The 72,089-nt window shown below is 40.9% G+C and overlaps 2 protein-coding genes across 4 annotated transcripts in view; one reads left to right on the top strand and one right to left on the bottom strand.

Moving 5' to 3' along the window:
* Positions 1–10,653, top strand: part of raly (RALY heterogeneous nuclear ribonucleoprotein) — a 120,736-nt gene extending 110,083 nt beyond the window's left edge. The window contains exons 7-9 of the mRNA XM_040115770.1: positions 1–158; positions 2,120–2,167; positions 10,368–10,653. The exon at positions 1–158 is cut by the window's left edge and continues 24 nt beyond it. Coding sequence (XP_039971704.1) covers positions 1–158; positions 2,120–2,164 — 203 coding nt within the window. The 3' untranslated portion in view covers positions 2,165–2,167; positions 10,368–10,653. The remainder of the gene's footprint in view (positions 159–2,119; positions 2,168–10,367) is intronic.
* Positions 10,654–27,340: 16,687 nt separating this feature from the next.
* Positions 27,341–65,286, bottom strand: asip1 (agouti signaling protein 1). Of its 3 annotated transcripts, none has more exons than XM_040158588.1 (4): positions 64,971–65,286; positions 29,446–29,617; positions 29,245–29,294; positions 27,341–28,695 (listed from the first exon to the last, which is right to left on the bottom strand). In XM_040158588.1, the coding sequence occupies exons 1-4, from the start codon at positions 64,998–65,000 to the stop codon at positions 28,534–28,536; spliced, it is 414 nt and encodes a 137-aa protein (XP_040014522.1). In that variant the 5' UTR covers positions 65,001–65,286; the 3' UTR covers positions 27,341–28,533. The 3 variants fall into 3 exon arrangements, with proteins under 3 accessions (XP_040014522.1, XP_040014523.1, XP_040014521.1); XM_040158589.1 differs by lacking the exon at positions 64,971–65,286 and adding an exon at positions 45,429–45,510; XM_040158587.1 differs by lacking the exon at positions 64,971–65,286 and adding an exon at positions 30,234–32,067.
* Positions 65,287–72,089: the final 6,803 nt, after the last annotated feature.

Raw genomic sequence — 72,089 nt, 5'->3', positions numbered from 1 at the left:
GTAACGAGGAGGCATGGCAGGAAGCGGAGGAGTCCAGCTCGGAGCTGGATGACGAGGAGGAGCAGAGACAGAACAGCGAAGCGGAGGAGGAGGAGGAGGAAGAAGATGAGGAAGAGGAGGAGGGAGTGCACACGCAGGACGACGCCCACGACCACATGGTGTGTATTACACCTGTGTGTCTGAGTGTGAGACAAACAAAGTATGTGGTCCGGGGAAGCAGAAAGTGCGACTTTTGGGGACTCCTATCGTTTAACTGCCTTGTGAGGACATTTCACGTCCTCACACTGAAAAACTGACCTTTAGAGAAGAGGTTAACAACTCGAGGCCTAATGCTCCTTATATTCCCCTTTTCTTTCCCCTAAAGTGGCTTAATGGTTTAATAGTCTAAACATTCTCTGAATTCAGCTTTACAGATGTAAAGATTTGTTGCTTTTTTCATTTTTAATATCACGGTAAATTGAGTGTTGGACAGAACAAGCAAACGAGCGAAAAGCATGCAAGACGCCCTGTGACCTTGTTATCCATATTCACAAAACAACCATTCCTGATTAGGTGCTAGTTATACTATGAAACAGTGGCACACTGTAATAAGAACCAACCATCAATGCCAGATGAGTGAAATTTTTTTTTTTTTTTGTGCCATTTTTCCAGCAACAAACACAATTTCCAGATATGACCTGGCTGAAATACAAGTTTCACTAATAAGCAAACATGCTGCTTATGCCAATGCAGGATTGACAATGAAATTAGCCTGTTAAGGGGCTGCAGCCTGTGGGCATCTGTGAATTGGTTACGGATCTATCACAGAATCAGATCAAGACCTCGAGCTGTTTGCCTGTTAAAAAAACGCCGGGATGCCCAATGGCTCAAGGTCCGTGGGTGCCAGCCCACCGAGCCCAATCCAACGTCCACGCCGTCTCACACGGGACAGTTAGAGCGCCCCGGTGCTTCTTCCTCTTGCTCCGTCTTATGTAGTTTGTGTGTCTGTGTCAGTTTAAATATCATGTTAATGTTGCTGAAATCGCTGCCATGACAGCAGCCGGTCAAGAGACGGTGTACAACAGGACACCGAATGCGATTTGATCATGTTTGATCCTGGGTCTGACCCTGAGGCATAAGAAGGTGATGTTGAGTGCAGCGAGCCAACAGCAACACTGGATGTCCATCAGTATGAACCTGAACCTAATAATAGTTCTTTTGTGTTGCTGTTTCCCGGTTTTTCCTCATATCAGCATTTGATCAGATATCTGTGACTCTACATTCACTCAGATTAATTACTGAATATGTAATTCTCTCAGGTGTTCCTTTGATTCCACGCCTTTCGTGATTGCTCTTTAACAGCCCGCAGCTATCGTGCTGAGATGCAGCATGCGTTTATTGTCCGTTCCCTGACCGAAAGGTGGCTTTAATAAATGTTGGACTGACAGTGCGTGGGGCTCCGCCACTTGTGTTACATGACTCGAGATCAGAATAATTTCCAAATCACTGCAGGGATTTCCACCGGGGGACAGATACCCGGCTGTATTTTTTCAGATCACCAAATTTCCCAGCGTTATCTGTCGGAAGAGATTTTACTTTCCTTCGCGGAGATTCCTATGGAGCCTAAATCCCAGAGCAGCTGCACTGCTGGAGTAAACCAAATACAGTCCCTTATCTTCTTAGTTTGTGTAGTAGGTAGGAGTATACACTATATAACAGGCAGAATATTGTTCAGAGCAGTTCAAAAAGTCACGGGAAACTTTATGATCATTTACATGGCTAAAATGCTTACACTACCTTCCCATGTTAGTACTAATACTAGACTGTATGTTGCTTGTGACACTTGAGGTGTTTTGATGAGCTCTGCCCTTCTATTGTTACCGTGGTTGACTACGGATTAACTGGGTTTGGTTCCCTTAAAATATTTGCAGTAAAAGATACAAAAACTTTCAGGGGGGTTCTTTCTCTAACCCGTATGAAAACATTCAGAATTACAACCTTCCCTCGTTGCCTTTATTTGTGCTAAAATTTTACATAATCCTCATCTGAGGCCAATTGCACTGAATACTTAGATACTTACAGTTCATATTTGTGTGTGCTCTGACTCTGGTCTGTTCTGCTGTGGGTTTTTTTTTTTCAGGTAAACAGTCGCTTATCATCAGAGATGGACTCCATTCACCCATGAGAGGTGAGTGTTTCCCCATGGAATCTGGTTGCATCTCGTGCACGAGGAGAAATGTTGCTCATAAATTTGCTCTCGTATCGCAAACGCACCCAAAACTGGAAGACCAGCCTGTCTCTCTCTCTCGTGCCGTGTTAAAGATTCAAAGACAAGGTGAAAAAAAAACCTTAAAACTCACGAACTCTTAGCAGATGCTATTTTAAATAACCTATTGCAGTGTGGAAAAAAGAAAGTTCTCAAAAAACATGCCAGCAGAGAAAAGTTTGAGCTCCAAAGTAAAGTTTGATATCAGGTAACTAAAGCTCTGTATGTCCTAGACACCAGGATCCATTTGAAGTCTGCTTGTAAAAGCATTTGCCTCTTGGTAGACTTGTCTCGCATTGCGTTAGCGTCTCTCTCTCAACCAGACCCGCAAGGAGCTCACACAGGGCAAAGCAGGGCCGTTCAGTCCAGATTTGTATCAAACAGGTTGGAAATTGTCTGGGCCAGCCTCATCATGTCTGTAACGTAAAATTGCTCTCACCACCAGATTTACTGTTCTGAACATGGAGCCCAAAGGAAGACTGAGCAGAACTCCGCGATGCATTCAAGGAGCAAACGTAGATCAGCCTGGCCTCTCTTCCAATTTGATGCTTTGTTTGATAAAGCAGCAGAGCAAACACAGATTGGTTTTACACTCTGTTCAAAACTCGCTGATGCACCACTGAGGGCCAGGCTCCTATTTAGGAACGCCTTGAGCACACTCGCAGGGTTACCCACATTCAAGCCTGACGCCGCCCAGTACAACCACCCACTGGTCCTGCCAGCAGATCAGTGGGTGTTTGAAGGACTTGCTCGGGGGCAGACCCAGTGGCAGCGATGAGGGAGGGGCAGGTGTTGCTCTTTCACTTTCCCCGCACGTTCATCCCGCTGGTCAAGGAACTGAACCAGCGACCTTAAGGCAGTCCTTCTCGCTAACCTTTAGGCCACCACTGCCCCTTATTTATGCTACCAGTCCTTTCCAAGCAAGTTTTCTCTGCTGACGATAATTAAATGAAAGTGAATGAGCCTGGGGGATTTCACTGATTTAAGAAAAAATTAAATCTTGGTCCAAGTATGTAAAAAGAGTCCGAACCAAACAGTCCTGTGACATCATGAGCCCAACTGATGCACCTGACCAATCAGGTGGCAGACCTCATAATTTATTAGCGGCTGTTTTCTGACACCTCTACCTGCTCCTGAAAAGAGGGGGTAACAAAACTCCTGTTTGTTTTAAGTGTTTAGGTGATCTCCAGGTTTTCGTCTTCAGAGACTGAAAAGCAGGAATCCTGTATCCGGCAGCCTCTGCTTCTCTTTCCCAAAACCTGATGTACACACTCCCGCAGCCTTTACTTTCCTTCTCAGGATTTCCCTCGTTGCGACTCGCGGACAGTGAAAAATGGACTTGACGTCCAAATCCTCACAGGGCAGGCTGTCTGCTTTTGATTCGAGGGCTTTCCAGGAAAAGGGGCCCGGAGCCCTTTGTGAAATGAGTGCACATTCCCTGACAGAGATTAGGTGTCGGGAACAAATATAATGTTAATGATACAATTCTTTGCCGTGAGATTATTTTGAGATAATACCAAGAACTGGACAGAGTAGTTTCATGCATCTGTCAAGTGATGTGAAAACTGAACCCTTAGGTTCAGGAATATAAAATGACTTTTGTTACAGTCCGCTTGAGTTATTGGTTTATTCTATTTACAAGAAATCAGCTGTACTATGATAATGTAAACATGTATTTCTGTATATTTCAGTGTTTTGTTGGAGCATTGAAATGCCGTCAGAACATCACTCATATATAACCAAGACATCTTTAACCTTTTAAACAAATTCTTACTAATGTTCATATTTCTAGTTTGACAAGCCAAGTTTTTAAAGGAGAGATCTTCTTTCCCCAAATTCCCCTCCGTCAGTTACATTAAAGGCGAAAGGCATAAAACTGGTTGGATACAGCAGGGCAGCATCCTCCCTGCTATCCTCCTGACTTATTAGCAAAGTGATGCCTCGCTCCTCCTTATTCTTTGAAGTGGCTTTACTTACACGAACAGCTCCTTCAACTTCCAGAAAAGGCCTTTGTTGGAAAAGTCTTTAGAGATAGTGGCATTACACAGCAGTGTATTTCACATGAGATAAGGGGACTCCTCACTTTTTCTGCACGAAGTGGATTTTTTTTTTTTTTTGTTCACTTTGTCAACAGTTAGAGATTTCCCCATGCGTCACCGCTATCGTCGACCTCACGGTGGTGCTAGAGGAAAAGTCAGGGGATCCTCTGAGCGCCATTAATATCTGTACCAAAGTTCATGGTAATCCATCCGATGGCTGTCATGACATTTCAATCTGAACCAGAGTGGCCGACCTACAGGCCATCAGACCAACATTGCCATCCCCTGGAGCCATGATGCAATCATGGCTAATAGGTTCATTGTGAAATAATCACGTGAAGAAATGCAGGCAAGATATACAATATAAACATGAAACTGAAGCCATCAAGAACAATTGAAAAGCTCAGCTAAATAATATAAAATGTTATTTCATTCTGCTTATTTTCACAATAGCGGAGTTTATTGCAGGTCAATTATTTCATTCAAGCTGCTTTTCTTTATAGAAGTCCAGAATCTGCCAGGCAGATTAAATAGCCTTTTAAAATTTAATGGATTGTTTTCCAGTCTCATGTTTATGTTAGTCTGTGTTATACATAGGATTTGTCTTATTTATATAAGTATTTATTTCATTATCATGACTTTGGGCCTCCATAATATGAAAATGATAGGTTAGTTAGCTTTGGACCCCCTTTTTTCTTCTTTTTTTCTTTTGCATTTGTTTACATTTTGGGAACTCTGCCCCATAAAGAGTGACGCTGCATCACCCACTAGCAGTTCCTGTTTTTACCATAACCACGGATTGAGACAGTAATCGCTGGACTGCGATACGACGAGTATCTGAAGTTCTGAAGTGTAGGGAGGGTAAATTCACGTACTTTCAAAGTGTGTGTCTTCAATGTCTTCATCAAGGATTCCACCAGCGCTGAACTCTGTACGTGCGTTACGTAATACACATGCTAATAGGAACCTGTTTGAGTTATCGCTCTAAGAGTAAGGGGAGCATTCTCTGACTAAAACCGCATCAGTCAGGATCAGAGGGGTAAAATGCTGTCTGAATCTCGCAGAAGTGAGAGAAATTGAAAATTTATGTAGGATAAACAAAAGGAAGGAAACAAGGCATGGTTGTAACGTAAAGCATATGTCAGTGTTGCAGTAACATAAAAGTCCTTATAGGGATGCTTTGGTCCAAAGTGCTATATAATATCAATTCCATACATTTCTAGCTTGAGTGGAATTCAACCCATCGCACTGGCTCTAAGATCCTCTGGCAAATCCCAGTTGAAAAAGGTGTAAAAAGAGCCAAATGAACTCCAGCTGAGGTTTTATGTGAAGGGTGAAACTGATTTACTGATTTCAGACGGGACCTTAATGTCTGTGCAGTGAGCTTTTGCATGTGACAGTCCCAGCAGAAGTGTGTTTCTGTGCTGTAGTGTAGTAGGTAGTATTGTGCACCACAGCAGAAGACGAGTACCTTGTTGTCCATAAGACGACGCAGCAGCAGCACAAACACCCAAAGCCTTCAGAGCGGATATGTTGCTGGTGCCTTTCAGTACCTTTCCACGTAATCTATTCTCTTTGCTTTTACCCAGCCTCTTCACTTCCGCCGCGCAGGATCCCTCGCGCACCCGGTTCAGGTGTAGCGCATCAGGCGATATTATAAGCGGCGGGGCAGAGCGAAGCAGAACGCTCGTCGAATCGAATTGTTAGCAAACTCGCACGCATCCAGCAGACGCGGAGCAACATTAGCGTCCGTTGGGAGTCAAGTTTGTGTTCCCCTGGTAAACCCAAGTCCAATATTCACTCTCCTCTTAGAACTGGATTGGCCTCAGCCAGCATCTGAGAAACAACGTCTTGCTTTTTAGCTGCTGCTCCACTAACTCTACATTTGGTGCTCAGCAGTCACTTTGCTATATCCTTCTGTTTTTTAAAGTTATGCTAGGAATGGACACGGGTTTGGGGTGGTCAGTTCCCAATTAATCTTTATTGGCAAACATCACTATTCTCCCAATACGCTCCCCAACTGCCTTCGGGTGCCTAAGCCCACGGTCGGCCGCCTGACCGGCAGCGGTGAGCTCGGTTCACTTTCATTACCGTCGTACACAGACGTCAGTGCGACATGCTACGACGCTAAGCTGCATTTCACCGGGCGGGAGGAACCACTGCAAAAATACAGGGGAGTGTGATTAAGTTCAGAGTCAGTAATACTGTGCGAAATAACCTCTTTGGGGGAGAGAGAACCTGCAGCCTCTCAACAGAGGAAAAAAAAAGCGTGAGGAGGTGAGAGAGGTCAAGTAAGATTTACCCAGTTTTTTTTTTTTATGTGTTTGTGCTACAGCGATTAAATTGATGGATGAGGGCAGCCTTTGATCTTGGATGATCTACGGAGTGCACCGCAGTTTTTTTGTCTGTCTGACTGTTTTAGACGTCACTGTGCGTGCTGAGCATCTGTGTTTACACTGCTGTGATAGTTTGATGAGCTGAGGGGGAATAAACTACAGGCAGCATGGTTGTCATAATAAAAAAAAAAAAAAATGGAAAATGTCCCCCAAATGCAGTCGTATGGCTCCTCTATCTGGACAGCAGTAGAGTTCTGTGTCGCAGACGTTACTTACTAATAAGATAAATATATTGTAGGTTTCTCCTTGTTGATAGTGATAAAAACAATAAAACAACACCACTGTTATCCTGCCGTTGCCAGTTGTGACCATTGAGCCGGCTGTTTTCAGCCATTAGCGTTTGTTTGTTTGTTTGTTTTAGCCTCATTCGACTGTGTACGGTCTATCGGCGAACAGAAAATGCGGAGGCGAGAGGGGGTGATATGCAGCAAAGGTCCCCAGCTGGATTCCAGCTGGAACAGCGTTGTTGTGGTTAAATGGTACTGTACACATCTTAGAGCACTATATCACCCTGACGCTCCAATCCCCAGAAACACTGGCCCTCAGCTCTGCATTAGCAAGATCGCCAACTAGCTTAGCACGCTCGGGCCTAAGTTTGACTATTTTGATTGGTTCAAAAGGTAGACAGGCAGACTATGATCCTGCAAAGGCCTGTACTAGAAAGCAAGTTCAGCACGCTCGGGATATCTTTTCGTTATCTGGCCTCACTGAGCCCGTATCACGAAGCTGGTCATCAGCCGGCTCCGTTAAACGTTGCGGGTTTTGTGACTAAAGTACTTACTGTGATTGGAGAGAAACGATGATACCTACAGGAAAATTCCACAGTGAAAAGGTGAAACGTGAACAATATGCTCACGTAACGAGGATGGAAACAGGCTATTATGATTGTGGTGCAGATTTTAAAAAAAAAAAACAACAACAACAAAAAAAAAAGTTCAAGTAATGTCAAACTGTTTCTGCTGCCAAGGCAGAGAGGAGAGAAGTAGTTCATGTCTGATGAGGTCAATCTGACTGGCATGTTCATTCATAATCATGGTAAATATTTAACAGTGTGCGGTAAATTTTCCTATTCAAACACATCAGAGGCTTTAGTTTTTATTTCCCATTATCGTCCCAGAGTCTCCTCATGTTTTACTGAGCCGCAGTGATGGAACAAGAGTGTAAAATCATCGACAAAGGAATGCCGTCGGGAATCAAAGAATCTTTGCTCAATTAAAATGAAGCTATAATAGTTATGATGTAGTTATTTGGTGTGATAAACTCTCCCTCTGACTGTTAGAAGCTGTGTTTTAAAACCCGAGTGGACACATGAGAAGCCTGGAACAGCAAAACAATTCTACTGGTCTATAAAAATATCTGCTGCTTTTTATGATGTGTCACTTTATTGTAAACTCTTTCGTCCATCTGGGGTCCTGTAGGAATGATGACACCAGTTTTCCAGTCATCCCATTGGCCTGTACTCGGGCTGTTGACAGGTTTTGATCTGACCCTCTGAAGTGAACACGCTCCGGGGTAGATTCGGCCAGTTGCCGTGGCGATGTGCCCCGGTAAGGGGTGGACCACCGTTGTAACCACGAAAAGCCAGGAGTTGAAACCTGAAGTCACCTCGCTAACCGCGGGTCCTGCTTCATGCCACAGGCCTCGGGTCTGGCGAATCAAGTTTGTGGATTTCATTAGAAAATATCACTTTAAACTAACACTTTAAATACTTCCGTGGTTTGAGCCAAAGCGGTCGATCCAAAAATGTATGTCGTGTATGTACATTCCACTTTTTTTTTTTATGTCGGAAAACTTATTCTGACATTAAACGCCTCCTCCTCTGTGAAGGGAGGAGGAGAGGAAGTGAGTCAATCTGTCAGAAACTGATTCAAATATTTTAAACCCAGCAGGTTTGATTTACACACCTGATGTTGCCACAGTTAATGTCCGAGGGAACAGTCGTAAATCTGAGGTGGATTCTCCGAATATTTAACGTTTCAGCTCTGCTTAGCCGAGCTTTCCAAGGTCTTCCAGAACTTCAGATTTTCCCCTCTCTCTGTCTCTCTCTCTCTCTCTCGCTCCCTCTCTTTCCCTCTCTCCCTCTGCTGTAGTGCGACCATTAAAAGGAATTGCTCAACGTTGCGGGGAATACAGTTTTCTTTCCTCCCGAGTGGGAACAGAGGAGACTGTATCTACGATAAGCGCTGCCCTGCGGTCCGGACGCGGTTCATCTAGATTAGCATAAAGACCGGAAACCGCCAATCCGCCTACCAACGTATCTACAGCTCACTAATTAACATATTGTTTGTTGTTTAACTCAAAACATAAAGACTTTAGGGCTGTGACACGCCGCAACTGTTTCTTCTGATCTCACTGTCAAAAAGAAAGCAAATGTTGATCTCTGCCTATAAACGTTCGGCTTCAGAAGTTGTCTTCAGACAACACAGCCAGGGAAACAATAAAAGATTTATCCGTCCTTTTAAACAAACGCGTACGTACGGGGGGCGCGATCACGAGCAGATACACACAGTGATGCACAAACCTGTTGCCTTTTTTCTTGATGTGAGCACAAAAAACTGAAAGTCAAGGTTTTGAGAGCAAACAGGAACACACAGGTAAGCACAAAGCAAGTTTCGACTTTGTGCGTCCAGCTATTCCTGATGAGCACTGAGCTGTTGTGGCCGTTTGGCTGTTAGAACTGTAAAACAGCCGTGTCAGCCTATGTGTTCCTGTCCAAACTGACCTGCTAGCGGGTCCCAGGACGGGAACAGGCTGCCGGCCCCAAATCGACTCCCCATTCCTCGAGGCATTTTCAGTAAATGGGCCCCCTGGATCGAGCAATGAAGCAGGATCCAACTTAAGGCCCTTACCATGGCAGTAGATGCTGTGTTTTAGTGGTGCCTATTCACAAACATTTCATTTTTCAATTAATTAACCACAAACCAACTGATCCACAGCGAGCTTGCAGTGATCGCCTGCCTTGCCCAGTTGGAAACCCTGTCTAGTGCCTGTGTTTTTACAGTTTGGGCAGAAATAGAGCAAGAATTAGATCCTTTGTTTCCAAACAACAGAATGTGTTTGATGTTTTTATGGTTCACTTTTCACTTCATCACTCCTTTTTTTTTTTTTAAAGCGACGCCGGTGGCATGGCTCCATGGGATGTCGGTCTGTCGATCAGTTTAGTCAGTCCACCGCTGGGGTTAAGGCTGAGATATCTGTTACTGTTGGAAATACAGACGTGGCATGGTCCCCAGAGGATGAAACTGGATGACTTTGATGATCCTCAAAATCTTCCACTGTCCAGTACTTTTGTGTATGACCAAAGTATAGGTATTTTTTTCCACTTTTCATTTATAGGTGTTTTTTTTTCTTTTTTTTCTCAGTTTTTTATGTAAACGTTGACGCTGAACTTCCAGGTCAAATCAAATAGAGTTTACGGGAACAAACAAGGGAGTGTGACTTTGAAGAAAGCCAAGTCAAATCTGTAGACACAGCTCCTTCCATGGAATAAATTCCTTGATTGGATAACAAGAAAACCAACGCTGGCGGTTGGTAGGGGACAAAACCGCAAACTGTGTTCTTCAAAAACAAGACGCTTTTTGCTGTTGTGTAAGAACATCAAAGTTTTTTCCTTCTTTGCTGCTGATTTCCATGTTTGTGCATCCAACTTCTGTATTTTTGTTGTTAAGGATCTGGCCTCTGTTTCAGGTCGTGTGGCCTATGGAGGAAGAGGGGGAGAGAGAGAGAGAGAGAGAGACAGAGAGAAAGAGAGAGAGAGAGAGCCATCAACGGACAGAGAACTGGATAACAAGCACAGGAAGGCCGTCAAACAGCAAGGGGCCAGACTCCCTCTCCCTCTCTCTCACACACACACACACACACACACACACACACACACACACACACACACACACACACACACACACACACACACACACACAAACTAAAAACACACAGCAGAGAGACAAACTTGACACTTTTCTCAGAGCCACAGGAAGATACTAAAACAGCAGGGTACTGCCAAAACACATCATACACTGATGAGTTATACAAACTAACACACACACACACACACACACACACACACACACACACACACACACACAAAAAAAAAGGCAAAGCAGAGGAGACAGACAAGATGCTGTGTCAGAGCCACAGGGAGACAGTAAAACAGCAGGCTGCTGTCAAAGCGCATCTTAAGATGATGGATTTTACTTACACACACACACACACACACACACACACACACACACACACACACACACACACACGTTGATCTAGGTCACTTTTGGGGACATTACATAGACTTGCATTCATTTCCTGGAGATTTACCCTAACCCTAACCTTAATCTAACCTTAACTGCCGATTCAAAAAATCCGCTTTCTCCCTAGTTGAGGACACAGCTTTTGTCCCGAACTGGACAAGCCCGTCCCCCACCGACCGGGTCTTTCGTCTGAAATTCGTCCCCAAAAGTAGCCTGTGACAGAGACGCACACACAGACACACAAGCTCTGCAGCTGACAGCAGCCTCGTTTGGGGGAAGCCGTAGCTCATCAAAAATCATCTGCTGCTTAACACAGCACGACTGAACAGGCAACATACTGAGGCAGAGCAGGTTGTTATTAAAAAACCTTGTCGGTGCCAATTCTTTCGAAAAGAAAATTAAAACCGAGTCCAAAGATAAAAATTCTCAGTGCACTGTAGGGCCGGGCTGAAAAGACTCTCACTGTCAGTGATTTTCATCATATCTTTACAATGCTAGCACGCAATGCGGCAAATTCAGTCCGAATCACGTTAGATAATCAGATTAATGTTGGTTACGTCGGTGCACAGCCGCCCGGATGAACGCGTGAAACCTACCCCAGTGAGGATCACCTTAGAGAGCGTCAGTGATGAGCAAAGGGTTAGAAGACTAGACTAGAGGGGTCTTCTCTTTGCGGACTTCCCTGGGAATAACAAGGCTGAGCGATCTGCGATACTTGGCTCAGGTGACTGGCAGGTAGTGTCCGGCCGCACGGAGAGAACTGATATTAATCTGACACTTCCTCGAAATGATCACAAAATCGTTCAGAAATAAAGGCAAGTGTTACCATTGAACGCGCCAAAGCATAGACCACCGTCGTGCATCATATAATAAACATTGCTTCACGTGTGTAAAACAAAATGTGTCTTAAAGTTTGAGTACAGTCACCACAAAGCTATTTCACTGTAAGCTGACACATCTTGGATCATAATGAATTACTGACCGACTCTGATGCAATGGATTAAACCACAGGATAATATGGGGACGGAATGTCTTTCAAAATGGTTTGAAGATGTTGATAAAACCCGTTTTTTTTGGTCACGTTGTTCAGATGATGCAAACTCTGGTTGTTAATCCTGTCACATCCAACGTCCAGGCCTCGCAAAATTATCATCGCACTGTAAAAGCGTCGATCCTCTGATGAAATGTTGCTCAAAGTTGGGGTCAGGACCACAAATGGGGTCACGTATTATGCAGAAAAGGTCGCGTTAGATTTTTTTTTTTTTTAAACGTTGACATTAGTCTGACGCGTGAGAAATGAACATGTTAGACCCTGATGATTCGTGCGTCGGTGTGTGAGTGCTTACGCTGTACACGTTAGAATACACGAATGCCCGGTCGTACTGAGAGAACGTACGAAAGAACTTTGCACTGAAGGCTCGGTTGCACAGAGGCGCTCTGGAAGTCCTTTCAACAGAACCACCGACGATGCTGTTGTGCATGAACCAAAATAGATTTTTATTCATCACGCTCCATCTTTAATTCTTCTGAGAACGTGCGACTCTCAAACAAGAAGAATTTCCATGACTCATGTTCGAGCTATTGTCATAGTTTGGGAACTCGACATGGGTTCAGGGTTTTTTGGTTTTTTTTCCCAAATGATTACTTGTTCGTAACTGGCTATAATCTCAAATACACAAATGACACATGGGGTTTTATTACACGTGAATCTCTACCTTAACTTAAAAAGGCCCGAATCGGCAATGGGGGAAAAAAGGTCGGTCGTAACAAAAGCCCTAATGTTTTATATGCTCGCCGCCATCCAGTGGCCTCTGAACCTGTCTGAACAACTCATGCAAGTGTGTCTTTGGTTTACAAGTGAGAATAAGAATCAGCTGCTGAAGAACCTCACAAAAATCAAACGTCTTTTTTTCTTAACTGTTATTTATTTCTCAATATTTGTGTTATTTTAATTGTTACTGTTGTAACAAACATACGGGTTTTTTTGCATGTTTTCGTGCATCACACTTTACATTACTGCCGACTGATTTTTCTAAAAACATTTACTCTGAAAATCAACTTAAAAAGACGGAAAATTGGCTTTACAGGTTATACCCTCTTTGGTCGTAGTTACATTAAGGTTGCGTGCTGGTGCACTTTGGAGCTGATGCTATTTTCAAAACTCCTGGTTGGTGCATTCAAGCTAAGCATTTTTTGTTTAAAGAAGGTCAAACCCATAAGACAAACAAACGAAAAGCAAACGCTTGGTGTTCTGAAAGAACAAAATATGAGTTTGGCCTTTTTCCCACCATTGTATCAAGCAGTTTGCAGTTCAGCAGTCGGCTCTCAGACTGTCCCTTCCTTGTAAAATGTAAAAGACATGACTTTGAGCTGAAGGCATGAGGTGAAAGTGCATTATAATGAAAGTAAAGTACTTCTGGCAGGCATTGAAAGGTAATATTGGAAGTTTTAAAGTCCTCAGTATGTTGCCGCTGTGTTTTAATTTCAGTCAAAAAAAAGGTTGAAATAAAGGAACAGTTGACAGAGTTGTTGATAACGTGAATCTGTCTCTGAGACGACCCACTCACTGTCTGTCCTTTTTCCCTTCTGCACTTATTTCTGTGCTCCTTTTTTCCTCCTTCCTTTTGTCTTGAACCGCTGCCTCTGTTCATTTCATCCTTCCTTTCCTCTTATTTGCCGGCTTCCTTCCCTTTGCTGACAAAATGACTTTCTTTTTAACATCTGCTCGTCTTTCTTCTGTTACCTGCGTTAGATTCGTTTTCTCTGTCCCCTTCAGTTCTATTTCCATCCATCTTTTCCTGCCTCTCCTTTCATTTATCTTATTCCTTTGTCCACGTTTCCATTTTCCCTATTCCATTTCACCTCTGACTTTTATTCCATCTGTTATTTTATTGTTTCTTCCCTCATTGTCTTCCTTACTTTGTTCTTTTCAACTTTTGGTTCCTGTCTTCCTCTCTCTTTTTTTTTAAATTCCTCAACTCCCGTCTCGTCTCTTCTCTTCTTTCCTCTCTTGTTAAAGATATAGAAAGAAGAGACGGTCTTCTCTCTTCTGCTCTTACCCATGTTTTTTTTCTTTTCTACCCTTCTCTTTGTGACGCAATGGGAGGCCCATTGACTTAAGACTGACCTTATGTTGACAATTAATGTCCTCACCTCAAGTCAAAATGTCTTACAGCAATATTCTGAAAAGCATGAAAGTAAACAAGAGTGTTTCCCAGAGCGAGACTCCAATTTTAGGAGTTTACAGAAGAGGTTAGTAGGATGCAGCAAGTAGCTGCACGATACTTTTCCTGATGCGGAAGCGCAAACAAGCTATAACACAAAATGGGATCTGATTATGAAGTCTGTGTTAATTACCCACTGCTCTCCCACCTCTTGTTTTAGTTTTGGTTCGACTCGTCATGGTTACAGTAAGTGTGTTTATGGTGTTATGAAGTTCACCTTTACATAGGCTATATTGTAAATTGTACATCCTTGTATATACTTGTTATAATCTCATGAATAATCAGCCATTACAGCAGGTTTACTAAGAGTTTTTTACGCATCAGCTTATGTAAAGGTGAGCTACATCCTACAGTGAAAACTGCAAAACTGTGGTGTGTTTGATAGATCAAAGTTAGACCAAGACATGCTAGACGATTAGATCCTGGTCATAATGTTTATCTCTGACTTGGTTTTTCACCCACAAATAAACATCCCACGGACTTGGACTCGAACTGGACTTTTTCCCAACTAATCTGTGACACTTGTTTAATAAACCCCCTTATCTTCAGAGGCAAATATAGGCTCTCTCCCTACCTTTTCTCCTCCCTTTCCCCCGTTCTCTCCCCTTGTTCCTGTCCAATTTCTACATGCTGATGTTATAAATAGGCTTTGCTGTTATTTTTAATGACTTGTGCATACTGTATCGATGAAGGTGATGATGCTGACTCCTCTGTCTGCACTGAGAGGGTGCCAGAGGCCTTCACAACACATGTAAATAATCCAAATAAAAAGTTGGAACTTGTGACCATCGTCTGAGACCATGCTTGAAAACGTGACGAGATATTTCCGTCTTTCATGAGTCGAACCTATTTCTTCTCACATTATTTGATCCGTCGTGAGCTTGACTGAAACATCTTGTCTCTTTTTTTTCCTCAGCACTCCTCCGTCATAAACAACCATAAAGAAAACGGCGTCTCCTTTGTTTCTATCATGCAGTTTTATTTCTAAACACGATGACAAGCGGGGACATGCACAGAATGAATGAATGAATGATTTGATTAATTTAGCTTTATTGAAAAAAAGACGGACCCGTCCTCACAGTCTGTTCACTAGCGATTAACACGACAAGTTTTACAAAATGTTTTACAATGACAGCAATATCATTTGGTCTAATAAAAGGCAGAACGGTCATTTTAGGCGTGAGCAACTCTGAGTTCCATGGACCGTTTGTATTGAAATACACAGATAAAGGTATACAGTTCGATTTTGCGTATGAAGAGAGATCAAGTTTGTGCAAAGTTTACTTTCTGTATTGCTTTTGTGCATAGATGTAATTACTGTACGTAGTTCTCTGTACTGTTGCTCCACTGTCTATGGCTGGAAGTTAAAGAAAGCTGCTCTTCTGACATCCTAATATCCTTGAATGAATGGCAACAAATATCATTTTAAACTGTGGTCAGAATCCTATAATTGAATTACACGTATTATTTTGGCATTACAATCCCATTCAATTAAAATCAATTCATTTAACGTGCGGCCACTCCACTAAAGCCCGTTTCTTTTTGTTTGAAGACACGCTACCGAGACGGCGCTGTTCACATTATCAACAGCGTGTTCCAAAAAATACATTTCAAATAAACAAACCTCGTCTTTCTACAATCCTTTCTCTGCCTTGTAATAGTTTTCTATCAGACACTGACCTCCATAAATGCCAGTTTAACTTCAGCCTGTTTAAAAACATATTTCATGAGTCACGCCAGGCTACCATTGTCAAATAATACTTGCATTAATATTTCATCTGAAATGGATCCAAATACTTGCTTTGGATAGTTGATCCAACAGAAAGCCTGGGATTTGTCCCATGGAGGTTTTAAAGACGTGGACATTTACCAGACAGGGAGGGTCTGATGAAGGAAGCTGCATAATGGGGAGGTGTGTATAGGATCCATGGGGGCTATAATGTCACCGAACTCTCCGTTTGATTCACTTCCTTTTTTCTTTAAATCTGTCTCCTCTAAATCCCTCAACCTCAAATAATCCAACACTAAATTACTGGAGTATTCCTTTAAGTTTTAGTGCTGATTGTTAATGGCTGTTGAACTCAGAATATCGAAAGCAGAGCCTGTAGGGAGGGATTCTTGATAAAACGCAGGACCTTGATTCTCATACCGGCTAGTCTGCATTAACAGTCCATTATGGCAGAAGTGCTGTCAGGAAGGGCTCTGTTACTGCTAAGGGATAATCTCATGTTATATAAATGGGACGATAACAAGGTCTGTCTATGCCTGAGTTTTAGCTTGAAGGTTAAAATTCCAAATTAGGAAAACCTTGTACACTATGTATATTGGGTCTGCTTAGAAGAAAAATGCATGAACCGACTGGTACTCAATACCTCTTGGTTCAAAAATGTTGTATTTAGTGTTCTGTGTTGGCACTGTGTGTAAAAATGGATCATAAATATATGCACCTGTCATTTAAAAAAAAAAAAAAACACACACATACACACCCCTATCTTTTTATTTTTGGTCTTTTCACTACAAATTTATCTATAGTACCAAGAGCTCATCTGCTTTAGGCCTGAAAGGTGGCTCTGAAAAGTTATTGTGCTGCTCCTTGAAGTTTCATCTCGTATTCCTGGAAAAAAAAAAAGAGCATCAGAAAGCATCCACAGAAAGTAGAGGTACAAATTTGGACAAAAAATGCGAGGAAATTGAGGGAAAGGGTAGTGGATGAAGACACGTGGGTAACAAGGACGGTAAACTCAGCAGAGAGAGGCTGAAGTCACTGAAAATAAACAGGTATTCAACTCAATTCAATTCAATTAAGTTTTATATAGCGCCAAATCATAACAGAGGCTATGTCAGGGCACTTTTCATATAGAGCAGGTCTACACCAGGACTCTTTATAGTTATATTTATAAATTCCCTCATGAGTAAGAACTTGGCCGCAGCATCAAGGAAAAACTCCCTTTTAAGAGTGAGGTGAACTTCAGTTTCTCTGTACTCACTTTAAATCCCCATTTAAGACATGCACTCCAAGCACATTTTTGTGTGGCATCATAACAAGTCTGGAAGACGATCGTGTCCCTGTTGCACAAACTGAAGCAAACCAAAAAATTGTGGCTGGCTCGAGATTTCCATCTCAGAATGGCCTTCTTGTGCCTGAGAGCGTTGATGACCACACTGGCTTTCAACATCAACTTGAACTTACGACCTCTGCACCTGTGAACACTTAAGCTTTTGAACCTTCGTCAACATAGTGGCTCTCAGAAAGCAGTTCAAATCAGAGGCAGGATCTGAACCCTTAACCTCTACACCTGTTCACATTTTACAAGTGATCCTCCGTGTTAGCCCCTCTGACCCTAGCCTGAGTTCTTTATTTACATGTTATCTTTCAAACTGCTCTTGCAAATGCGAATTGAACACCATATTTAGCATATTAAAGCCCAGGGAATCAATGGTTTAAACTTCTAGGGGCTCCGTTTTTACCTCTGCCTGCTATAACTCTTATTAAACCAAAATGTTGAACAAGATGTAATCTTCTGTATCTGCAATTCGTAGATTGACGGTAAATCCAGTTTAACCAACAGATGACCAGAGAGAATTAAAACAGTAGTTGATCAGGGAGGTGGGACGAAGCTCTGGTCAGTTTCCTTAAAACAAATTTTCTCACTTTTATCTAAAGTGTCTGTCCATGCAGATAGTTTGTTCTTTCCGGAAACGGTTTTGGACATTTCCAGTCTCAGAACTTGGTCAAGTTTGGTCAAAGAGGGTGACCCCACGTGAGCCGTCACTTAAAGTTTATTTTATATACAGTAACTCAGAGGATGTAAACTAAGCAAACCAAATTAAACCAAAGCAAAAGGCAGTTGGTCAATGGAGAAGGAGAGACAGGCTGATTGCCAGGCAGGCCGAATCTAACGTGATGAGCATCGACTCCACCCTCAGGTTTTAGGTTAATCCACCTTTTCAGCAAAAGCCCAGAGACATCATGTTTACATTCAAGTGACAAAGCCCTGTAGCCCTGCAACCTAACCAGGCTGTTTTTGTGACTAAACCTGACCAAACCTTTTACCATACCATTGTCACATCATAAAAGTGCTACTTACTTATCCTTCACCATGGATTTTTAACGGCTTCTGTGCCATATCTCCAGCCACCGCAGGGGCGCCAACTGAGAAAACACTCGTATTGGCTCCTATCAGGGGGTGGAGACAAACAACCTATATAATATAATTGATATATTGTAGATACATGTACGTGCCAAAAGAAACAACATTGAAATAAAAAATGTAAATGAGTAATAATATATTTATAGACATTGCCAAATCTTTTAAATGTTTTGATAAAATTGTTACTAAATTTAAAGCAGAATAGTACCCATGAGAGTAAGTATAAGTGATCATTTATGGGGCAGCGTCCTACACAGTACTTCTGTAAATGCCATTTGTTTATGTGATAATAGAGTAATCCTAGTATTTTTTTTAGCCACAATAATTCTTTTGAACTCGAAAACATCTGTTGCCCACTGAGCCTTTAACTGCTTGCACCTGCTGCTCTTCAGAGCAAGTGTGTTACTCTCTCGATCTTCCAAGACAGCTCACATCAGATATCCTTAAATATGACAAAGATGTTACGGTCATGGTGTGACTACTGCACGCTGTGTTGTACATTTACTTCAGAATGTGTCAGTACAAATTCATGCGCCCGAGACTACTTGGTGTGGAGGATCAAAGGTGTGGAGGATGAAACACGATGGCACATCGGGGGAAAATGTACTTGAGGTGCAACAATTGTGTTCAAAAACAGGCATTTTAGTCAGTTTGTTTCTCATAGAAATCTTTTAGACATCAGTGACTCTAGTTGCGATGTGGCAGAAGAGCGGAAGTTAACTGGGTTTTCCAGCTAAGACCAGAACAAGCAAAATTTAAAAAAAAAGAAAGATTCTGGATTTTGAAAATTTACTAGAGAAGAGTTTCAGTCTTTGTCTAGCGTATTGTTCCTCTCGCTCCTCTCTTTGCTGATTGGGCAGTACTTGAAATTAAGGCTCGATGCTGCAACCTTAAAACACTCACATAATATGGGACCCAGTGAGTGTGTAAAGTAAATACATAAGCTTATTTGCGGTCCTTCACCAACATATTCATGATGATCTGAACCCCCAAACCTTGACACCTGTGCCCCGTTGCCAACTGATCCGCTCAGTGTTAGCGCTTCTGACCTCAGTCTCTTTCTTTTTCAAATTTTATCTGCATGTAGTCTTTCAAAATGTACTTGAAACTGGCAGACATGTGGATTTCATATCTTCAACAAATTTCTGTTGGCTTCATTTTTTTCCTCTTTATCTCTGGCTGCTAGCTCTCATGTTAAAACAAAACTGAGCTTCAGATCAACATATTTTCTCACTGAGGCTGTCCCTAGAGGTATCTAGCCATGCATAGCTCCGGAGTTAAGAGATATCGCTATTTTGTTGTTTTTTTTTTCAGTGTCTAACACGGGCTCAAAATTAGACAGAGACCACACATGAGCCAAAGCTTAAAATAAGTTAAATTTTGTCCTTTATTTTTTATAAAGCAAACTAAAAGCAGACCCACCAGATGAGCCAAATTCTCTCTAATGGACTTTAAGGTTCCTGCAGGAAGAGGCTTAAGTGAGCCTGTCTAATGGGTTGTCACACCGCACTGTATCCCAGCTCTATACATACTAATTCTAAGCAGGTTTTTGGATTATGTACAGTATTGTGTTCACAGTGACAAAGCATGTTCAGTATACATGCTTAAAAAAACCTTGATATTTGATTGTGCTGTGGATATACACTATTTCCCGACAATGCACAAATGAAATTGAGGCGCTGCTCGCAGCTGGACATAATAAAAGCAAATTTTGGATGGTGGTGAAAGACTTTTTGTGAACACCCCAAAAACCAACCGTTTTTTTGAAGAAGTTAACAGGACTTATAATATGTTAACATCTCACCTGAGAATGCTTTTAGACCTCTAAAGTCTTAAAGTTTAGCAAGTATGAAAATCACAGGAATAGAAAACACTCACCAGAGAGAAAATTCAATTTTTAAAGGGAAAACAATCTGCAGTAAGGGAAAAATAATTTACCTGAAGTGAAGGTCAAAGCCAAAAATCTATCAAAGTTAGTTAAAAGTTGTATTTCTTTTGCTCAGGTAGCGTCTTGGTGTTACTCGATATATTACTACTACTACTAATATTAATAATATTAAAGAAATAACCCGTTGGTTCTCTGCAGCAAAGCTACATCACCATCAACTTCTGTTCTGACCCCTCTGATTTCATTCCTCATCTGAACTGTATCTACTGAGCTCTCCAGACACTCACAGAATGATCCTGGAAGACAGTGCCAGCCTTATTATGTAGTGAGCTGCAACTGTAGTAAATTAGACGTTGATTAGATGCAGTTTGCAAATGTAAACTGAATCAAGCTTGGCAAGGAAATCTGCCTTGTAGTATCATGTAAATACGTAAATCTGGACTTCTGTTTTCCTGCAACAGCAGCCGAAGCTGAGTCTTGTGTAAACATTTGGTCAAATGGTTTGAGCACATGTTACCGCACCAAGGCGCATTTGCACCATACATATCCAGTAATTGTTGCAGGCATGCAACCGTAAGCCCCCCTGGTTATCCACATGGTCAGATTAACCTCCATCCTCCTGAGTCACATGGTAACTCAACTCAAAAGATCTCAGCCAATGTTCAGTCAGTGAGAATACTTTCCCAATATCAAGACGAAAATGAGACAGAAATCTTTGCTGATTGACGTTTTCGCATCAAGTTAGCCCAAAGCTATGACACCTCCCACCTACCTTGCAGAATTACTGATCATATTCAACCTTCATCAGTCCGGTCAGCTGCGCTTGAAGCACACTGCTTCCGCCTGACCACCACCATCACCCTCAACACTCCATCTACAGCCAGAGTGACAGGGTGGTTATATTTGTACCGTGTCTTTCTCATTTATCACAGCCAGTGTACCTGAAAGAATGTGTTGTAATAGTAAGTAGTAATAGTGCGTAAGGTAAAACGGAATTTTCAGACCAAAGAGGAAGGCTAATGAAAACCCCAAACGCGATAAGAGCTTTGCCTCTAAAACTTTTATTATGGTCCAAAATAATCAGGTAGAATGTTACGAGGTATTAGCTAATTGGCCCTCTGTCCTGGTGAGAACGTGACTGTGCACCGTTTGTGTCTCACGGCACATGAACACATCGTCACCTCTGACTCTCCACATGGATTGTACTCGTGTTTTTCTTTTACAACTACCTCTAGATTAGACCTCAACCATCACTCTTCCTCTCACAGGGGCTTCCTCCATGAAAAACAGGCTGCTTTGATTACTGCTTCGGGGTAGGAGGGGCATTCGTGTCCACTTCTGACTGTTCTTGCAAAACCCCTCCTGCATGACACAATTGCCCTTAAAAAAAGACTGAACATCATGTGTGCCTCTTGGTGCAGCTTTGTGCATGAATTTAAGGCGTATTGAAGATCTCCATTGACTGCAACATTTTTTGAGTAAGTGTCAACACCAGGAAATAAGACAGTTATGTATCAACATGCCTCTTGCCACCACCATTATGCAGACAGTAACACCAGGTTTTGACACCAGGTTTTCAAACTCCACAAGTATTTTGTGTTTTTACGCTGTATTTTCTGACCTGCACAATAGTGGCACCTTTTGGGATGGTTACCACATTAGGTGGGGGTTGGATTGGATGGATGGAGACTACAGCTCATTTCTCATGTCAAACCGTCAGTGCTGTTTCTTTTATCCATAACCGTCCCACAACCTTAACGGTGTGTTTATTGTTGTTACCATGATGACGAAGGTCTGGTGTGACTCCCGCTGGTCACGCTCCTGTGGGTCGAATCCGAGGTAAGGGACAAACGACCTATCCGGTTGTTAAGTTTAGAGGATTTGTTGTCCTTGAGGGCTGGTGAGGACCGCAGTTCTCAGCCACAAGGGGCAACAATGAGCTCGTTCCACACTCAAAAACTGGCCGAAAGTTTTATTTTTTATTTCATATTCAAAATAAAATAGATAGCGATCTTGACGTGATCTCTTCTTTATTGAAATATGAACAGCTCTGAATAAAAACATCTACCAAATGGCAGACCCTGAGGTGATTTGGTGTGATCTGCTCTCACTCAATAATTCAGAATCTTTCTCCCATCCTTTCAAAACTCTGTCTGTCTTCCAGCTGTCTGTGATAATCCTCCTTCCTCTGTCCCACTTCTTCCCATTCCAGATGCCTTAAAGACCACTTCAGAAAGGTTGGAGGAATGTTGCAATACTAAGACTGCTTCAACACAAAAAAAAACAATCTCGGTCAGGTAACAGACAGGCAAATCATCGTTAATCCGGCAATCAGAAAAAAAAACAGCCTCCACTCGCTAAAGTGAACTTTGTAGCTTTCTATGAATATGATCGTATGGAGGTCAGAAGATCTTCTTGTTGGTCTGTATTTTCTGAGCTGCTCAATAGTGGCACATGGCAAATTATGCCCCATTTGGGACGGTTCCCATAGAAAAGCTCAGGGAATAGGCTCAGAGCTGCGTTTTATCAGAGTGGGGTAAATTAACCAGATGTTCATTTTCCAAACCAACCAGTTACTCTTCTTCTTTAGTCTTTTCTCTTGTAAAACCAAAAAATACACTTTGAAAACACTTCCCATGTAGCATAAATCTCACCTTTGTCTCTTGTTCAAATAAGTTTTCTAGTATGGCATCTTCTCTGCCTTGCTGTGGTGCGGCAAGCATTAGTGGGGTCATAACTGCCCCCTGAAGCTGGAGGGCTGAAAAACACTCACCGGTCCTTGATGACACTTTCCCCCTGTAAAAAAAAAAAAAAGGGCCCCTAGGTCATTTGTGCCAGCAGTTTATCACAACTCATAGTTACGTTTCCTTGTTAGGTGACCTCTAGTGACCATAGTAATTATAACAGGAGCAAAGGAGGAAGTCCGGGGACATAGTATATAGAGCGACAAAGTCCGCATTAAGCAGATGTTGGGTTGAATTGATGGAGACCACTGCTGGTTTTCTGTGTGAAACCATCAGTGCTGTTTCTTCAATCCATGACTGGTCCACAAGCTTAACCGTGTGACTATTGTTGTTACCATGAAGACGAAGGTCAGGTACGCCTGCCACTGATCACGCTCCTGTGGGTCGAATCCGAGGTAAGGGACAAACGACCTATATGGTTGTTTAGGTCGGAGGACTTGTTGTCCTTGAGGGCTGGTGAGGACCGCAGATCTCAGCCACAAGTGACAACAACCAGCTCATTCCACGATTAAATACTGGCCAAAAGTTTTATTTTCCAAATCATATTCAAAATAAAATAGATAGTGATCTTGATTTGATCTCTTCTTTACTGAACTGTTAACAGCTCTGAATAAAAACATCTACCAAATGGCAGACCCTGAGGTGATTTGGTTTGATCTGCTCTGTCAGTAGTTCAGAATCTTTCTCCCATCCTTTCAAAACTCTGTCTGTCTTCCAGCTGTCTGTGATAATCCTCCTTCCTCTGTCCCACTTCTTCCCATTCCAGATTCCTTAAAGACCACTTCAGAAAGGTTGGAGGAATGTTGCAATACTAAGACTGCTTCAACACAAAAAAACAAGCTGAGTAAGGTAACAGACAGGCAAAAATCATCGTTGGCTGTAATTCTTTTAATCTGGCAATCAGAAAGAAAAACAGCTTCCACTCACTAAAGTGAACTGTGGAGCTTTCTATGAATATGACCGGATGAAGGTCAGAGGGTTTCCTGACTTACAAGCCATTACTAGAAATTAGGGAATAAATTAGAGGGAAATGTGATGTCATAAATAAGTAAATCCAACTGGTGCAATACATATGAGTGACTGGTAATGGAGGAATAGTACATAAGTAATTCTAGCTACAAGACGTTCTGAGGACTAAACTGGTTTTGAAAAGGAAGAAAGCTCTCGCATATTCTCCCCCCTGAAAATTTGACGAAAAGGTTCAACATTCAATCAAAGACCAACAAGAAAAAAACCTCCTCCACAGAGAAAAATGTATCACCAATATTCACAAATTAATAATATTCACACGCATACAAATGTGATAACTATACAAGCAAGAACAGAAAAAGATCAGAAACTCCAGGACAGGCCTGAACCAAGTAAAACGATCTTGGGGTGGATGGGGTTTTTTTTTTGTTTTTTTTTCACTTGCATATTATCTAATAATTACCATTCATTCTACATAGGACACAGGCTATCATAGTTGTTTGACTTGGATCTAGCTTACTTATTACTGGAACCCAAGTTGTTTTTTGGAACTCAGCTCATGTGAATTTTATTTTATTATCGTTATTTATAGCAAACAGTTATACTTGTTTTCATGTGATGTGACAGATGTTGGACAAATATGTCTGACCCACTCTGTTTCCACTTGTATGGACTATTAATGTGTGTTTTGTCCTCATTTAGAGCTGTTTCTAAATTGTTTAATGCTGGAGTATGGGAATTTCTAACCACTAGGGACAAAAATATTCCAAAACAAAAACACCATTGACTTATGAATTTATTATGGGTGACAAAATATTGCCTATTTAAACATCTTACAAACAAAGCAACATTATCATACCATTAGTATTTGTCTCATTAATGCCTCATTAATATATGTACAATGTGTACTCTTAGCTCCAGTTAAGCCTCCTCCAACTAAACACTTCACCGGCAGGTCACCAAATTTGTCTGAGTATGGGTTTAGCAGAGTTTGTTGCTAAATAAAACAGCCGCTTAAATCATCCTGTTTTATTTAGGGGGTTTGATGAGAGCAGTTAGACTTAACCATACATCCTAGAAAACCCAAAACAGAAAACCCCCAAAAAATGAGCAAACAGGCTTGAAGTTGTGTTAATTCTTAATTCTATACAATAGCGATCCTTTTACACTACGACAAAGAGGAAGGCTTAGAAGAGCTTTAATGTTAGCCAGCTACAATTTCGTCACCAAAATCCATGACGAATATGTTTCTTGACTTTTTTTTTTTCCACATCAAGGGCAAAACTAAATGGAAAGTAACTCATGAAATCAAAAACTATGACGATACGTGTTCCAAAACAGACAACTGGACATATTAATATAATTTTAATGCAAAGTTTTATTCAACAACCCGAATGCATCTGTGGAATAAAAATATTCGATACTCCTGACAAACAATATCCTTTGCCACCAAAAAATGTTGAATAAAAAGCATCTTTCATTACAGTAGTGCCAGTAGTTTTAGCTAACAAACCTAACCAGTTCTTGGAAGGAAAAAAGTCACAGATTCCTCAGCTGAAATAAAGTGGGAGCAACAAAACAGCTGCAACAAACCATGAAAACAGGCAGGAAAGCACAGGGTCATTTCTAAATAGGCAAGCCAAAATTAAGATATTATCAAAGGGTAATTAAATTAAAAGAAAATGTGACTAAACCTCGTAAACTTTTTTTGTCAAAAGACTAAACCCAAACTTAAATAAAAATCTGGTATTAAAGTTAACTTGATGCAGGTTTAAGCAAACTTTTTTCTATGCCCAGACTCAACCCAAATTAAAAACAGTCTCAGCAACACCCGGCTGTGAGGAAGAGAATAAACAAGAGATGAGATTTAACAACTAAACGCGAGACAAAGGTATAAACAGAGAAGGTTAGAATAAAAGTCTGGATGAAGATCACTGGTGCTGAGAGGGTTTGAAACACTGGATAGACTCTCTGGTGTTCCAACCGTGTGGAATAGTGGAGAAACAGGTGAAAGAAATGACACACAGTCCCAGGTATTTAACTTCTATGGGGTCATTGACAAGGCCAGTGATGTCACTTGGTTCGTTAGTGTTCCTTGCTGTTATAATGACAGTCGTTAGATTCGCTGGAGTCACCTGTAGCCAAGTATAAACGACAGTCACATTGGCCGAGCGTGAATGGTTGTTAAATCTCCTGGGACGGGGTAACAGGACAGCATTATGGGTGGGAGTGTGTTGCTGGGTTTGAAAAACCCGGGGATGCGGATACTCCAGACCCGTATGGGATGACAATGTTGTTGCGTTTTCTTCTTTCCTTCACCACCCGCAGTGTGGGTGTCTCTTGGTGTATCCTGTGGCTGTTTTCACCAAGGTCCTGTTAGGATATCCACAAGCTTTAAGTGCATCCTTCAGGTGTTTGTACTCCTTCTCTTGGGCGTGGGCACTTTTTGGCACATTATCAGCTCGGTGGTGCAGGGTTCTGATAGCACCAAGCTTACGTTCCAGCGGGTGATGAGAGTCAAGGAGCAAGTATTGCTCTGTATGTGTTTCCTGTGTCCTCCAATGGGGAGGCTCCTGTCCTCTTGAGGGTGTACGGCACAGTCCAAAAAGGCCAAGCCGTTGTTCCTGACATCCTCTTGTGTGAATTTGATGTTACTGTCCACTTCGTTCTGCGAAGGCTTGCACTTCCCGTGACCCATGTGACGTCCACATAACTGAACCAGTGGCTTTGTGCTGTTCCTCTGAAGGAGTTCAGGGTTCTGCTTTCTACTCCCTCCAAGTAGAGATTGGCCACAGTGGGAGACACTGGTTTGCCCGTAGCACAGTCATACTTTTGTCTGTAAAACCCCATGTTGTATTGGAAATAAATGGTGTCCAGACAGAGATCCACCAGTTTGCATATGTTGTTTTGGCCCTGGTTGGTTCTGTTGTTAATGGTGTTGTCATGTATTTCCGGTTTCCTCTGTCTTAATGAGGTTACATCATAGGACACCATGGGTTCATCTGGGTCCACTTTCAATCCCCGAACCATGTATTGTTCACAGTTAATGGTTTCCTCCTTACGTAGCTGTTGTAAACATCCTGTGGCCAATTTCTGGTATACACTTGATGGATCTTGCCTCAGTGTTTCATATATATACGAGTGTCACTGAGCAGTGTGGTGACTCTCGTACTACCTATTTCCAGTACAATGGGGGTTTTTTCAGACAAACACGGGACAACAACAACGTACATACGGTATTTTAGATAGAGAGGACAGGTGTTTTGAAAGAGGAGTGAAGGAGGTTATCTACGATAAAGTAGGGGAACCATCCGTCAACAGAGAAGGAAGTCTACGACACCACTTATTCCCCACCTCCAGTCAATTCAACTCTTCTTGTCTAACTTTTTCCCATTTGACAGACTTTAAAAAATGTCTTTTCTAAAGGCTTATACACTTTTGTAAATAGAGAAAAAAAAAAACAGACAAACAACAAACAACATAATAAATGTTTGAGGGGTAAAAAGAAAATATTTCTGGTGCTTCTGAGAAAGCTAGACTGCACATCCTGTGCTTTGCCTTAATTAGATTTTTATTCAATTAAATGTATTCTTTCAGCATTAGCATCCATTTCATCAAAAGATCTGACTAAAGTCAGATCTTTTCTCTTTCAGCCGAGATAGTATTGTCTGTGTCCAAATTCAGATATAACTTCCTACTCCGTGACATAGAATTCCATTGTTGTCTAAAAACTCTTAAAAAAACATTTAACTAACCACACTATTACACTGGGAGACATGCTTTTTTCATTACCATGAACACACAGTGTAGTTTACTTTGATTCAATCCCACATGCACTCTCCTTCACCAAATTGTGTGTTAATCCACCGCTAAAAAAAAGTCCCCAACAAATGAACTATTTCGTTCTGTTTGAGTAACATTTGCAAATAACGACAGTGCCCAGAAATTAGTGAGGCTTTTTGAGAAAGGAAACCATATAATTGTGAAGTGTTTGAGGAAGGAGCCATTGTACTTAGACCTGAGTCTCACAGACAAGTTAGGGAAGTCAGAGTATTGAGAGAAAAGCTTTGTATTTTCCTTTGTTGACACCTTATCCTTTATACATCTGTGAATTCACATCACTATAATTGGGAATTTCAGCAAACATCTAAGATTAAATTAAACGTTTATATTGGCCCAGTGGTCTAGACACTAAGTTTAAAAAACACTGTCGTATAAAACATAGTACAGGGACTTTATTCTTACAAGGCTTCTTAAAATATTTGATACCCCTTAAAGTATAATACTGCATATTTGTGTATTTCTGTGTAAAAATAAAGCAATATATAAAACTGTTTGAGCAAACATATTCTATTTTCTGCATGCTAAAAGCTCAAAGTAAAATAAAAACATGTTTTAAACATTTTATTTGCGAGTTTCATAGCAGTGCTAAAAGCATTACACCCTGTAAGATTTTTGGAAAGTTCACTGTGGTGCAGTCCTTTGTGATAAAGTGCTTTCATGCAATGAATTTTAGGCAAAGTTACAAACCAAGGACCAAACCAAGAAGTGATTCACCTCACTTCAAGTGGTTTGCTTTAGCATGAAGTTTTGATCTGTTAGCTTGGAGTTGGATCAGGGTGTAGTTGGCTGTTCAGCAGCGAGGGTTGCCCATTCGACAGTAACAGACGGTTCTGAAGAGCCGACACTGGCAGAAGGCACAGAAATCACAGCACACATTTCCTGCAGATTTACAGTTTCCCCACAAGGGAATGCAGTCAGCAGGAGGAGGAGGGCGCTTCACATCAAATTTGTTCTGAGAGAGAGAAAGAGAGGGAGAGAAGCACTAACGATACATGAGAACATAATGTTAAAGTATTTTGCTGCTCTCATTCGAACAGCAAGGAAAAATAAAATAAAGCAGATATGATAAAGCAATAAAGATCACTACAATGTGCGACAACACTGAAAATATGAGCGCAGATAATTGAAATATTTATGCGTTTAGAGTGAAAATACTGGTATGGACAGACACTGAGAGAATAGGAGATATGTTTTTAGCATGGGAGTTCTCTCTGGACTTTGGCAACAGTACGTGTGGCGAGATAATCTCAACTCAAAAGGCAGATTTATTAGCTTTTTCTAAGATTTCGATCGCATCTCATGGCCAAGATAAGTACCATGACAAGCAGTTGAAGATTTAGAAAAAGCTAGTGATCAGATGTTTGGAGTTGAGATTATTTTGTCGCACAAAGAAAATGTTGATTAACTCATACTGTGAAGAATATAATATTTTTACAAATGATAGAATACTGCTAGCAAAATAAAACAGTCACACACTGCCAAAAACTTATTTTTTGCCCACCTTTTTTTGTTTCTTTGCTTTTTTGTTGGTCTTCACTGATTTGGGTAGCTCTGAAAGAGAGCATTAGAAAATAAAGATACCTCTAGAAGTTTCAGTGCATAAAAACATTTCCCATCAGCCTACGCACTGTTAAATAGCACTGCATTGATAGTGACAGTTGGGCAGAGGTTCAAGCTTTACAAAATCCCTTAAGAAACTCACCAACAATGACAACAGGGGGTGTTCCTTTCTCTAGGCTTTGAGACAGAACATTAGATACAACAACCCTATTGGTGGAGAGTCTGTCCTCTGGGATCATGTGGGCAGAGCCAAGGAAGTACTCTGTTGTGGCGAGGACAAAGCAGCCAAGCAGCAGGAAGGCATTCATCTTTCTCTGAAACAAGAGTAACAACAATATATCCATGCTAGTGTTTTTTTTGGCAAGCAAGCAGACCAATTTTCCCAGCAGGAATTAAAAAACATACACTTACAGTGTGGTCTTTTTTTTTTTAAATAAGTGAGTGAGTACCAGTCATCATCTTAGCACAAAGTTTTGGTTACTAGTGAGAAATCTTTTCTACCCAGAGGAAAAACAACCTCAGAAATATCAGTTTTCATTGAGTTTCCGTCCAATTGTGTTCTATGCCCATTTTGACTTTGTGCATTAGAAAAACTCAACAGAAAGAGGCGTTTGCTTTCAACATTACTGGCATCGTTACAGCACACTACATTTTTCTTTTATCCAACTGCATTTAATCGAAACATCTTTCCCTTTACTGCACAGGTTAGTGTCAGTTATTCTGGTATCACAGAATCTAGGTAATGTTTTTAGCTAAATGCTCATTTCACGATGACAGTGTTAACATGCTGATGTTGAGAGGGTTGTACAGAATGTTAATCATGTTCGACATCTTTAAAGTGTGCTACAATGCTAATATTTTGTAAACACGATTAAACACAACGTACGGGTGATGCTTATGGTAAGGTACTAGTTTGATAAAAATTTTTACCAGTGACGATGCTAGATAAAAAGGTAAGTGAGCACACCAGTCAGTAGGATTCATCCTCTTGTGAACCATGACTGTCTGTACCAACTTTAATGCCAATCCATCCAACAGTTGTCATGACATTTCAATCAAAACCACCAATGTTAATCTCCTGGTGGCGCAGGATGAAAAGTCAGCGGATCACCAAAGTCAGACGTCTTTGTCCCCTGGGAGCGATGGATATGTGTACAAAATTTCACTGCAGTTCATCCAGTATTCTTTGAGCTATTTCAGTCTGGACCAAGTTGGTGAACCAGCAGACATTGCCATCCGTAGACCTCCTGTAAGGTGGCTAAAGTAAACATGGCTGTTCTGAGTATTTTTCATCAGACTCCTTATTATGTCTTAATACATTCCTTTTTTTTAAATTTTTTTGTCTGTAGCATCTTGTCTCACCCATTTCACGCAGTTTGAATGGATTATTTCAGGGTTATCTTCTCTGTTACTGATCGATGGACTAACAAAGTTTGATACTGTGTCTCATATTGTGTCCATGCATGGGGTAACATTGTCAAACCTGAATGTCTTGTTCAGGACTGCGTGAGTCACCTGCATGGCTCTCTACTTGCCTGGCCTCAGCATTACAACAACCGTTTGTTTGCTTGGAATTTTGGAAGCAGGTTTACAATGACAGTCTGACTTCTGCTGCTTTTTGAATTGTTCCAATATGTGTTGCAACCCACATAATCAATGCCATGTGGCCTTTTTGAAAAAAATAACCAGTTCCTGATGCTTCTCTGCAAATCTGACACAAAACTTCTCAATTCTTTCTGTGGATTACTGTGTGTTCATGTGTGCTCTAGTTTTAAGTCTGTTCCTTGACAGTTGTCTAATGATGTTGCTGCTACAGCCAACATTGCCACTAGCTTCATCAATATTTCTGCCCGCAGGCTGATCCTCTCAGCTAGTGCTGGTGGCAGAACTTCTTAGTAGCAATTTCCTCAGACATTGTGGAAATTAATACTGATCTTGATCTTGGATGTAGCTGCTGACAATATTTTCTGCTTTGGCTGTCTTACGCCGGCAACGAATGCAACTCTAACATCCAATCTGATGTCACATTTTTGCCGGGCCACCAAACCATGCTTTTTCATTGCCTTTATCTTATTTAACGGTCCTGCGATCTACCCAAATCCAACATGCTTAGACTAGGTTTTTGTAAGAAGAGTCTCCATTCAAAAAGAACCTGAGAACAGTCTGACTTCCAAATAGAGCTGAGGACAATTACACCTAATCCAAAATGTACCAGCTCTGGCAGGAGTATGATGCTGCACAAATGGTCACAAGCTTCGGTTACTGACTGGTAGGATGAGATTGCAAATATACATGGCTGAAATGTGTTTCTTGCATAGGGTGAGTGGGCTCGCCATTAGAGATAGTGAAAGGAGCAGACATTCGGAGGAAGCTCGGAGTAGAGCGGCTACTTCACATTGAAATGAGGCAGCTGAGGTGGTGTCCAACTGATAGGAAACCCCGGGATAGACCGAGAATACGCTCAAGGTTTTATATATCTAATTTGTCTTGGGAATGTCTCAGGATCCTCCAGGACGGAGCTGAAAGACCTTGCATGGGACATCTGGACTTGCTTGGCCTGCTGCCGTTGCAATCTGTCCCTGTATAAGCAGCAGAAAGTGGATGGATGAATGGATGGATGATAATGATGCACGATTTAAGATAGTAGAGAATCTGCTTGGATACACTTGGTATCGTATATTAGCAGAGCCGGCAATACAATGGGGGCACTACCTGGCCTGAATAGAAGCCTTGATCATATGTCAGTACGGACAAGGACATGGAAACCATGAATTGTCCTTGAATGTAATTCGAAACCGGCCTGACTCAGATCTCAGCTATCTCAGATACTAGGAACTGATCAGACCAGTGTAGTTCTAATCCCTAAAGGAAACCTACAGACGGGTGACAAATTAAAGGAAAGACCAACATAAAGTGCCTTAGTAAGGCGTTGGGCCAACACATGCCGCCAGACCAGTTTCAATGCGCCTTGGCATGGATTCTTCAAGTCTGTGGAATATACTGCAGCGATGGAAACCATTCTTCCAAAAGATAGTTCCTCATTTAGTGTGAGGATGATGGTGGTGGAGAGCGCCGTCTGACACGTCAGTCAAGAAAGTCCTACAGGTGTTCAGCTGGGTTGAGATCCGGTGACTGCAAAGGCCACAGCATATGTTTTACATCATTTTCATACTCAAACCATTCAGTGACCCCTCGTGCCCAATGGATGGGAGCACTGTCATCCTGGAAAAGACCACTCCCACCCTTGATCAAATTTTCCTTTCAGTGCCAAAACACACAGAGTTAACATTCAGAAATAATGTTTTTCATTCTGGACAAGAACTCCAACGGAAAAACAAACTTTCGAGGTAGTATCAGGGCTGCATAAAACAACACATGAGAAACTCTGCTTCCTTTCACACACTGATCAAACGCTAATGAATAGTAATAACACTGTGGAATGAAGCTGAGCAGGGGGCTGCAGCACTGTGGGAAGTGTAGTTTGAGCTTCTTGGCAGAGTTGCTACTTTGAAGCCAGTAGAAAGGTTCAGCCAAGCTGTGTGTTATTTCTTTCACCTGTTTCTCTGCTATTCCACACTGTTTGTACAACAGATAGTCTATCCAGTGTCTTAGTTTTTTATATCCTCTCAGCACCAGTGATCTTCATCCAGACTTTTATTCTAACCTTCTCTGTTTATACCTTTGTGTCGCGTTTAGTTGTTAAATCTCATCTCTTGTTTATTCTCTTCCTCACAGCCGGGTGTTGCTGAGACTGTGTTTAATTTGGGTTGGTTCCGGGCTTGTTGGCTGGCTGTCCTTGTTTTCTATTATATTACCGGAGGGTAGACAAAATAATGTAAAACACCTGTAAAGGGATTTAAAACCTAAGTTAATTGCGACAATCAGCGCTTTGTTATGTGACATGAGACAGTGTTGCTCATTCAGTGGCCATAATAGCCATTTATTCGTATCTCTTTATTCAAAAATATGGAAGTAAGTGGAATATTTACCAGTTTGCTGCAGTGCCTTTGACATAAAAAATGAATATTTTCTAATTTCAATTCTGATGTGTGTTTTGCAAGCTACTGTGAAAAGTACTTTTCTGATATTTACCCTCTGGAGTCTGTCATGCTTCATTTATAGTAACACAAACTTTATATATATATCAAATACAGACAATCTAAGAAAACATGTTGAAAGTGCTGACATGGAGCTTTCACACAGTATCTCGTATATGCCTGTATACCATAAAACATATCTTTAAACAAATTTTTGTATTATCATTTTCAATGATTTACAGGTATTCTGTACGTGGACTCTCAATGAAAAAGGCATAACAGTGGGTGGGGGTAAAATAACTTTAAACTTAAAAAAAACTATAATAGTTTCATTCCTTACATTTATTCCTTACATTTATTGCTGTATTTGTGTAAAGATATTTGTGTAAATAAAAAAGATATGCATGAGGGGTAAGGACAGTTTAACAGCTAATAATCAAAGACAAAAATGAATGGATGACCAAAGGTTAACCAAAATGAACCTGGATTCAATTCTTTACGTTTTGCCTCTTTTAATTCTTCACGGTGAAATGATTTGTACGCATACAGTTATAGAATTTTGAGATATTGGGGGGAAGGATATGGCCGTTTTTCCATCCAAATAATATTAATGTCTTGCTTTTTGGGTCTCACTGTTTGCCTTACTGACTGATGAAGTTACACCACTGGTCGGCCAGCAGATTGTTGGAGTTTCCCGCTGGCCATTGCTCGTTCAAAAGGATTTGGCGCAAACAGTTATTACATCATTAAGGGGGCGCCTAAAGACTTAGCACCTTTGTTGCTAGATTTACAGCCTTTTCTCACCTCTTTAGTTACTTTTTTTCCCCTAAAAGCACCTAACAACAAATGTAGTGGCTTTTTGGACAAACCTTAGCTACTTTTTCTGTGGAAAAGAGTCGCCAGTTTTGCCTGAGTGATCGTTTTACAAGTAAATACAGCTGAAATCACAGCACAGCCGTTGTCTTTAACGTATGTGTCTGGTGATTTTGTCAAACGACGTCGCGGTTGCAGTGCAGAGCAGCAGCTTGGAAATGGCTTTTAGGTGACTGCTGGTTGACATGCAGTCTTACTGGGCTGCATTTGAGTCACTATTTTATACTGAAAACACGTAAATGAGAACAGCTTCCCTGGAAATTCAGCCATGTTAAAATACTGTATATGTGAGCACAGAGAGTAGGAGAGACACTGGGCAGAATGCAAATATGACACGACGATGCCATGAATACAATATTTAGCTTATTATGTCATCTAGCAACATTCAGCAACTTTTCCAGCAGGCTTTAGCTGTTTTCCATTGAAAGTAGCTGTTTACAGTGGTCTCACAACAGCTTTCAATTACTGTACATCCTCAATGTCGCACGTTTACCAGCCTTATACTAGGTTTTGATTTGGTCTTATTTAAAAAGTGAAGCATTGGGTTCTTCCTCCCTCCCCACCCAGCCCAATCATTTTTTTTTTTACAGTCCCTAGCAGGGCTCCAAAGTGGCAAAAATCATCTGTAGCTGCAAAAATGATTTGACTTCTCATAAGGAGATGTTGTTGAGAATCATGACTTGTGCCAAACACAAACTCCACAGTCCACAATGCGTAACCAAACAACTGGAGATGGCATTTAGGGGGGAGATAATTACTATACTATAGCATCCAAGTGCATGCAATGAACGTACACAAACATGACAAAATCACGCATAACAAATAATACATACAAGAATGTTCAACTTAAGTGTTTGTCATGTGACATCTACTGTAGTGATGATTAATAAGGATGTGCCAATCTGATAATTAGCATCAACAGTGAGTTACTAAATTCCTTTTCAAATATATGGAAAATGTTGCAGCAGTGTCATATGGTGCTCAAGGGTATTGTCATTACATTGACAAAATAGAAAAATAAAAAAACAGATATTGTGGGGTTTAAAGGGGCCATTTGTAAGCTTTGCTATTGCTACACAACAGCGTTAGCATTAACAGCTGTCTCCTTATCAGTCTAGAGGACAGGTTGCGAGTTCAGCATCAAACTTAATTCCTTCACTCGCCAAGAGCTGTCTCCAGCGGTGGAGAGCAACGCCAGTGTTAACACGTGTCTCTATCACCTCTTTTCTTCTACTCCTTTCTTGTCTAGTGACTCATTATAGCGTCCAAACTTCCCTGAAGAAGTAGCGCTGCTCAGGGGGGCGTATTGAAACCTCATGTAGCGTAACCATAATGACGGCTGAAGCTCTTGGCAAGCAACCATCATCACCACCCGCGCCCGGCAAAAGGACCACGTTTGGCGGCAGAGAAAACTTTTTTTTTCATCCATAACAACTTTGGAAACAGTTGTAACTGACATGAATCCAAGCTGGCTACAGAAGCTCTTCTTTGTGTAAAAGGAAACCACAAACCCTTTACAGCCACCTCTCAAGCCCACAGGGATTTTTTTTTCTGATACTTGTAAAACTGGATTTTGGGTTGAGTATCATTTTAAACCATAAGCAGTTCTTATGAAAGCAGTGGCTGCATTGAGCAAGAATCTAAAACACACTGTATATGTCAAATAGCATCTCAGACCACCTTGATACATCCCCTGCCCAGTGTCTGGTTCAACTTTAAAGCTCCAGGAGAGGATCAGATTGGCTGTGATTCATGAGGTTCTGGAAACTATACTTTAGCACATTGAACCATTTCAAAGCAAAAATATTTAAAGAGGTGAGGCAATAACAGAAAACTCATTAGGAAAGTTAACAAGCAACAGAAACAGATGTAGATGTGTGCGCAAAGTATGAAGTATAAAGTCTAGTTGCTGTACACACTGCTGTCCAGATATGAGATGTAGGCTGTAGAATGGTGCAGGGAGAAGAAAATATCATATCACAATAGAAATATCCAATTATGCACCATCATTGGCAGATTGAGGTTTAGATAGGCAACAAATAATTGTTGTTTCAACAGAATTTAAATGACTACATTTCAGTTTGAGGTAGGTCCTAACTACATGTTGATATTACAGTCAACTATGCATCTGTTAATGTTTACCAAAGAAAATTTTGTCCAGGCTTGAGTTTCCTCTATCCTGACATGATATTTTGAGACTGTCCTCCCCTAAAAAACGACCCTATAGTGCGTCTGTGCAAGACGACCCATAGTTATGTTTTATTGCTCGGTGGTAGTAAGAGGTCGGTCGGTGGATGGAGGGGTCAAGAAAATACGGGAGACACGGGAGACAGCTGTTCGTTTCCCATTTGAAACCAATAGTCATCGTTGCTTCTTTTGACCATGAACGTTCCACAACTTTAATTGCATGTTTATTAACGTAACAATGACGACAAAGGTCCTCCAACCTCAATGAGGTACATATTTTAACACCACAGAATACACCACAGACATGACCGGAAACTCTGTCCACAAGGTACAAAAGCTGCACCATAATGCAGGAAAAACCAGCTGACTATGAGCTACAAGGAAGACTCGACGAAGGTCACGGAGAATACTTTTTCGAACGTTTAACAAGATGTGGAGCAAAGATGAGGGAATATTTCTTTGGAAAGTTGATATTTCGAAGCAAAATGAAGCCTTTGTGTCAAATTTGAGGGGTGACGTACACCTGCAGCCAGCAGGAAAGAGAAAAAAAAAGAAAAAAGAAAAGGATTGGGACAAACAACATTAGAAAATACAGTGGATGACCTTAAATGGCTCTCAACAGAGCGTCCGGAAAGTAATAATAGTCACCAAAAAAAAACGGAACCACCGTCTGCCACCACAAACTGCACCAGGGAAGACAACCGCAAGACAGCTGCAATGTTGGACAAATTTTACCAATTATTCTGTTATTGAATTTCTAAAGTGAAAATACTACTGTCACTGCAATCGCTGGACTCCTGGAGCAGTGGTTGTGTGGTGCTGAATGGAGAGCTCCTGTAAAGTGCAGTTTACATACATCTTTTAATACACTGCAGAATTCTTTGTTTCTGTTGGAAAAATATTATCGCTCTATCTTTGGTTCGTACTTTTCTTGTGACTACATTTAATGCTCTAACGCTTAACACTGGTTGTTCATTAAAGTGCAGTCCACCCAGAACTTCTTTATCTGGAGTTTTTCCTAATTTCAGGTCCCAGGTTGAAAAGAAAAAACAAACAAAAAACAAAACTAATTTGATCTACAAACGACAGATGTCAGATTGGGTAATGAAGTAATAATTTCATTTTGATTTCATTTTGGGAAAAAAACAACAATGGACCTCGGGTTTATAGCAACAAACAACTTAATAAGTTGCGGCTGATCAGCCACAATATATAAAAATCCGTTATGTGTACATGTATCCAGACCTTTTATCTGCTTAAATTTTTTCATGAAATAATGAGGGAACAGGTCAATTACGGCCACGAAAGTAACTGTCAGTCAATTGTCCAGTTACTTTTGAGCCTCTGAAAATGAGGCACTATGTATAAAAATAGCTGCATTTTTGCCAAACCCCTTGAGTTAAAGCCAAAAGTCTCCACTTCGGTCGCATCTCGATGGCTTCGGTTCAAAATCCACTGTGGTGGTGTACGGAGGCAAGATTGCGAAAACCTAGTCTCCGTCCAAGTACTTGTGTGCCTACCTGCACATTAAGTGTTTCTCCGCGGCATCTGGGAAGTTGCTATAAATGACTGAAGGTTACTTCAGATATCAGTTCCTCCTGTGACCTTCCGACCCTGTTGTGTTGTCGCATACTGAGTGCATTATGTAATTTATGTGCCAATTATCTGATCAGCGCGCACACATACGTGGTTGCAAACACATGTGGGCGTACATAAACCACTCTCTCTCTCTCACACACACACACACAAGCAACTGCTCTTGGTAAATGAGATTCTGCAACACCATTCTCGCTTCCTGTGCCGCTCTGTTTTCTCCTTGTGGGAGCTGCTCTCCTGGGCTGTGCTCTCTTGCTGGGCAGCCTCAGCCTATCCTCATGGCACAGTCAAATTCCTCATTCCCCTCTCCCTCGACGATCACTTTTTCTGTGGGTCTGTTTATTAGCAGTGTAAAATACACGGAGGTTACAAGGTGATGCATCAAAGTTTCCACTAATAACTGTAAATCCTCTGGTTATTTGAAAAGTGGTGATCATTAGTCTCACTTATGTGCTGTAAATTTGAAGGGGAAAAGGGGTTGCAGCTTCTGCTTGAGGTGTGCATACTATCATTACATCAGGCACACTTTTAATTGATTAACGTGAAAAAAGTAGGTGAACATAGATCTTGGCAGGAGAACAACCAACCAGATGGTATCTATTTCACCTAAATAACTGGCTCTCACTATTTAACTGCAGTTTCCATGCTGGTAAAATAAATCTCATTCTCTTACTAATAATAGAAATCAAAATAAAAACATTTAAATATACAAAAACGCTGCTGAAGCTCATTTAAACTAAGCTAAATACCGGAGTAATTTAAAAAAAAAATACTAATATACAATAATATAAGGTCCAGGTATGATGGCAGCCTGACAGGTCAAAAGGGAAGAAAATCAAACTTTATTTAACCAGACAACCCGACCGAGGCCAGTTCTTACATCAGGAGATGGTCAGACGGGGTTTCTGGCTGGCCACACCAAGACAAAACATCCGACGTGCACCGGATAAAAATCAATCCAACATCCTCTGTCTGACCTAGTGGCGGCTGAATAACACGCCAATACCCTGGAGCCGTTTTCACGTGTAATAACTACACATTATGGTGCTTTTTGTTGCTTTTTGTGTCATTTCTCTACTGACTAAGCCCTGGTCCGCCCCCCCTCCCCTCCCAACCCTCACCAAAACGGCTTTAAATGACACGCACCCCACTGCTTCATCACGATCTCTGGGGACTTCAGCTGGACAGGACTCCCCCCACTTTCACTTGGTGGTGGACTGCCCTACCAGAAGATACGGGACCCTGGACCTCGATGTGTATTCACGTCAAGAGCCCTGGAGATTCCACCTCGCACATAACGTTCCGCACATTTGCATTTGTACATCTGTCTATTCATTTACCGTGTATGGATTATTTATTATTATTACTGTCTATTTCTTATCTAGTCTTTACGTTACTTCCTATTGCAACTGTAGCAGAGCCGTTTCCCTTTGGGGATCATTAAAGTCTCTCTGATTCCGTCTTCTGGTGATAACACACAGCCCCGTTGCTTTGTCTGTTCGAACAGACGGACACGCACACTCCTATTTTCTGAAGAATCGTGTACTGGGGTGGAACTGGAGGAAGAATAGCATCAGACCATTCCGGTGGCCTGGTTCCCATTTTGAAACAATTTTCAGTAATTTTCATCGCCATGGAAATCGGCAGTAAACGCACGGGGTTTCTTTTTAAATTCTCTGCTCTGCTGAAGAGGTTGCTGGTTTTGCTTTTACATACACACCTGCATTGTTTCCCCTTTTTCTTTTTCACTTTCGCCAACAACTTTGTTGTTGATGCAATATTATAATTTAACAGTTCTTACAGTTCTTTACCTTAGAAAGAAAAATCAGATTCAGACAAATCATTACATTTGATCTACATTTAATTTAAAACAGTTAAAAGTTGGCAACAACTTTTAATGCAGGGGCAAACAACAACATACAAAGACACAAATGTTGTATCATATTAAAGGGTCTCTTAGTTTGAAATAAAATACTGGCCTCAAAACATACTGTGACTTAACAAGTCAGAATTTCAATTTCATGGAGTGCACACTGATGAAAAGACAACCTGGGATCTCGCTGGGATGACGGCCTCTACAAAGTAACAACCCCTCATACCTAAGTGACTAAATAACGACCCAGAGGCTTTGTTGCCTGGGAAATGGGAAACGTCGCCCTCACTTTTCAAAACGCTCGTTGTGTCCCGTCACACTTTCACCGCTTTCAGTTCGACTTTCTCAGTTAAATCTCCCTCAACAGCGACTCCTCTGACTGTTCAGCTGCCAAAATCCGATCGGAGAGACGATTGGAGTTGATCAGAAGGTCGATAGCCTCATTGCTATTTTTCCTTTCCTTTTTTTTTCCCCCACCAGGTTTCGCCCTCTCAGGCCACACACAGATGAAGGTTGTTGGGGTAGAGGCAGCCTGAGAGGACACCACAGTAACTCTCCAACTCCTCTGCACATTGTGGGTTCACAGTAAATGCCGTTTTTGCTTAGTTAGCAGTCTCCTAAAATTACACTAGATTTGAACATTAAAGATGAAGGTTTCTCTCTGTAGTAAAGAGGCAAATACGACACGACCTATTATAAAGTGAACTGGTTTAATGCCGCCGGGGTTCACATAGATTTTTTTTTAAACGCTTGAAGATCCAGTCATCACAAAAGCGTGTGTCACGCAGGAGAGCCAATAAAAAACCAAAAGGAATGGTCAAAGTCGTCATATTGACATTTAGGGTCTCGAATGATTCACAACATTCAAGAAAAGACGTCTGGACGTTTGGTAATATTCTCAACATGAGGAAACCACTCGTGAGGTCAGTCTAACGTGTGATTGTGTGTCAGTTACGGTTAACCAGTGTACGTAAACCCGCTAGCGAAGGAACCGTGGTCACACAATCTTCGAAGCGAGCCACAACTCAACATGCACCCGCCTTGTAGGTGCGCTCTGGTACCGAAAACAAATAGCACCACACCTCTGATAAAGCGTCATGACGCTCTCAAGGAATAAATAATATAGCCAATGTATTTTTCAATCAATTAACTGCATATTAATAATTATGGGAAACACAGAAACCAATGTCATCCTAATGGTGTATTTACAGCATTTCTTATTTGCTAAATTGATATAAAAATGTGACAGTTGCAACTCAAATGAGCGTTTTCATAACCGTCACCGGTATGGTTGAGGTCTGGATAAGGTCTGTGGTCGCATTACTTGCAGCACTAAGTTGTTCACGTTTGTTCTTCACCACAGCTGTCTGGAGTCTGGCGGGCTGACCATCAGATCTTTGTAGGTCCATTCAGTGTCACTGTGGACACAGAGAGAGGACATCATCATCAACTGCAGTGACCAGAACAAAGCTTTAATCTAAAGATATATCCAGCTCTATATGTTGAGCGTCAAACACTCACCCCCTGTATTCTTGAAAGCAAGCTCTGAAAAGTTTGTGTCAACTGTTCGGATTTACAGCAGTTACAATGGATTCCAAGGAGAGGCGTGTCGCATGACCAAAAACAAACAAAACGAAACGAAAAAGTTTCCAAAATGCCCTGTAGAATCTTTGGAAAATTACCCCTGCAGCATAATCCACATTTCCCAGTGATGATGCATATGTTCAGCACGTTCCAAACACCCACACTCAAACAACCAAAATGGCTGAGTAGAGAAATCCTTCATTTTTCACCAGGACAGAGGGTTTATCAGAGAGGGTTTGGTGAAAACAGCTGCCCGGTGCTGCTGGAAAAGACCGAACCATACAGTAAACGTATCGTGAAACCAAAAACAATGAGCTCAAAGCGCTAAAAGAGCTAAAAAAAAAACTCATTAGAGCTGCAGGACTGGTTATAGTTCTCTGTGTTTTTGCCACTACAACCGCCTTACGCATCACACAAAGTCATCTGATGTAATGCTGATATCAGTTAATGGGGCTTTAAGTTTTAAAAAATGTATGTTAAATATTGGTACCAAAATCAGAGTGCATTAAATAGTACTAGACAGAATCTATGTAAATATGTACGTAGCAAGGCTCCCGACGTGTTAATGACACTTTAAACTCACAAAGTTTCTGGGTCAGTTGTTCAGGGCACATCCCTGGGAACTGTCAAAAAGCCTTTTTCAGAAATTTACAATCCCTCACAGAAAACCAGCTGAAAAAGTTTCTTGGCACTATAACCTCTGCTCACTTTAAAGGGGAAATCGGCGCTGACAAAATCTTAAAGTTGGCTCATCAGATATTGTATTTTTTGTCTAGGTTTTTAGTTAAGGGGACTCTGGGTTCCTGTTTTACACGTGTTGTGGAATCAGCGCTAATGCTTGGTTTGATGGCCCGACTACTGCCAAAACAGTTGAATCTAAACTCTTCTCACGGAAATCAACATCGCTCATACTCAGTTTGAATCCAAGTGTGTGGAGACAATTAGCCTAGGAGTATTTCAGTAGGATTATATTTGTTTTTATGGTACGCTAATTGTATTTTCTGCTAGTTTTGACATGTTTCTGCCCTAGTATTGTGTAATTTTGATGTGTATATATATATTGTTGCAACATATATTTATTCTTTATTAAAAAAACCAATCAAGGAACTGACATTGCCAGTTAGGTCACACGGTCAAAACCAGCTCATAGCATTTTAAACATACAGTTTGGTCGAAAAATCTGAGACCACTTTAGTGGACTTTTAGACTGCACTGTATGTTTTTGGTCGCGCTTTCTCCTTTTTTTTTTTTTTTGCCTGAGCAGAATACGAGCAGAAAGGAAAAGGGAAGGCACTGATCAGATTTCCGCAGGACGACTTCAATCAACCATCAAGTTGCTGATTGAAATCATGCTGTTTACACGGAATTCCCACTGACAGCAAACCTCACGTAACGCAGGTTCACAGCGGATACCGACGGTGAAATCGCATTCAGGGCTTAAGACATTGTTCACTAGCTGTTAATTGAAGTTAGGTAAACCATATCTACAGCACAATCATTGTTCATTATTATGCATTACAGGTCGAGTTTTTGTTGTGGATGTACAGTTATCACCTTATAATGCTGATGTTATACAGTTACATTGCTAGTTATTCTAATATAGTCATTCCTCTATATTTACAGTAAAAGATAATGCGCCACAACTGCTACATTTTGCATTATAATTACAGCTTATTAAATCCGATGGAAAGCTTATGTGATGAATTTTAACTGCTTTTATCAAAAATTACAAGTGTGTAGTAAGGAGTGAGCTTTTTACTGAAAAAGCACATTTACATGCAGATACATAATTTATGTGATGTAATTGTGAAGTATTATAGGGCTTTGTTTGCTATAAAATGAGAACTAAAATCCCAGCGCTCCTGTGTTTTTTGTTGTTCATTTATTTGTATTCACTTTTTTATGTCCCGAGCAAGACAGCAGAGAAGCGTTTGTGTGCAGGGTTCTCATTACGGCATTAAAGCCATAATTTTCTCAGTATTTTGATTGATATTCAAGAGCAGCTTAAAACTAATTTTACTAACACTATGATTACACTCCAGATGTATCAATTAAACTTGTATTGGCTAATAAGCACGTGATGTTTTATCGACTTTTAAATTGACTTTCTGTTTCGGCTGCAGTTTTACAGTTTACCAGTCATGAAAAATCTCTTTATCATTTGATAATTGTTAGTTTAATAAAAGTAGAAACATATTTGTGGAATTATAAGTACAATTTCAACAGAACACGTCAATTTTTGCAGCTGTTACTGACATTTACATTGTAATATCTCAGTGTACCCTGAAATTAAAGCACAGAACAATTAAATAATAATTAATAAATCATTTTTAAAAAAACATTTTTTTTGACTCATCCACAGTTGTTGCGCTCTTTCTACAAAGGACGTTAAACAATGTTTGGAAAGTTCGTCCCAACAGTGTTGCAGAAGTTCCCACAAATGCACTCTCCCCCCCGTGCCATAGTCGGGCTGGCCATCTTACCAACTGGGACAAATCCCGCTGGGCAGTGGCATAGATGGGATGGTGGACCATCAAGAGAGCTGCGCACGAGAGCGGGACTGGGCTCACTGGCCACTCAGAACCTGGCTTGAACTCTGGGGGGGAATAAATCTAACCTCAGCACAGGGCGGTTGTCGACATGTTGCCAAACCTGCGTGGATTGGGAAGTAATGTTTTCCACACAGGTTTTCCCCCGGCAGTAACTGGTAGGTTGTTTTCCTCGGTCGTTGTCAGACGGCCGACGGCGATTCCCCACCCAGTCTGCCCGGTCAGAGAGACAGCCCGGAGCTGTGGCGGTGGCACGAGTAGGGGACAACTAATGAGAGAGGCCGAGGAACATTTGGGACGGGGAGAGCAGCTGGAGCAGCAGTATCAAGAGCTGCGCTTTGAGGAAAGAGTGGAGGAATGTCTTTGGTCTATAGCCTGCTCGCAGTCACTACTTCTCCATCCTCTCATGTTGGACCGAGGGCAGACTGGACGCTACAGTGACTTGCTATCACCTCCTGAGCTATAAAGCGGTATTACGAGTACATGTCTCTGCAACGCGATACATAGACGTCTTCGACATGACGTTAAAAACTTCTACTTCTTCTCATTCTGTTGATCATTTTAGTCAAACTTTGAATGTTTTACCTCAAATATTTACACGTGGCCCCTTTAAGCATCTTACCTCCGATCAGAAATCTGCCGTTGACACTAGAATAACAACCCATTGTTGCTGCTAGAGCACAAGTACGACCAGTTTTCGCTCGTCCCTCTTTATTTGCTCATTTTCACAAGGCTGTGACACACCGATCCCCGACAGTTGCTGTTAGTGGACCGAGATCGTGTAGTCGGTAGATTGCAGCCCCGACGGCGTTGATGCTTTTGCTCCGAACGGAATCATAAACATACGTCAAGATGCGAGGCAATGAATTCACTCCCACTGGCACACACGGCAGAAGTTATGGTGCTCAGACGCTATTTACAACCTGATCATTCCATTTTTTTTCTCTCTGCGATTAAGCCCAAAAATGTCAAAACGCACCGAGGTCACAACACGGAATCGATCCAGATATTGGACAGATGGAGTAAGACTGCCACAGTTCACCTTATCACTGATTAATTTGTTTTTCGTCATTAGGCCCAGCTTTTTATTTTAACCGTGTATTTGCATTGCACCCAGTACACTTTACAGGCCACAGCTGGAGAAATCCTTTAAAAGCAGCTGGCGCACAGGGAGAAATTTTTGAGGATTTTTTTTAACAAGCTCACAAAGGATGATTTTCACTAAATTCAGCTTTTCTCTCTTTGACATCCAAGATTAAGGCACGAGGATCATAAAAGAAATATGTTTGAAATTTCTGATACATGCTCCATTCGTTTGAGCCTCTGATTTCCCCAGATTGTGCTTTCCTTGCCGTGCTTTTTCGCTCATCGCTCAAACGATGTTCCTGCTTGAACAAGACAAGATCAAAATTTTCGTTCGCCTTACCTGTTGTTCCCGGGTCAGCTGTCTGTCAGTCTGTCACGCTCTCAGTTTCTCGTTTTCTCTCGTTTCTATAGTGTGCTGCTCTCCGATCTCCTCCCCCCCCCCTTTTTCTGTCTCGCTACACGTCTTTATTTCTCTGCCTCTTTGGTCCACAAGTCACCACTCTCCTTTCCTCTCCTCCCTCTCTTTTACCACACTTCACCTCTGATTTTCTCGTTTTTTTCTCAATCTATCTTCTTTTTTTGCCCTGTTTCACTCCTTCCCTCTCACTGTCTAAGTTCCCTTGCCTGTTTCTCTCCCTGTACAAGTTTTTGTCTTTCCCCAAATCTCCTTTTATCCCCCTCTCCTCCGTTTCGTCTTTTATCTCTGCTTAAGTAGAAGTACCTTGCCCTGCTCTTGATAATGAAGACATACTGGGAGGTTTGTCCAGGAGGCGGGACCAGTGCCGCAGTGGGTTGGGGGATGGAAAAGGTCAAATTATGCAGAGGATGGACAGATAAATGTGAACCAGACCCTCCTGTGAAGTTATGTTTCTGGTAGGTGTTACCACTGCATATCGGCCTTTTAGGAATTTCTTTCCCTCATTTCTCTTTCACCTGTTTCATACCCTTTGTGTGTGATGTTCAGTTATTTTGTGATTGTGATTTCCCACGTTTCCCAGAACGCCATATTGGACATACAACATAAGCTGCGGCTCTTTCACAGACAACACACTAAGTTTAACTCTAAGCAGGTGTTGAGACTGTAGTGTGTTCCCATTGGAAAAGTTACAAAAATTGGTGCACTTGAAAAAGACTAAGAGTTCCCAGCCATACTAGCAGCTCTGTCAAGCTGTAATTAAACACAAGAGTGCTTTAAGCTAAATACGCATGGCAACACAATAACAATGCTAACATGCTAATGTTTATCAGGTATTATGTATCCCCGTGATCCCCATCTTAGTTTAGCGTGTTAGCATGAGTATATTTTCTAATTGGCACTAAACACAAAGTACATCTTATGCTGACAGGGTGGTTTTATTCGTTTTTAGGCCATGAACCAAAGTACTGGACAAACTGAAATTTCGGCCTGATGTTGGTGCTAGCTGAAAAGTCAGAGGACCACGAAAGTTATTACAATTCATCCTGGGGGGACCGTGAGTGTTTATACAAAATTTTGCAGTAATTCATCCCATAGTTTGTTTCACTTAAAGCCAAAAATTGTCAACCTGCTGGTGGCCCAAGTGGAAAAGTCAGGGGATCATCCTTTGTGGACCACAAATGTCTGACCAACCCACAGAGCCACACTAACATTTTGAATGGAGACTGCACTAGCTCTCTTGATGAAAAAAAGCACAAATGAGTATTTTCTGATGAGTCGTTCCCATATTTGATTGTTTTCAGCCATGCTAGCATCGCTCTATGGATGGTGCTGTTGGTCTGTCCACCACTTTGATCCAGACTGAAATATCTAAACAACAACTGAATGGGTTTCAATTACATTTTGTACTCACATTTATTGTCCCCAGCGGATGAATTCTATGTGATCTCCCCAGACTTTTCCTCTAGCTCCACCAGACGGTAAACATTTTTTAATTCATTTTTATTTATTTATTTTATTTTTTTATTTATTTATCTATCTATCTCTTTTACATGACAGACCTGGCCAAAATGGCAACATAAAATAAGCGTCAATAATCTACAACAGTCACACATAACAACACAAGAAAATGCAACAAAACAGGGCCTGAGAGACATGAGAGGTGAAACATGACTATTTAAAACAATTACGTTACTCATGAGGCACTTTTAGAATGTGGTTTGAATGTCTTAATGTGAAGGCAGTGTTTGTAAATGAAGTTTATCTTGTAAATTTTTCCAAGCCCAGGATGAATAAGAAGAAAATGCAGTTTTACCAGGATCTGAGCAGACTCTAGGGACCTTACATCAGCATGTTGAGGTTAGCATTTAGCTCAAAGCACTACTGTTCCCAAGTACAGCCTCACAAAGACACTAGCATGACTGTAGACTCATGTTTTCCTATATATTCTAGTAAAATTGGCCACGATCATTTCAGGCGTAGGCTTTCGGCTTTTAAGGCTTTGTTCTGATTATAATTCTCAAAAACTACCACAGTTATGTTTATGAAACTGTAATGATGATTGTAATGATCTCCATCCATGTGGTTTGTGCGAAAGGTCAGCTGGATCATGATTGACAGACAGCGATTCAGAGTTAAATGGCTGTAAAAACAATGCAGTTGTCTAACTGCAGTTATATTGAGTATTTTCTATATACATTTGACGCTGTACATATTGATCTAATTATAAGCTTCAATCAGAAGATGCTCTCCAGTTATGCAGACAACTCCATAAAGAAAAGTTACGATACCAACTGCAGCCAAGCGTTATTGTTTATGGGGAGCATTGGCATGGCAGGAACAACATGTCTGACCAACCATTCAGTTGGGGCCATCTGTTGTTTAATTTCTCTGTTGTGCTGCAACTCTTCAACATTAACTCATAAACAGCAAATAAAATTTCAGCTCTGCTGCAAAGGTTTTGTGAAAGAGTGTTGGCTGCTGAAACCTTCAGCCCCTCCGACTTGGTTTCTTTGGCTCTTCCGACTTTCGCTCAGCATCTACCGCTGCCAGCTTGCTCGTCAGCGTTTGAAGTGGAGGGGAAGATGGCGGTTTCAGTTCAATGTGCCAATACATGAGTACACTAACATGAAGCCAAGCAGCTGTGATGGTCATAAATAAGGTAAAAATGAAATATCAATCATGTTTAGAAGAATGTTTCTGTCTACATGTATGACATTGGCAATAGTAACATGTCTGAATGAAGTCTTAGGAGAAGACTTTACATGGCGATCTAGAGTAAATCATAAAAGGCAATAAATCACAAAAGGCCACAATCTCAATATCTTAATAAATGGCAGAATAATGTCGGATGCTTTTGAAAAGTGGCAGGTCCCAAAGTAAAATTGGAAGTGGAAAAAGCATATAGTTCAAAAGGTTAATTAACAATTAAATGTATCACTCACCTGCTTTGGCTGTAAAAGTTTATAGTTTCCTCCTTCATATAAAGCAGTGTTTCAGTTACCACGTACTCCAATGGGGACACTCCTGCAGCATGAACTACTTCTTCGCCAGCCATTCGCACGCTCAGAACGTTCCAGACACCTACAAAGTGTGTTTGCCAAAATATGGGTGAGTTTATTGCTCCTGAGCTTTCTCAATCATGAATGTCACATGACAGGAAACTTGAGAATCTCTGACTGTCCGTCCTGCTGATGGGGTCAGTGTTTACATCAAATTAATTTTTTTTAATCTTGTACAGTACCCACATTCATTCCAATTAAACATACTTCAACTTTTTTTTTAAACCAGGATATTTTTTGTTCTCTAATGGGAGACTTCTGTGCTTTTTTTGTTGAAGGTACCCTGTGAAAGTTTGAGCACTAGTAGCGCAACAGAACAGAACAGAACATTGTGATGAGTGGGTACCCCTTTTGTTAGTAGGGCAATAGTCCTTCCTCTGTTTTCGTATTATTCCGCCTATATGACAGCTGGTGGCAGTACTGTGCAAGGAGACAAAGCAATGCACAAACACGGAAAAACATGGATGTAAACAATGCAGCATTTGAAATATTTGAAAATCTAGCTCTGCCAGTGTTTTATGAGAAAGGGAATGCTTTCAACACATTTGTTAAGCCTCAGGGAAACATGCTCTGAGAAACACTGAATGTAAACATAACTCTGTTTGTTTAAAAGAAAACTCCGAAGAGCAAATTTAAATTGAGCTGCTGCCCGTGTGGTGGTCCATCACAAAAAAAATCAAGTGGGGGATGGGGGTTGTCATGTCCCCCCAGTATAATGGCTCCAAAAGCTCAAGAAAACCAATTTCCTCTGCTCAATATTCAGTGTTAAACTGACTGCAAAACACACTGGATGTTCCCCGTGCTTCATGTTGGTTTTGATGTCAACCAGCAACAGTCAACACAGCAGCTGTGTGTACAGCTTGCGAGCACATGCTAAAGTTTTTAGCCATTCTGATTCCTCCACACGCTACACGCGGAGTTGATCACTGACAGGTCCACCACTTAGGTAAAAACCGTCTTTAAATCTCAGCATCACTGATGCACACAATATAAACAAGTGGGTTCCTGCTGTTGATCATTATCATCTGATGTCCGTCAGTGTAACAGGCTGGAGGGTGATCTGAGTTTCACTCTGTCACTTGTCTATTGAAAACTGAGTCTGTGGTCGAATTGTCACTAGACTGCTTCACTGTGAACCGTCCAGGTTATCATTGTGTTGTTGGTCAAAATGCACACGCCCGCGGGGGACGGTTTCTGTGCACTGGAGCTCGCATTGTCTGCAGTGCGTGGTCCTTACCACCATCTAACATGTAGCTGGCGGTTAAAGAGTTCATATTTAAATCGCGGAGAAATAATTAGTGTTTCGTCATATTTACAATATGTGGTCACACGCAGACTGTATGTCAGGTGTGTGCTCATTCGGATACAAGTACGAGCTAGTACAGACACAGCCTCAATATGTGAAGCCTGAAATGGCCAAAAACATACAACAAATACATAAACAACAAATAACTGAGTAACTGGAAAATTATACTTTCCACATCCACATAACCATGAGTATCCCACCGCTTAAATTTTTTTGTCAGCAGTTTATGTCCGCAACCAATCCCCATTTTGATTTCTAGTGTGCTTTTTGTACGTCCAATGTAGTATGTACCCATAGCTACATAATGAAATTGTATTAGTCTGAATTTTACTGGCAGTGCTCTCCTAGCGTTGCATGTGAAGGGTCAGACGTCAGCTACATTACACCGGTCTCCACAAGGAGCGGACCACCCAGCTACGCAGAACAATGTTCACCTCCCTGATCACCCACTTTGCGGTCCAAGGAGGCAATAGTTAAGAGGCCAGCAGTCCTGCCTGGATAATACTCCTCTGTGGCTCGACCTTTTCTTTTTCTTTAGACAGACCTTGTCTCTATGTCAGGGAGGTAACTTTAAAAGATGAGAGACTTCTTACAGATTTAGGGGATGACTTCCGCAGCATCAATCAGCCCGACAGTAGTTTTAACGTCTGTGTCACGTCTGTCATCTGAGATCTGGGGCTGCTCCACACTGCGTGCCTTTAATCTGTTAATGGTTCCACAAGTGGACATATATTACTCAAATCACCAAAGTCTTAAAATACAAAAGCTCTAACATGGTTAAATGAACAAATAATTAGACCAACATGTATGAATACACATGGTAGGATTATTCACCTTCGATCCATGACCTGAAAGAAAAAAACTTTGGATAAGAAACTCAGGCATACGCAGAGTTGCTTTGGGTTAGATTAGGATTTTCTATTTTCTCTGAAAACTCAAGATAGATTTTAAGATACTGCACATATGGTCCTATATGCCAAGTAATCTTTGGCCCTAATGTTCAGTTTCCTTAACCCACTGAAAAAACACATTTAACATAGTTTCATCAGCTTGATACTTCATGACACTCCCTCGTTTAATTAGAATTGTCTATTGAACATGATGTTGAACAGATGACATGTTTCACAAGCACAGAAAATGACACATGAGCTCTTTCTGGGGTCTGAGAGACCCCAGCTGTAAAACATAGTTAAATACAATGGATTTTCATATTCTTTATATGTGTGATTGGTGTTGATAATGTTCTTTATTCTGCACTACCCCTCCCAAATCCCCTCAAATCTATTAGGATTTACTGTATGTTATTGGAGTTTTATAACAGTTTCTTCATAAGATGTCTAAGAGGCAGTTCAAATTTTCTGGGGTCTTACTGACCCCAGATATAAGTAACGTCTCCTTCAAGTGCAAGCCCTGTTCGTGGCAAAATGAAGGGTAATCACTTCAATACTAGAAAAAAGTATTCAATGGAAAAAATGTTTTGCGGTTGCCATTCTTTTTAATCATACAGCCGTTTTAGCATTACAGTGATAGAAGCCTGGTTCCAAACATCTGAATCATATCGGCCTGGTGTTGTGCTCATTAATGGCTTTCTCCCTGGTTGGAGATCCATCGTAGCCATTTCGAGATCATAGAACGCAGAGAACGACATCATCCAATCTACAGTTTGATCTGTATAATAGTATTGTAAAAATACAGTAACTTCCACAGTCAGTAGTGGTCAGTTAGAGGTAATATAAACTTACTAGCAGATTAGCTTGCTAGCGGCAGTGCTACCTTGGCTACTCCGGTAGGTCATGGACTGCAGCCTTGCAGGTCGCAGTGGTATGTTGAGAGTCTTCTGTGCCTGAGCCTGAAAAATGGCAGCAATTCCAACTGGAATTCAGCGTGTCATGTTAGCCAGCTAGAGGCCACAGATGTCTGTCATTGTTTTTGAAAATGTGAGAACAAGTGTCTCAAAAAATCTAAATCTAGAAAACTTCAACTCTAAGGATACAGTCACAGTGGGAAATGGTACAAACCACTGCAGACCTGTGCCCTATTCTTGATTATGATTGGTCTTGTTCAATAAATTGCAGTACACTTGATGTCATCTGCTTTGATCGATTGTAGTTGCAGCTTAAGACAGACGTTGACCTGAAGCACAAACTGAACTTCAAATCAACCACAGACAACTTTCATATACCTTCTATATGCTAGATCGACAACTCAGGCAGGTAATGCCGTTCTTCCTTCAAGTTAACTGTCCTCTACATAGCAGAGGAAAAATAAACAAAAACTGAAAGGCAAACGCAAAACCCTCTAATTATAGAGAGAAGGCACATGTTAATCATTGATCGTTTCTACAAGCATCTTAAGTAGTGATGACATAATGCTTAACAGCATTTGTAATACTAATTTTCAATCATTTTAGCTGCAAGATAACATTGGAAGACAGCGTATGATATTGATCATTCAGTGAAATAAAAAGCCTTTGTGGCACCTGAGGGACTGGAAACACTAACAGGCAAACAGGGAACCAGAAATCAAGACTCCAATCAGTGATCCAGTCGTCTATCCTTTGGATGTTTGGAGAGCAGCTCAGCCAGACCTGATTTTGTTTGTCCGCCGTGACCCTCCACCCCCTCTCTTGGAGGCTGTACTGGCCGACCTCTGCAGGAAATTGGCTGACATGGGAGGGTGGTCTGCTGATGTAGTTCCCCTTGGTACTTCCTGACGATAAAAGATGCTCCATGTACTCATGTACTCTCTCTCTTCCAACTGCTGATATCCAACTCGTACCTACCACTTTTGCTTCTGCACATACAACACTGCAACAGCACACATTACACACATCCATGCATTGCTTTCATTGCCCAGACTGCTGACTTCCACATCCCATTGTTCATTTGTGTTGCCTTTCGTTTTAATAAATTCCATTTGTTGTAAGTACTAGCGTGCAGTCCTGCCTTGGTTGGCACAGTGCTTTGTCTCTTTTTTGCATTACTGACGCCAGCTGTCACTCAGCTGAATAATGCGAAACCAGGGCCCTTTTTTCAGAAATCCGGTTTAACAAACTCTGAGCCTAGCCCTGAACTCTGAGTTGACCAACCCTGAGATGGGAAACTCAGAGTCTTCAGTTTCAGAACAGCTGATCAGAGTTAGTTCAATCAACTCTCGGTATGTTCACTGTGAGTTAAGCGAGTGCCTGGTGAATTTAAAAAAGCCATCATCAATGAAGCTCCAATAGAGTGAAGAGCAGAGCTTCCACTTTAATCCAGTGGAGCTAGAAAGATGCATGTGTGTAATCTTTAAAAAAAAAAAACAAGGCAGCAGCAGTGAAAGCGCCTCAGTCGGAGAAAAGATTCAGTAAGTTAACACTATTACATTTCTTTCAGCACGGTGCACTACACCACATTATTGAGCAGATGTTAATTTCCGTAATGGATGATAAAGTGATTAAATTCTACTGGTTGTGAGATTAAAATTTTAAATATATTTATTCAGCTGTAACCTGTAACCCAGGGACAAAGTGCTGGTGGCAGAAGAAGATGAAAATATAACTAATATAACGATACAGATAAAACATAAGTTTATAGATCTATGATTGTAACCTCTGACCCAGTAACAGCCTCATGGTTTTGGTGATTTGCAGTTGAAAAAGCGTGAGTGCAAATTTTTGGATGTCCATTTTGCATTTAAAAATCTTGCTCAACAGCATTTAATGACTATATTTCAAAATGTAGTGAGTTAAAATACAGTGACTGAAATGCTGTTGAAAAAAGTCAAAACTATATGCAGCCTATAAAGTCTTTTTCGCCGCACCGCAATCATCTTCACTCAGAAATACCACATAATCTACAATATCATGTGATAACTATGATAGGAATGTCCCATCAGTGCAACCAATCTCAACATGAGAAATGATTATTCTTAGATGATTATTCATTCATTGAGTCTCATGTGTCTAAAGCTTCACACGTTTATTATTATTATTATTATTATTATTATTATATTCTTGCAGCGATTAATGCATTGTAAGAGAAATTCATTGACAACCTATCAGTTGTCTTAATGTCCACAGTCACAGTTGTATAAAGATGGACAATGAATAGATTTTATTCTGACCCGAGGATGAAGCCACGATGTGATAATATTCTCTCTGTCCTTACATTGATGACTGATTGATCATATAAGAGGTAACGTCAGTAAAGACAGGTCTTCGGTAACAAACTAACCTCCAATCGGGATTTAATCCTCTTCCAACGTAAACTTATGCAAATGAATGCGCTCCGACACGCTTTGATATCGACTGCATGAATGACGAAGTGAAACGTTATGTCAGACAGCTGCTTCAGGCTCAGCAGGAGGGGAGGAGACACAGAGAAACTCAGGGATTGTTGAAGAAAACCTGCCAGCGAGCAAGAGTACGTTCACAGAGTAAGTTACCGCGGTATCTCAGGGTTCATGAACTCAGAGTTTTCACTAAACTTACTTTCTAAAACGGGGCCCGGGGGCAGAGCTGTTGCCCTAATAATAAAATGGGAAAGGGTTCTTCATTTCTACCTGACTAGTGGGGAGTTCCAGGTAAATATCCTCTGGTGAGGTCAGCAGCATTTGTGAGTCGTTGAGGTCACATGAGTCAGTGACCCTCCCGGTCATCATGTGAGTCGTTAGGATCACGTGGGTCAAGGTGTGGATGGGTGCTGACACCTTGTGGGTCGTTGGGGTGGAAAGTGAGTCGTTGACCCACCCTGCCATCAGGCAGCCATCACTCACCCGCATCCACTTCAAACGCTGAAGAGCAAGCTGGCAGCGGTAGATGCTGAGCGAAAGTCGGAAGAGCCAAAGAAACCAAGTTGGAGAGCGTGAAGGTTTCAGCAGCCAACACTCGTTCACAAAACCTTTGCAGCAGAGCTGACATTTTATTTGCTGTTTATGATTTAATGTTGAAGAGTTGCAGCACAACAGAGAAATTAAACAACAGATGGTCCCAACTGAATGGTTGGTCAGACATGTTGTTCCTGCCATGCCAATGCTCCCCATAAACAATAACGCTTGGCTGCAGTTGGTATCGTAACTTTTCTTTATGGAGTTGTCTGCATAACTGGAGAGCATCTTCTGATTGAAGCTAATAATTAAATCAATATGTACAGCATCAAATGTATATAGGAAATACTCAATATAACTGCAGTTAGACAACTGCATTGTTTTTACAGCCATTTAACTCTGAATCGTTGTCTTACAATCATGATCCAGCTGACCTTTCGCACAAACCACATGGATGGAGATCATTACAATCATCATTACACTTTCATAAACAACTGTGGTAGTTTTTGAGAATTATAATCAGAACAAAGCCTTAAAAGCCGAAAGCCTACGCCTGAAATGATCGTGGCCAATTTTACTAGAATATGTAGGAAAACATGAGTCTACAGTTATGCTAGTGTCTTTGTGAGGCTGTACTTGGGAACAGTAGTGCTTTGAACTAAATGCTAACCTCAACATGCTGATGTAAGGTCCCTAGAGTCTGCTCAGATCCTGGTAAAACTGCATTTTCTTCTTATTCATCCTGGGCTTGGAAAAATTTACAAGATAAACTTCATTTACAAACACTGCCTTCACATTAAGACATTCAAACCACATTCTAAAAGTGTCTCATGAGTAACGTAATTGTTTAAATTGTCAAGTTTCAGCTCTCATGTCTCTCAGGCCCTGTTTTGTTGCATTTTCTTGTGTTGTTATGTGTGACTGTTGTACATTAGTGACGCCTATTTTATGTTGCCATTTCGGCCAGGTCTGTCTTGTAAACGAAATAATGTATCTCAAGAAACTTTCTGTTCAAATACAGGTTAGATAAACAAATAAAATGTTTATTGTCTTAATTTAGCATGTTATCAAGCCAGTGGTTGTTGAGAAACTACACTGGCAAGGAAAAGTGTCAACCTGTTGGTGAAGCTAGAGGAAAAGTCTGGGGAGATCACATAGAATTCATCCGCTGGGGACAATAAATGTGAGTACAAAATGTCATTGAAACCCATTCAGTTGTTGTTTAGATATTTCAGTCTGGACCAAAGTGGTGGACAGACCAACAGCACCATCCATAGAGCGATGCTAGCATGGCTGAAAACAATCAAATATGGGAACGACTCTTCAGAAAATACTCGTTTATGTTTTTTGTCATTAAGTGAACTACATTAAAAAATTCGAGAGTTTGACTGACAAAATTCTTCACATAGTGTTTGTGGTATCTGTTTTTTCTCAGCCCTGAGGAATAACTTAATATATAGTTACATATACTTCATGACTCAGAGAGTCAAGTTCTCGTCCTAAACATAATTACTGTCCTGCGCATATTTTCTACAAATGGAAACAAACAGTATAAAGCCTATTAGTACAAAAACACACACAAACATAAATGACCAAAAAGATAACAAATTCCATGGAAGCGAGACTATTTGGAGGATTTGGAAACTCATGGAACATTTTATTTGTTCCACCAAAAGATCATCTCTGTCTCAGGGAGTCAAGTCCAATTCGTGAACAAATCAATCAACGTGAAACAAATCAAATCACAACTGTGCAAACAGTATAAACAAGGACACACACACACACACTCAACTATCTTGGATGGTTTACTGAGGGAACTAGAGTGTATCCAGCTGGGTTTATCCCTCTGTTTAAATGAAGATGTTATTTTCAGGGTGATTAAAATGTCTTTTGGCTTTGATTTATTTTTTATGTAATATTAAAGCCAAGCTACAGTTCCAGTTGTTTATTCAGCTATTTGAGACACTGAAGCCTCTTATTTTGAAGCCCATAATAAGCACTTAGGCATATGACAAAGATATTACTTTTTAGGTATTAGTGTCTGCAGAGGCTTTTTGTTTTCAAATAACTCACAGGTTCAGGCAGCGAATGAAGGGAGGTTTGTGAAGGAAAGTTAGACTCAAGTTGGAATCTTCAAATTTAAACACTTGCTTGTCGTCCAAGCTAAAAGTTCCCTTTTCTCTGAACCTCAAAAAAGGTCACTTCATCTGCCAACTTCCCCTTAGAAGTTTATTTCAAAAAATACCTGAGCCACAAATGTAGTGGATTGTTAAGTCAGCCAAACAGTAGCGTGTCTGAAACATAATCAGGTGTGTCTAACACCCATTCAGATCGTTCTCTTGTGTAAGCTTTTTTTTCATTGCTGTTTGACCTTTGATCTCTGTATGCTTGAGACCATCCGCAGATGCTGAGTTAAACCTACCGAAAGACAAGAGTTGACTCTTAAGTGCTTTATTGAACAGAAATCGCCTCCACAGACAGAAGCTGATGGGTCACATTGTAGCATCAGATCAAGGAAGGGCTCTGGGCCAAAAGTCAGCTGTGGCCACCTAAGGAGCCCATATTACGCAACTTAGTTGGGTCATTCGTTGATCAAATTCAAATTTGCACAGCTAATGTATCGACCGAAATATTAAAAGTTTCTAAAAGTAGATTTTGATACAAGGTGCTTTTTACAAGATGACCTAGAGATTAGGTACAAATGCAGTACTCCCCTTAAAGCCCTTTCCATTTCAGTTTATTTTATCAATAAATGAAATTGTCACAAACTAATTGCCAAACGGGGTACCCGGGGCCTTTGTAGCCCCTGAGAGTCTGAGGCAGTGTCCGGCTTTGCCAGGACAGTAATACGGGTTTAAAGTCCAGTATATGCAGGACGTGTCGAGTGCAGCGAGCATGTGCAGGACCAGATATCACCATCATGTGAGTTGCACTGCTTAAAGTAAGCTTGACTTTGCCACAGGTTTCCAGTGATTTTGTACCACTGTCGCAGGTTGAAACGCTGTCATCGCAACCACTGGCAGTTAGCTGGGTGATGTACAAAAGCCAAGTAGGCAGTGGAGGGTGAAAGTTTTTATCAGTGTTGGACTCACAGTGCAGGGCTATGCAGTTTCCCAAAAGCCATATGTACCAGTGAAGACCTGGTGCATACGGTACTCAAAATAGTATCCATAGAAATACTTTATATTTGGAAGTAGAGAATATAATGCGAGTTAAAACTTAGACCTGAAATGCACTTTTCCGTTCCCGTCAATAAACACACCTTAGCTCAAACATGTCCATCAAGAATTGGGAGTCAGTCAGTCACACATTTCTGCAGCTTTCATGTCATCCATTATAGTTTTTGAACTGTAAAGCTTTGGCCAAGCCAACATTCTCCCTTTGTAAACAGTTCTCTAGCCTCTCTGTGACTCTGTTAATATGGACGAGCTCGAAGTCCCATGGTTAAAGCTACTTGCGGTCCATTGTGGCTTAGACATGTTGCAGACCACAAGGCAAGTCACCCAGTCTCATTTAAACCCATTTTGCACACGGCTTCGCCTTAAGATGTACAGCCCAATCAACCTGCATTGACTGGATAAAAGAAGTCTCATGTTTTTTAATTCTGTGTTGCATTGCAGCGATATGACTACAAATAACCAACTAACCTTGTTTTTGAAATTCAAGAGAAATTCAGAAACAGTCAAACACTTTTTCTTGTGGCTTGCAGTAGTGTGCTTGACAGAGCACTATCACATACCATTATGATACATATACAGTAAATGACCCGAATTTGGTATTTCAGTCAGAAACGCTCGCGTCAGAGAACTGAGTATTTACAGTTCACTTTGACGTGTCCACACAGTTTGTAAGTTGCTGCATAAAGTAAGTCTGTCTTGAACATCCCTCTCAAGATCCTTTTTTTCATTCTTCACGTAACTACTGTTGCCTTTCACGTGTACCACCCTTTGCAGCACCACGATCACCTTCAAGGAGAGACTTTTCAAAAGTTAGTTATCCCCAATAGTATGATTCAGAAAATTTCTGGGAGAGGGATCAGGAGGAGAGTGTGACGGCAGGCTTTTCAACCTGTTTACGAGTATGGCCATTCAGCGCAGGGTGAGCTATTGTGACCGGCTAGGGTTAGCTTAGATGCTGCCATCTTACTAGTTAGCTCACCAGCTAGTCCAGCACCGACACTCAACCACATCGAGAATATTATAAGAAAACTTTGATACGGGAACTGGACTGGGGAAAATACTTCCAGAACCCACTTTGCAACTCTAGCGTCAGGATAGAGTTGTTGTTGGCTTTGAAATCTGCATGTTGTTTGCTTGAGTTGAACTCGATATAAAATCCCTGCAAAAGGTTTACTTTGTTGCTGCAGTGAATCCTTCAATTTACATAAATAACATTCCATAAATAGTACTCACTGTGAAATTTTACTGTCAGAAAGTTCTGAGTGGGAAATGTTGTCCTTAACTTTTTCATAATTGGGTTGTAAATTCCTACCTGTCTCCCTGTGAAGGAAATCTCCCAATATTTCTCCCCAGTGCATATGCTGCAGATGCAAGTTATTAGCCAACCCTTTTTATGCAAGCCCAGTTAACCTAATGAATTCTTTGTTGACTAAGTATTTACCACCTTTAACGCTGTTGAAAGTCATGTTTCACTGGACCTTTGAAGATTTCTTAAGCCACAAATGTGTTGACAGCTGCAACACATCTCAATGAATGGAACATTTTTTCCTGACTCATATTGTTTAAATTATCCATTTAGTTTTTGCCTCGAAACACTTAATCATGTTCAGAGATGAGAGGCTGCAGCCAATCCATCCCAATATTCACACAGAAAATCCATAATATGGAAAACTTAAAGGTTATTTATATTTTTAAAGGCTTTTCACCCTGTGCCCTGCAAATTATATTCATAATGTGTTTTCATATATAATGTAATGTAAATGCACCCATTTTAAATCAACATTTAAAAACATCATTAGCTGGTGATTTTGTCTCTCATTAATAATAGAAGCTTAAAAGCCAACAGTACCACAGCATGAGATAAAAGACTGGCTTACTTAAATTTAAAACTGAAATCAGCAACAGATTCTGAAGCATTTAAGACTGCATCAATAAAAACAATCTGTATCCATCCATTATGAATATTTTCAGACCCGTCTCAAATCTATCTTTCATAAGCATCATCTTGGGTAACAATAATCCTGACTGAAAATAATATTTATGTCAAATATCAATCAGGCCACCACAATGGCCTCTAGCAATCGCTCTAAAAATTAAAAGTAAAAATAAGTAAAAGGTTTGAATTAGATCAGAGAAATTCCTGATGTAGGCAATGTGTCTGTGCTGGTCCACTTCAATTTACAGTTAGTCCTGCTTTCAGCACAATAGATCACACTACACTGACTATACAGACAGGATTAAACAGTTGGTATTCCTGGGAAGGTGCTCAACTGGTCCCACACTTATTTAACAGGAAGACATTTCTTTGTTAGCGTTGGGGAGCATGATTCAAGTACTCTTGACACTTCATATGGTGCTGCACAGGGCTCCATACCTGCTCCACGTCTATTTTTCATGCTCCCACTTGGCTAAATTACAAAACAACATGTTGTGAAATGTCATAGTTATGTGCATGACACACACTTATATTGTCACCTATGGCACCTGACAGCCCAAACAGTACAAATAACAGACTGCTTAAAGAGTATTACAACTCAGATGACGTAACAACTATTTGAAGCGAAATGTGAGCAAAACAGGATGTGGTCTTAAAACTCTGAAAAACAGGCTGAATCTGAAAAAGTCTGGGTGTTACCAGAGATCACGGTTTAAATTTCAGACTGCATATTGTGTCATACCATATCTTGCACTTAAGACGTCAGCTTGTACAAAATGCAAAGCAAAACACCATTTTAGCACCTTTACACTGCCTCCCTGTCTCTTTTAGAATTGAATTTTAAATTTTATTACGTAGTTCACAAGGCCCTGAATGGTTTAGCAGGCCCTTACTTGGTCGACTGTCTCTCTCTGTATACACTCAGCCCCTATCTTAGGTGATTGAACACTACAGCACTGAATGTACAAACAGTTAAGAAGCATGGAGTGGCAGCCTTTGTCTTAGATATCAGACGTGCAACTTCCATGATTTCCTTAATAGAAACATCTTAAGACGTTTTTAATCTTGCTTTAAGTAGTGTGTTTAAAATTTTGTAGCCTTTCCTATTTTATTGAATGTCACTAAGGTATTTTTTTTCTTTTTACTCAGTTTTATTTTATGATATCTATGTTTTTATATTTATGTTAAGAACTTTGGGTAGAATCTTATGTATGAAAGGGGCTACACAAATGATATTTATTATTATTATTATTATGAATCCATTGCATTAACAGTATAAGGCCTAGTACACACGTACACAGATATTGTTTAATCTTAGCTTTTCTCTGTGTTTTGGTCTTTCGTCCACACACAAACTGCGTTTTAGGTCACTGAAAATGGACCTTTTGCAAAACCCCTTCCAGGGTGAAGATCCTTTGTTTACATGAGGCAGTTTTGTGCAATGGTGGACATGGCCAAAATAGTGCTGGTTTTATAGTTGCTTACAGGACTTTACACATACATGTACAGTTACTCCCCTTTCCTCAATACACCATTGGTGTTGGCATGCCGGAACCGGTGGACATTTTTTTAGGCTTCTGATTGGCCGACATGGCTTTACGGTTAGGGTCATATCGTCGTCTGTTGGCGTGACAGGCCCTTGCCACCGCGTGACAGCATGTTTTTTGTGTTTTCATGTGGACAGAGATTTTTTTTTTTTAAAACAGTTCTTGTATGGATGGAATTTCTTTAAGAATGAAGGTGGAACATCCCCATTTTGATAAATACCTGTGTACTTCATTCTCTGTCAGTGCAGGAAGTACAATTCAGCTGAATACTGTACCATAACCCCGTGCATTAGCTGTTGGTCTCTTTTTTTCCTGGTTCTTTTTGGTTTCAGGTTACATTCACACTCTGGTTATTTTCACTCCCAATAAGGGACACCATTGTTCTCTTGGAGGAGGACTAATGTGTGATCATATGCAGTGATTTTTTTTTTTTTTTTTTTCTACTTTTGGTCTGTCATTTTTGCAAATCGCTCATTGGTTCTTTTGAATTCTCATTTAGGGATGCACAAATCCCCTTGCAGGTCTTTTCTTCCTCTTTAGTTTCTCCCTTCTATGAAATCTGGGACACGATGCAAGGATGAGGTGCGAGGACAGATGAATTTACATTTTGAGGCAGCACATCATAATTAGTTGTATTGGCAATATATATTGCACATATACAAACACATTAAATATATATACAAGGCCTTTTTGTGTGGAGTTTGCATGTTCTCCCTCTGCCTTCTTGGGTTTCTTCTGGGTACTCCAGCTTCCTTCCGAAGTCCAAACACGTGCAAGTTAGGTTTATTGGCAACTCTAATGACTTTTTTTTCTCTACAGCTCAGCCTGGTGATAGACGGTTGACCTGTTGTACCCCTTCCAATGTCTGCTGGGATTGGCTGGCTATTCACTAAACTTTTGTCACTTATCTTTATCTTTTTCTATTTAGTCCCTATGTTAGACATGTTGCATCCTAAAGTTTGAAACATGCACACGAAACTCTTGGACTACAGCTGCTAATTGATTGTACAAATTATTGTTAGTGTAAAATGTGCTCACTCTGCCCATTAAGGCTATGTGAACTCCTCATTGAGGCTCATTAGTCTGAGTTTACAATCTGCACTAAATAGTTTTAATAACACACACATTTTATAAACACTGGCTTCAAATTAAATTCCCAGTTATTAGGTCTATTAGCGGACACATTTCCACCACTAAATACAGACACTCCAATTGATGGCAAAATTGAGTGTAAATGAAAACCACATTGGCGTGTGGAAGAAAGGCTGTTGTTGGCCTAGTTGGTCAACAGAAACTATAACCACATGGAAATTCAGTGAAACCTCATCCGGCACAGACCCAATGAAGGTAGAGGGGAGCCTTGATACAGGAAAGCTGTTAATCTTTACAAATGTGAAAACACAAAATAACTTCATACTTCTAAATCCTTTAATCAACTGTGGTTAATAACTGTTAAACCAGTTTCTCTGTTCAAGTTTACTGAAGTACTCTCTTCACAGGAAAAGAAGGAAAAGCTTAAAAACATAAAACGTGGTGTGTAATTTTATATCTTCAAGATGTTAATACTGTGGAGTTTGAAGTTGAAATCAGAACTGAAAAATGACAAAAACGAAATATTTTTTACCTTGTGAAAATATAGATAGACAGATCTCAAACAAAATTAGCCAGATTATTTGTTCATGTCACCCATTTTATTATATTTATTATTATTTATATGAAACGCGAATCTCCAGCGTAAAGTATATTAAATTGTAATATTTATATAAGGCCCTCTGCATATTTTGTATTTTTTTGAAACATCTCTCTGGGACTGGCTTTCAGTGACTATAATATCGTGTAATGGTGCACATTTTCCTCTTAAAATAGTCAAATCACCATGTGCAATTTAAGTATTTAGTAGACTTGAAAAATAACTAAATAAAGTAGGAGGATGAAAAATTACGTTACACTGAAAGCCGTCATTTCGCTGAGCTCATCCTGGCTGCTGCTTTGCTACATCCTACTTTTCGAATTGTACGTTCTTTCTGAATAAATCTACTCTATTAATTAGTGCTTATGCTTCCCCTTTTTGTCCACGGCGATCTCATTGATTGCGTACAAATAAAATGCGAATTTCAGGACATTTTGTGTCTCGCGTTTATACAAGCTTTTCGTGTGTCATTTAACGCCATTGTTGTTAGGGATATGGTTAGAGGAAGGTTAGGGGTAGGAAATTAGAGAAATGACGTGGCACGAAATGACACGCCGAAATTAAAAGAATGCTTAGTGATAACACGCAAAATGACTTAAGGAAATTAGAGTGTAATTCATACGCCAAGTGTTGAGACAAGGCTGTTTGCTCCCAGTGAAAGAGCTGGGCTGTGACGATGAGGAGAATGCTTATATGTCCTCCAACTAAGGCTTTTAAATTCGGCACAGATATGGCCATCAGTGATGTACCCTTGACTCACTGTTACAGCTTTCATATGGCTTTCATAGGAAAACACCTTCGCCTTCAAAATGAAAACATTTTGCTGTAAAAGTAACCCGTCTTCTCGTCATTAAAGAATTTAAAACAGGTGCAGAAAGAGCAGCTATAAACCCCGAACAATGATTACTTTTGATTTTCAAGGTGGTCGGACAGCACGACATACAACACTTCTTTTCAAGTATAACCCGACCCTGAGGCTGCGTCTGAAATATTTCACTATTTATTATTCGGCATACCACATATATATCGAATCTTAGAGGACTATAAAGTATTATAACAATTTTTTGATGCATTGTTAGATAATTCCCTTCCACAATAAAAGGCATGTCAGTTCTTACTAGACATGCAGACACTACAAAACGACACACAAAGACGATCTGACAAAGCCCTTTGGCGGGCGTGGGCACTACGACTCTTGTCCATTGAGAGCAAAGGAGGATACAGTGTGAGGTTGTTACAGAACCAAAAAGTCCACAGTGGGAGGAGGTTGTGGTGGATAATTGGTCAACAAAACATCAGCCTTTGATGCAGTGTCAACTGTTTCACTTCCCGGTTCAGCGTTGGTCTCTTTTATGACCGTTGTCATTCCCTAACCTTAATCACTGTTGCTACAGTTGCTGCCGTGAAGTCAATATGCAGAGAGGACGGGACGGTTCCCCAGAGCCAGCGCACCAGCTGCAGACAGAGATACTCGCGACTCCCCTGCTACTATAGCCAAAAATCACACCAACATCATATCCTGGCAAACTAGAAAGTAAGCCGAATGTCCACGGGCGAGTAATTTAACATTACAGGACACACAAAAGTCACACCGGTACCTGCTTGCTAACTAACCAGCAGGGGGGCAGCTGTGGCTCAGGAGGTAGAGCGGGTCATCCAATAACTGGAAGGTCAGCGATTTGATCCCCAGCTCCTCCAGTTCACATGTCGAAGTGTCCTTGGGCAAGATACTGAACCCCAAATTGCCCCAAACGCGTGAATGTGTGTGCAATTGGGTGAACGTGGCGTGTAGTGTAAAGCGCTTTGGGTGGTTGATAAGACTAGAAAAGCGCTATAAAGGAGCAGTCCTTTTACCATTAGCTCTCACAAACATTAGTAAACCGGACAAAAAAAATACTGACCCTATTGGCTCTGTGAAACAGTAAAACTAATGCTACCCACCTCTCGAGCAACCTCTGCATCCGTCTTCATGCCATTCAGTTCTCTGAGGTCGCTCCACCATAGTTGGACTTGCCATCAGGACTATCGGGACATATCCCAGTGGGCGTCAAGCGGGGCGCTGACATTGGTGTGCCGCTGGACTGTTTAGAAGACTTTTAAAGCTCTCCACGGATGGATAAGTCCGAGGATTAATTTCTTTCCGAGTCGGACCATGCAGTCTCCACTCTTGGAAAGCCTCACCAACGTTAACGCAGGTCTTCCCCCTCGCCTGATCATAGCCCGTCCTTTTCAACTTTTGTCCTCAGACCTTCTCCTCTTAAACTGTTTCTCGGCCATCTCTCCTTTTCTGTTGTGTAGCACCGGAATTACCATCTCACTCGCTCCCAATGCCCCCTTTTATTCCCCTCCCCCTCCTGTGCACTATCGTGATCTCCCCCAGGTGTTGTTTGGCTGGAATTGTCGTTCCAAGCCACTTTGTTTATATCCCGTTTACAAGAGCCAGGGCTTCGCAGGAACACCGGATTTTTGTTCAGTGCACACACAAAACAGACATGAGGAGATATTTTCTGAATCTGACAAGAAGTATATTAGATTACAATCACTTACTCTACCTTTAACCAAGTTTTTTTTTTTTTTTTGCCTTAACCTAACCACACCTTAACCATAGAAGTCAGAAGATGATTTTATTTTTGCAGCAGCGATTTGTTACCCTAAGCATCTGATCAGAAAACGCCCCTATAGGTCATTCTGGAGGGCAGTTACGAACGATGCATTTTGTCGTTACGTGTTGAGGACTTGTTTAGAGGACCATAGTTCATAGTGAAAAATGTCAGACGCAACTTGGGAGCTGACAGCAGAACTATTTGGTGGCCGGCCGTTTGTTTGACAGTTTGTCATTGCTATAAGAAGTAGACGAAGTCATTTTTTGAGAATGTTCAATGCAGAGTCAGTCTCTAATTTAATTGATAAAGTGTATTGGTCATCATGGAGAATGCTTTGGCACTCTCTCGTGTCGTAAATGCATTAAGTGCATGATTTGAGTTTTCATTGATATAAACGACACTTTTCAAATCTTAAAAATGATAAAAATGTAGACAATTATTAAAAAAAGGCGTTTCAAGATATTAAGCCCCACTACAGGCCCCTGAGACATTTGACTGGTAAGTGGCTGTTGAGTGTTTTGGTGAGAAAAGGCAGATGTGGAACTGGTGTGATCTTACTAAGGGTTGATGAGTCTAAATTTGGATTTTTATAAACAGCAGTTTTAAATATAAAAAACACACCCCAAGGGAAGTAATATATTAAAAAAGTTTAGTGGTATTGCTGTGTTTTTATGTTTTTAGCACTGTAAAACTTTGTTTACATGTCTTTTGTTTACAAGACGTTGGAACTTCGATTCATCATTGTTATGCTGTGTGTTTTGTTGCAACTCCCACATCTGGATTCTGGTTAGATCATCTCAAACCTCCACTCTGAAACCACTGGAAAACTAGGGCAGTTTGTAAAAAGGTTTGCAGGTTCCTGTCCTGTACAGGCTCCGTATTGGTCTCAGCGTGACGAGGCTAAAGTTGAAAAACGACCGAATGAAAATGAAACAGGGTGGACTCACCAGATCTTTTTTCCAGTGTGAATAAATCTATTTCAAGGAATGGTTAATTGATTCGTCTGTCACTTCTCTCTGGGAAAAATACAGTGTTATACACATGGTTTTAGACTGATAAATCCGGTTAACGAGCGGTTGGTTAATTTGAAACATTGTCATTGCTTCCCCGTTGTGTAACGCCTCTGGGACTCATCAAGGATGTATTTATCCATATAAAGTTAAACACTTTACTTAAAAGTACAAAAAAATTCCATCAGCTGTAAGTAGTGTCTTCACAAATAAAATGCTGTCTTTTATGGGCTCGTGGGATGCAGACTTCCCCTGGAATTGTGAGTACCAAGTTATTATGGATTTAACATTGCTTTTCTACACATTTACGCTTAATGAGTCAGTTTTACTACATGTCCTCCTAACACAACATTATTCCCATTTATTCCGCGGTTTCCTTTCGGTACATGTCCTCTCATAGCATTTCTAGGCATGTTCTGTGCCGTATCAGCCATATTTAAAGATAGCGGTCGGTGCGAAGCACAACTAGTCCACTCCGCTTCTCTGGTTTCCCTGGCGCTCCTCCAAGTTTTCGGACAATTAGCTGAATGACCTCTGCCGTCACAACAGGGATTATCAGAAACAGCAGAAAGGTGGTGCACACCTCACCGACGGTAGAAGGGAACGTGGAAGTCACAGCGGAAGGATCCAGTCTTTAATGCGAGGTAATGCTATCCTTAACCATGGCCGCATAATGACATCATCCTTAATTTTACTGCATAGTTCGACCCGGCCCAGGTGCGAACGCACCCCCTTTGCAGGGCCTGACCGTCGCTCGGGGAATGTAAACATTCAGAACATGTATGTGACTGTGAGCTGAAAGTGGCTCGTCTGTGAACATGGAGCTCTGCCCTCCAGCCGCCGCGGACCACAATGCCGCCGTCTCACCTTCAGCTCCCACTCTGCTGCAGCTGCTGATTCAGCTCTTTTCCTTTGTCGCCCTCTCACACGGTTGATCATAACCCCATCATGGGACTTTGGTTTTTGCTCTGTAACGATTTTTTTTTACTTTAAATGTAACGAATTAAAATACTTGAGTTAAAAAAACACAGTAAGAGTGAAATAAATGTATTTTTACAAGTTCATAAAAAAACTACTTTGTCACAGTAACATGAGTAAATGCAACTCTCTGCTTCCACCCTTGGCTTTGAGTAGGAACTATTGCTGCATTGCATTGCATGACGGTTGGACTAACCAATGCACTCAGTAAACCGGCAATAAAAACCGTGCATGTCTGCTGCATCCTGTCAGTCTGAGCAGCTGCACTTGGGTGCCTTTAAACGTAAATGAAGTGAAGCTTCCAAGTATATGCATCCTAAATGAGGATATTAGACCTAACAAACACATAAACATTGGAAACAAAAAAAATACTACAGTATTACGTATAATCACGAAAATGCCATGCCTGATTAGGCTATAAACTACAAACACTTCTTTGGCTTTGATTATTTGAACGAGCTCAAACAAAAACAACCTTGCATACCAGCGGTGCATACGCTGCTGGCTGGCTACAGCAAATGTCTTTACAGTCGATATGTTGGATTTGTGTTAACACAGACTGCAAAAACAGTCCGAATATAGACATTAGAATAAGACGCAAGAATAAAACCGGTCGATTATTAGCTTCACCTTCGGTATGCACTTACATTAAGAATTCCAGAGGCCAATAAGTCTCTTCAGCGAATCAGTTGTTTTTCTACGTTGCATTATGTCAACATTAACATTTACCAAACAAAAAATGCTGCCTTTAATTAAAACAAGACGAATAACTGATGGATGGATCAAAAGATTTTAGTGTTCCTGCTTAACCGTGCTACAGTTTTCCCACCTCAGTAGACTGACAGTCACAGGCTAGATAACATTAGCAAGCTGGCTAGGAAAATTAGCTTACCTATTACAGGGTCTCTGTAGGGTTCACAAAGTTGAATTCAAGACAATTTAAGACCCTTTTAATCCCACATAGAACATCGTTTCATAGCCTACCAATCAAACATTTTATAACTAACATTACAGCTTACAACGAGCAAGAGAAAATATTTAAGACTTTGGTCAATTTAATTTTAAATCACCTTTACATTATTAATAATTTTTAACAACTTCTATACAGGTAGTCCTGCTCTCACCTGAAACTGGCATTTAAAGATTTGTCGTAACATGAAGATGTAGGAATGTAAGCTAATATAGCTAGCTATCCAGGCCTCTCCTCCTTAGCTGTTGTCTGTGACATTGATATTTATTCTATGGTTACTCCTAGCTTCGTATTTCACAGCAGGATATTTAGAACAGTGATAATATGGTTAAGATGTCTCCATCTGTCCGACTGTGACATAGCTCGGTTACTGGCGCCAATTTCAGTGCTATTAACAAACACTGTTACTCTCATCAGTCACGACGGCGTAACACCAGACACCGTTGATTTGCTGGCGAATTCGGGATGGGTGGTGATTCAAAGGGCTTGAACCAACATAAATAGCAATTTTTGTCTGGTGAAAGCGTCTGACCCAATACATCCCTGGGTCCTCTGGCTGAGTCTGGCCCATATAGTCCCACATCTGGGCAGACTCTGGCTGTTATCCTCCAGCGTTGGTTGAAAGCCAGGAAGATTTTATGTGCGTACGCCAGAATTGGTCCAGATGTGGAAGTAGTATCTGACAGTCATGCTGTATTTGGTCGGGCCAAAGACCCGGGTATATATTTAGCCGCAAAAAAAACACAAATATGTGGCCCAAGTATTCGCCAGCATCATTTGGCTATCTGTGCACCATCTCTGGGGGGTTTGGCATGTTTTCTGAATAACTGAGATGCTACATCCATCATGCGTCTAGTTTGAATGCCAGACATTGCATCTGTCGTCCTTTTATCTTCTGGTTCCGTTTGATTGGGGAGCATGTCACCGAACGTGTCTCAAAGAGTCTCAATATAACGATGCTTGAAATCAAACAGAAAAATGAGTAATTTATTTCTTAAGAAAAGACTGCAAAATTGTCGGGATTATGTTGATGGAAACCAGGCCAGCAGAAATGTACATTATTTAAATGAGAGGAAGAATATTTTTCGTGCTTTCTGCCCCAATCTGTGCAGTCATGTGGTTTTGTACATCCTGCTAGAGGCCCTTTAAGTCCTCAACATTGGTATAGCTGAGGAGTATCAAAGTGTTTAGGTACCAAAATACTGCAGCACACCTTTCAAAACGAGGAGCCTGAGCTTGGTGGACCAGCAAGCAGACAGTAATGCACAATGTTAGATGGAAATTGTCCAAGAGGAGTTTCTACGGCCAAGACATGCTTTTTAATTGGGTGATAGCTCAATCCATTTGTGAAAACGTTATTATCCGTTTTATTTATTATTTGTGAATTTTACCTGAGCAAGCAGCCTTAACTTTTTTTTCTTTTTTTTTCCTCAAAGCTTCTTGTGGAGATTAAATAACTACATTTTGCCCTTGACCTACCCGACAGATCCCTAATAGCTGACCGTCGTACAGCAGCAGGGAGTGGAGGTCAGGGTTTTCCGCAGTGTTTTATAGCGGACGTGCCCTCTGTTAGCCGAAATAACAAGTGCCCCCGGTTACATGAGAACGAGATGATCACATTTTTAATTAAACATAGTATTGGGCGTAGCGGGAAAATCAGCAATGGTGCAACATCACGCGGAAAGGGACACGTATTTAATGAGTTAGACAGTTATTTAAACCATCATCTAGTAAATAATAAATATAATAAATAATAAATTGATAACAAGATGAGATGTGTCAAGTCCTAAAAAAGCCACTTCGACCACTTCCACCAACCGAATTCATGCATTCTTATGTTGCTCCATTGTTTTTGACAGCTAATAATTTTGTTTTATATATGTTTTCTTTCTGATCCCGCATCACTGGGCAGCTCATAAAATTTTGGACAGGAAGAATGTTAAAACTAACTGAACTAACTGAACAGCAGGCAGTCTCTTCTGAATGAGCTTCAGGAAAGGTCTCTATCATTGCGGTCAGTACAAACAATGTCAAATCAAACCCAGAGCGCGGTTTGTTTTTTTTTGCTCACGGACTGTAGTCGTGTTTCCGTGGAATTATCAAGCGAAATTGGAGCAAATGTTTGAAATGTCGCAAGAAAGAACAAAAAAAAAGAAAAAAGCGAATCAGGTGCGTTTCCATCAACCGGTTTGGAGCAAATAAACTAGGCTGCATAGTGTCGTCAGAAGGTGACGGTATAGGCTACATTACATGACAGAGTAGAAGACAAACCAAACAAATTGCCAACCGCCAAAAAAAACCTCGAAGAAGAGGAATAGAAACAAAAGAAGTCACCTGGGCCAACTATGAGAGAAAAATGGAGAGAAGACTTCAGGATTTGTTTCAATTGGGCGAGTTGTAATAAAACTTTCATGTCAGCTAGTACTGGCCGTGTCTCATTCTGTCCGGAGATGGGAAGACGCTAGAAACAGCTTCTTCTTCTTCTTCTTATTCTTCTTCTTTGGGAGTGGACACAGCCGATCAGCCATGTGAGCTAAGTCTTCGCTACATCTAAACTCAGAGCATTAACTCTTTTTCGACTTAGCAGCTTATAAAATTTCACTGTTTAATTGCTTTGTTAAAGATGTGTAACTTTTAGGCTATATTACTTGAGTAGAAGTAGACTCGGCGTTGCCTTGACTGAAAGGGGAAGTTCCACATGTTCAGTGACAGAGCTGAAGACTGTCTTTGTGTTTTCTATTATGCTCCCGCAGAGAGCCAAATAAATGGTGGAAAGCAGTCGGTTTAGTCTCTCTCATCTATGCTTGACTGACACCTAAAACGTTTACACATTACTGCAGTACTTGCTGACACATCGACACTACAGTACAACTCGCACAGCCGAGTCCCAATACTGCAAATCGTATGGCACAGCTGGCATGATTTTGAACAGTTTGTGAAGTTTCATTGGTATGCGGTGTAAACCAGATTCACGTGCCGGCCTGTAGACACCCTTTTGATTAATCCAAGGATGTTTAACTGAATGCGAAGGCTGCATTTCAGCACCATCCTGCCTTATATTCGCACCACTGCTACTCAGCAAACCACAGCCTTCTGAAATTGGCCGTTGAGCAACTTTGCTCGAAAACACAAGGTTTCCTCAAGTTGCACGTTGGTCTTTGAACATTTGTAGCAGTAAAGGGCAGGAGGATCATTTGAAACTTTAGCCCATAACTAACCCATTTGTTCTGCAGTGTTTTACATTGAAGGTAACTAACAGGGTAAGACACATTTGTTTCTGTTGTTCAGGAGACAGTGAATGTCTAACGAGCCATTTCCTGCATGGAAAATCTTCCACCAGTGACCTTATTAACATCAAAGTAACCCCTCAGTTAGTGCCAGTGGTTGCAACAGTGTCTTCTATGATGTGGGCTGTTGATCCAAAATTTCTGCAAAGCTTTATTTTCCTGCATTTCACCATATCGTAGTTTCAGGACCCTGAATCGCTGCAGACTTATCT

This window comes from Xiphias gladius, chromosome 21 (assembly GCF_016859285.1).
Source record: "Xiphias gladius isolate SHS-SW01 ecotype Sanya breed wild chromosome 21, ASM1685928v1, whole genome shotgun sequence".
In the NCBI taxonomy this organism is placed as follows: domain Eukaryota; kingdom Metazoa; phylum Chordata; class Actinopteri; order Istiophoriformes; family Xiphiidae; genus Xiphias; species Xiphias gladius.
Note: the sequence above shows the minus strand (reverse complement) of the source record. Positions and strands in the feature narration are given on the sequence as shown.

Coding starts and splice junctions, on each gene's coding strand:
- asip1 (XM_040158587.1), bottom strand. CDS start 30,302: ATGGTTCACAAGAGGATGAATCCTACTGACTGGTGTGCTCACTTACCT. Junction 29,618..30,233: donor TTTATCTAGCATCGTCACTG/GTAAAAATTTTT, acceptor CTCTTGTTTCAG/AGAAAGATGAATGCCTTCCT. Junction 28,696..29,244: donor AAGCAAAGAAACAAAAAAAG/GTGGGCAAAAAA, acceptor TCTCTCTCTCAG/AACAAATTTGATGTGAAGCG.